The sequence below is a fragment of the Bidens hawaiensis genome, unplaced genomic scaffold (genome assembly GCF_021521415.1).
Source record: "Bidens hawaiensis isolate Kalapana, Puna unplaced genomic scaffold, B.hawaiensis_p1.1 tig00034298_1, whole genome shotgun sequence".
In the NCBI taxonomy this organism is placed as follows: Eukaryota; Viridiplantae; Streptophyta; class Magnoliopsida; order Asterales; family Asteraceae; genus Bidens; species Bidens hawaiensis.
Genome location: NW_027495936.1, coordinates 2,224 through 74,312, shown reverse-complemented (window position 1 = coordinate 74,312; position 72,089 = coordinate 2,224). Strand labels below are relative to the sequence as shown.

The 72,089-nt window shown below is 34.2% G+C and overlaps 3 protein-coding genes and 2 pseudogenes across 4 annotated transcripts; 1 reads left to right on the top strand and 4 right to left on the bottom strand.

The window, feature by feature from the left end:
• Positions 1–16,270: 16,270 nt before the first annotated feature.
• Positions 16,271–17,086, bottom strand: LOC143586086 (exopolygalacturonase-like; annotated as a pseudogene). Its single transcript, XR_013144650.1, has 2 exons — positions 16,574–17,086; positions 16,271–16,499 (listed from the first exon to the last, which is right to left on the bottom strand). The product of XR_013144650.1 is annotated as an exopolygalacturonase-like (transcript).
• Positions 17,087–55,425: 38,339 nt separating this feature from the next.
• LOC143586085 (presenilin-like protein At2g29900 pseudogene) lies at positions 55,426–56,781 on the bottom strand (annotated as a pseudogene).
• A 2,035-nt stretch (positions 56,782–58,816) lies between these two features.
• Positions 58,817–61,075, top strand: LOC143586084 (uncharacterized). Its single transcript, XM_077067709.1, has 5 exons — positions 58,817–58,863; positions 59,588–59,745; positions 59,838–59,906; positions 60,020–60,126; positions 60,464–61,075. Exons 1-5 carry the CDS (start codon positions 58,832–58,834, stop codon positions 60,854–60,856), a joined length of 759 nt encoding a protein of 252 aa, XP_076923824.1. The 5' UTR covers positions 58,817–58,831; the 3' UTR covers positions 60,857–61,075.
• A 396-nt stretch (positions 61,076–61,471) lies between these two features.
• LOC143586081 (uncharacterized) lies at positions 61,472–62,901 on the bottom strand. Its single transcript, XM_077067707.1, has 3 exons — positions 62,131–62,901; positions 61,754–62,017; positions 61,472–61,678 (listed from the first exon to the last, which is right to left on the bottom strand). Exons 1-3 carry the CDS (start codon positions 62,899–62,901, stop codon positions 61,472–61,474), a joined length of 1,242 nt encoding a protein of 413 aa, XP_076923822.1.
• A 721-nt stretch (positions 62,902–63,622) lies between these two features.
• On the bottom strand, positions 63,623–67,463 carry LOC143586082 (phosphoserine phosphatase, chloroplastic-like). Its single transcript, XM_077067708.1, has 6 exons — positions 67,273–67,463; positions 64,751–64,979; positions 64,528–64,660; positions 64,342–64,449; positions 63,895–64,264; positions 63,623–63,814 (listed from the first exon to the last, which is right to left on the bottom strand). The coding sequence occupies exons 2-5, from the start codon at positions 64,968–64,970 to the stop codon at positions 64,141–64,143; spliced, it is 585 nt and encodes a 194-aa protein (XP_076923823.1). The 5' UTR covers positions 64,971–64,979; positions 67,273–67,463; the 3' UTR covers positions 63,623–63,814; positions 63,895–64,140.
• Between the last annotated feature and the right edge of the window lie 4,626 nt (positions 67,464–72,089).

Below are 72,089 nucleotides of genomic sequence, written 5' to 3'. Positions count from 1 at the left end.
TTCTCATACGGACAACTATATGTGGCATTATCAAGAGTTACAAGCAGACATAGGATAAAGATTTTGATTTTTTATAAACAAGGTATATTGACTAATACAACCACAAGTAGCGTACAAGGAAACTTTTACTTATTTGTAATATTTTTGTGTAATGTTTGCTTTGTAATTTCTGTAATTTTAACAGAACTTGTAATTGTATTAACGATATATAATAGTTGTGTTTTTAATTGTATTTTGGTTAATGTTTACAGTTTATAATTTTCATCAATTCTCCGTGTAATACACGAGACTCACACTAGTGATATAAATAAAACAAAGAAGTGCATTATCGTCTTGTGGCTAACGATTAATTTAAAAATTATTTATGGATTTGATTTTATATTAAAAACTATTTTACCAATGGTTCCGGAAAGAGGGGGTGGGGGGATTCCACATCACCATCAAGAAGATTTTGTGAGTACGATTTGATTTGTTGGTTCAATCGATCATGGCCATGACTTGTCTATTTTTGGACCACCTTTTATGTTTATCTGAGTAGATTTGGTTCATCTGTCATTGGACTGTTATTTTTGAGGTGTTACCCTTACACCTACACATATCAATGTCATAAGTATGATCGATGTACATATTACATGATAATAGTGTGATAAAGTGGGCAAAGACACAAGAGAAAGAAAAACAACTTAAAAAATCTAGAACTCGAATAACAAAATCACAAGGAAAAAACATGTCTAAACTTTACTATTAAGAATGAAATCCAAATTTAAACTTACAAAGGTTTCACTTTTTATTTAAGAAACGTGTTCTTGAATAAGGTTAATCCTATAGAAACTAGTGACCTTTACTACAAAATGGTAGGGTGATGTACTCGTCACAAATGGAGGGTGGGTGAAGCATTATTGTATTGTAACCAAGATTGCAAAAGTTGTTGGGCGAACCTTAGACGGTTGACCGGGAAGTTGGGTGTACTCGGAATATTTAGGTAGTACTTGGAAATAGTAAATAAAAGAAAATTAATTTTTGGAGATTATATATATATGTCAAATATTATTTTTTTCTAATATTTATAACAAAATAAGCAATATCAATATAAATAAGATAAATGCATTTTAAATACTAAATTATTCTAAATTTGCTAATCATTAATTAAAAAAACGATATTGTTTTTTAATATTTTGGATATATGAATCAAGTTTTATTTGTTATGTCAAAATCGGTTTAAGTAAAACGATTAGATGTGATTCTGGTTGAGATTGACCAACTTTGATCGATTCTTGGTAACTAGACGAAGTTAAAGAAACTCACATCGGCACCATACCTTGTAGCGAATACTCAGCCTTATAGACCTACTTTTACAACATTGATTGTAACATACGCTAAAGAAAATCAAAAGAATGATATAAAACTCGAAGAAACTAGAGGGGCTAGTGTGATAATATTATATAAGTTTGAGATGATGTTGCAACATGAAGGAATAACAAGAAGTCCTTATGTAATTTCTAATCCATTAAAACCCAAGCCACTTGTGTTTTCACAGCCGTAATAACCATAAGCAACAATCCTCCATCAAGTGTTTAACTAAGAGTTCGAAGCAATGTAGTTCTCTTGACGACGGAAACACCTATAAGGTAACCAGTCCACCTTGAACTCGTAGTTTAGTTGGGTTTTCTTTTTTTAAGTTTTAACTGTTATAAAATCTGCAATTTGACTTCTTATATCAAATCTAACACTTACATAAGACATTTTGCATGCATTGCTTCAATGCATCTTAAAAATTGATTATTTACAAAATTATATTGCACAACGTAGTGGCGGCCCAACCATTTTGGTGGCTTAAAGCAAAAGAAAATTTTGAGGCCTTCACTAAGATTTAGAGAGATTAAATTATAACATTTATAATTTTTATTTTTAAATTTACCGAGGGATTATCGTGTTATCATGTTTCATACATATTTATAAAATACATATTAGATTTAAGATAAATAGCTAGGGAAAATGGAAACAAAATACATAAGAAATGACAAGAAAAATAAAACAAAAAAAAAAAGAAAACTGGATTCGAACCTTGGTGGTAGTGAGAAAAGGGACAATATAAAAAATTATAAATGAGATACTAATATCCACTAGACCAACCTGTACCAGTACCGATTTTGCTCATTTCTAGTATAGACATTATGTCTTTTCGTCGTTTTTTTAATGGGAATGACGGGTAATCATTTTGGTTTTTAAAAGTTTTTCAGTTTTTATTTATATTTCGAGTTATGATATTTTTATTATTTTTTTTTGAATTTTTTTAAGGATTTTTTGTGTGATCATAAATATTTTTCACACTTCTCATTTTTGTCTCCTTTTATATTTTAACTTTACGTTTTAAAGTAAAAGATGAATAATAATAAAGAGTAAAGTGCCAAAAACATCCATGTGGTTTGGTCGATAATACGACTTTAGTCCAAAAAGTTTTTTTTTGTGCATACGAACTATTGAGGTTTCTCATTTCTTGTCATTTACATCCAAATCATTAACTCCTTTATGTTTTTATCGTTAAATAAAGGGTAAAGTTGTGTTTTTTACATGTTTCTTTCTGTTTTTTAAACGATTCGATGGGCCCACCTTGTTTCTTTCTACATTGAGATCAACGACCATCTTTCCCAAAACCGAATGCCCATTTTCAACCTTCAGTTCTTGCATCCATAATCATTCAACCATGTTCGTAGTAGCCTACCCCAAATATGTTACCCCTTCACCTTTTGAAATCTGTTAAGCTACAAATCAACTCAATAATCTCACATAGTTGCGGCCCAACCATTTTGGTGGCATAAAGCAAAAGAAAATTTTGAAGCCTTCACCAAGATTTAAAGAGATAAAATTATAACATTTATAATTTTTATTTTTAAAATTTACCGAGGGATTATCGTGTTATCATGTTTCATACATATTTATAAAATACAGATTAGATTCAAGGTAAATAGCTAGGTAAAATAGAAACAAAATACATAAGAAATGACATGAAAAATAAAAAAACAAATAAATAAATAAAAATGGAGTGGATTCGAACCTTGGTGGTAGTGGGAAAGGGGACAATATAAAAAATTGTAAATGAGCTACTAATATCCACTAGACCAACCTGTACCAGTACCGATTTTGCTCATCTCTAGTCTAGGCATTGTGTCTTTTCGTCGTTTTTTTTAATGGGAATGACGGGTAATCGTTTGGGTTTTTAAAAGTTTTTCAGTTTTTATTTATATTTCGAGTTATGATATTTTTATTATTTTTTTTTTTGAATTTTTTTAAGGATTTTTTGTGTGATCATAAATCTTTCTCACACTTCTCATTTTTGTCTCCCTTTGTATTTTAACTTTACGTTTAAAAGTAAAAGGTGAATAATAATAAAGAGTAAAGTGCCAAAAACGTCCCTGTGGTTTGGTCGATAATACGACTTTAATCCTAAAAGTTTATTTTCGTGCATACGAACTATTGAGGTTTCTCATTTCTTGTCATTTACATCCAAATCATTAACTCCGTTATGTTTTTATCGTTAACTAAAGGGTAAAGTTGTGTTTTTTACATGTTTCTTTCTGTTTTTTAAACGATTCGATGGGCCCACCTTGTTTCTTTCTACATTGAGATCAACGACCATCTTTCCCAAAACCGAATGCCCATTTTCAACCTTCAGTTCTTGCATCCATAATCAGTCAACCATGTTCGTAGTAGCCTACCCCAAATATGTTACCCCTTCACCTTTTGAAATCTGTTAAGCTACAAATCAACTCAATAATCTCACATAGTTGCGGCCCAACCATTTTGGTGGCATAAAGCAAAAGAAAATTTTGAAGCCTTTACCAAGATTTAAAAAGATAAAATTATAACATTTATAATTTTTATTTTTAAAATTTACCGTGGGATTATCGTGTTATCATGTTTAATATATATTTATAAAATACAGATTAGATTCAAGGTAAATAGCTAGGTAAAATAGAAACAAAATACATAAGAAATGACATGAAAAATAAAAAAAACAAATAAATAAATAAAAATGGTGTGGATTCGAACCTTGGTGGTAGTGGGAAAGGGGACAATATAAAAAATTGTAAATGAGCTACTAATATCCACTAGACCAACCTGTACCAGTACCTATTTTGCTCATCTCTAGTCTGGGCATTGTGTCTTTTCGTCGTTTTTTTAATGGGAATGACCGGTAATCGTTTTGGTTTTTAAAAGTTTTTCAGTTTTTATTTATATTTCGAGTTATGATTTTTTTATTATTTTTTTTTTTTGAATTTTTTTAAGGATTTTTTGTGTGATCATAAATCTTTCTTACACTTCTCATTTTTGTCTCCCTTTGTATTTTAACTTTACGTTTAAAAGTAAAAGGTGAATAATAATAAAGAGTAAAGTGCCAAAAACGTCCCTGTGGTTTGGTCGATAATACGACTTTAGTCCAAAAAGTTTTTTTGTGCATACGAACTATTGAGGTTTCTCATTTCTTGTCATTTACATCCAAATCATTAACTCCGTTATGTATTATCGTTAACTAAAGGGTAAAGTTATCTTTTTTACATGTTTCTTTCTATTTTATAAATGATCCGATGAGCCCACCTTGTTTCTTTCTCCATTGAGATCAACGACCATCTTTCCCAAAACCGAATGCCCATTTTCAACCTTCAGTTCTTGCATCCATAATCATTCAACCATGTTCGTAGTAGCCTACCCCAAATATGTTACTCCTTCACCTTTTGAAATCTGTTAAGCTACAAATCAACTCAATAATCTCACATAGTTGCGGCCCAACCATTTTGGTGGCATAAAGCAAAAGAAAATTTTGAAGCCTTCACCAAGATTTAAAGAGATAAAATTATAACATTTATAATTTTTATTTTTAAAATTTACCGAGGGATTATCGTGTTATCATGTTTCATACATATTTATAAAATACAGATTAGATTCAAGGTAAATAGCTAGGTAAAATAGAAACAAAATACATAAGAAATGACATGAAAAATAAAAAAACAAATAAAGAAATAAAAATGGAGTGGATTCGAACCTTGGTGGAAGTGGGAAAAGGGACAATATAAAAAATTGTAAATGAGCTACTAATATCCACTAGACCAACCTGTACCAGTACCGATTTGCTCATCTCTAGCCTGGGCATTGTGTCTTTTCGTCGTTTTTTTAATGGTAATGACGGGTAATCGTTTTGGTTTTTAAAAGTTTTTCAGTTTTTGTTTATATTTCGAGTTATGATTTTTTTATTATTTTTTTTATGAATTTTATTAAGGATTTTTTGTGTGATCATAAATCTTTCTCACACTTCTCATTTTTGTCTCCCTTTGTATTTTAACTTTACGTTTAAAAGTAAAAGGTGAATAATAATAAAGAGTAAAGTGCCAAAAACGTCCCTGTGGTTTGGTCAATAATACGACTTTAGTCCAAAAAGTTTTTTTGTGCATACGAACTATTGAGGTTTCTCATTTCTTGTCATTTACATCCAAATCATTAACTCCGTTATGTTTTATCGTTAACTAAAGGGTAAAGTTATCTTTTTTACATGTTTCTTTCTGTTTTATAAATGATCCGATGAGCCCACCTTGTTTCTTTCTCCATTGAGATCAACGACCATCTTTCCCAAAACCGAATGCCCATTTTCAACCTTCAGTTCTTGCATCCATAATCATTCAACCATGTTCGTAGTAGCCTACCCCAAATAGGTTACCCCTTCACCTTTTGAAATCTGATAAGCTACAAATCAACTCAATAATCTCACATAGTTGCGGCCCAACCATTTTGGTGGCATAAAGCAAAAGAAAATTTTGAAGCCTTCACCAAGATTTAAAGAGATTAAATTATAACATTTATAATTTTTATTTTTAAATTTACCGAGGGATTATCGTGTTATCATGTTTCATACATATTTATTAAATACATATTAGATTCAAGGTAAATAGCTAGGTAAAATAGAAACAAAATACATAAGAAATGACATGAAAAATAAAACAAAAAAAAAAAAGAAAACTGGATTCGAACCTTGGTGGTAGTGAGAAAAGGGACAATATAAAAATTTATAAATGAGATACTAATATCCACTAGACCAACCTGTACCAGTACCGATTTTGCTCATTTCTAGTATAGACATTATGTCTTTTCGTCGTTTTTTTAATGGGAATGACGGGTAATCATTTTGGTTTTTAAAAGTTTTTCAGTTTTTATTTATATTTCGAGTTATGATATTTTTATTATTTTTTTTTTTGAATTTTTTAAAGGATTTTTTGTGTGATCATAAATATTTTTCACATTTCTCATTTTTGTCCCCTTTTGTATTTTAACTTTACGTTTAAAAGTAAAAGATGAATAATAATAAAGAGTAAAGTGCCAAAATCGTCTATGTGGTTTGGTCGATAATACGACTTTAGTCCAAAAAGTTTTTTTGTGCATACGAACTATTGAGGTTTCTCATTTCTTGTCATTTACATCCAAATCATTAACTCCGTTATGTTTTTATCGTTAACTAAAGGGTAAAGTTGTGTTTTTTACATGTTTCTTTCTGTTTTTTTAACGATTCGATGGGCCCACCTTGTTTCTTTTTACATTGAGATCAACGACCATCTTTCCCAAAACCGAATGCCCATTTTCAACCTTCAGTTCTTGCATCCATAATCAGTCAACCATGTTCGTAGTAGCCTACCCCAAATATGTTACCCCTTCACCTTTTGAAATCTGTTAAGCTACAAATCAACTCAATAATCTCACATAGTTGCGGCCCAACCATTTTGGTGGCATAAAGCAAAAGAAAATTTTGAAGCCTTCACCAAGATTTAAAGAGATAAAATTATAACATTTATAATTTTTATTTTTAAAATTTACCGAGGGATTATCGTGTTATCATGTTTCATACATATTTATAAAATACAGATTAGATTCAAGGTAAATAGCTAGGTAAAATAGAAACAAAATACATAAGAAATGACATGAAAAATAAAAAAACAAATAAATAAATAAAAATAGAGTGGATTCGAACCTTGGTGGTAGTGGGAAAGGGGACAATATAAAAAATTGTAAATGAGCTACTAATATCCACTAGACCAACCTGTACCAGTACCGATTTTGCTCATCTCTCGTCTGGGCATTGTGTCTTTTCGTCGTTTTTTTTAATGGGAATGACGGGTAATCGTTTTGGTTTTTAAAAGTTTTTCAGTTTTTATTTATATTTCGAGTTATGATATTTTTATTATTTTTTTTTTTTTGAATTTTTTAAGGATTTTTTGTGTGATCATAAATATTTTTCACATTTCTCATTTTTGTCCCCTTTTGTATTTTAACTTTACGTTTAAAAGTAAAAGGTGAATAATAATAAAGAGTAAAGTGCCAAAATCGTCTATGTGGTTTGGTTGATAATACGACTTTAGTCCAAAAAGTTTTTTTGTGCATACGAACTATTGAGGTTTCTCATTTCTTGTCATTTACATCCAAATCATTAACTCCGTTATGTTTTTATCGTTAACTAAAGGGTAAAGTTATCTTTTTTACATGTTTCTTTCTGTTTTATAAACGATCCGATGAGCCCACGTTGTTTCTTTCTCCATTGAGATCAACGACCATCTTTCCCAAAACCGAATGCCCATTTTCAACCTTCAGTTCTTGCATCCATAATCATTCAACCATGTTCTTGGTAGCCTACCCCAAATATGTTACCCCTTCACCTTTTGAAATCTGTTAAGCTACAAATCAACTCAATAATCTCACATAGTTGCGGCCCAACCATTTTGGTGGCATAAAGCAAAAGAAAATTTTGAAGCCTTCACCAAGATTTAAAGAGATAAAATTATAACATTTATAATTTTTATTTTTAAAATTTACCGAGGGATTATCGTGTTATCATGTTTCATACATATTTATAAAATACAGATTAGATTCAAGGTAAATAGCTAAGTAAAATAGAAACAAAATACATAAGAAATGACATGAAAAATAAAAAAACAAATAAATAAATAAAAATGGAGTGGATTCGAACCTTGGTGGTAGTGGGAAAGGGGACAATATAAAAAATTGTAAATGTGCTACTAGTATCCACTAGACCAACCTATACCAGTACCGATTTTGCTCATCTTTAGTCTGGGCATTGTGTCTTTTCGTCGTTTTTTTTAATGGGAATGACGGGTAATCGTTTTGGTTTTTAAAAGTTTTTCAGATTTTATTTATATTTCGAGTTATGATATTTTTATTATTTTTTTTTTTTTGAATTTTTTTAAGGATTTTTTGTGTGATCATAAATTTTTCTCACACTTCTCATTTTTGTCTCCCTTTCTATTTTAACTTTACGTTTAAAAGTAAAAGGTGAATAATAATAAAGAGTAAAGTGCCAAAAACGTCCCTGTGGTTTGGTCGATAATACGACTTTAGTCCCAAAAGTTTTTTTGTGCATACGAACTATTGAGGTTTCTCATTTCTTGTCATTTACATCCAAATCATTAACACCGTTATGTTTTTATCGTTAACTAAAGGGTAAAGTTATCTTTTTTACATGTTTCTTTCTGTTTTATAAACGATCCGATGAGCCCACCTTGTTTCTTTCTCCATTGAGATCAACGACCATCTTTCCCAAAACCGAATGCCCATTTTCAACCTTCAGTTCTTGCATCCATAATCATTCAACCATGTTCTTGGTAGCCTACCCCAAATATGTTACCCCTTCACCTTTTGAAATCTGTTAACCTACAAATCAACTCAATAATCTCACATAGTTGCGGCCCAACCATTTTGGTGGCATAAAGCAAAAGAAAATTTTGAAGCCTTCACCAAGATTTAAAGAGATAAAATTATAACATTTATAATTTTTATTTTTAAAATTTACCGAGGGATTATCGTGTTATCATGTTTCATACATATTTATAAAATACAGATTAGATTCAAGGTAAATAGCTAGGTAAAATAGAAACAAAATACATAAGAAATGACATGAAAAATAAAAAAACAAATAAATAAATAAAAATGGAGTGGATTCGAACCTTGGTGGTAGTGGGAAAGGGGACAATATAAAAAATTGTAAATGTGCTACTAGTATCCACTAGACCAACCTGTACCAGTACCGATTTTGCTCATCTTTAGTCTGGGCATTGTGTCTTTTCGTCGTTTTTTTTAATGGGAATGACGGGTAATCGTTTTGGTTTTTAAAAGTTTTTCAGTTTTTATTTATATTTCGAGTTATGATATTTTTATTATTTTTTTTTTTTTTGAATTTTTTTAAGGATTTTTTGTGTGATCATAAATTTTTCTCACACTTCTCATTTTTGTCTCCCTTTCTATTTTAACTTTACGTTTAAAAGTAAAAGGTGAATAATAATAAAGAGTAAAGTGCCAAAAACGTCCCTGTGGTTTGGTCGATAATACGACTTTAGTCCAAAAAGTTTTTTTGTGCATACGAACTATTGAGGTTTCTCATTTCTTGTCATTTACATCCAAATCATTAACTCCGTTATGTTTTTATCGTTAACTAAAGGGTAAAGTTATCTTTTTTACATGTTTCTTTCTGTTTTATAAACGATCCGATGAGCCCACCTTGTTTCTTTCTCCATTGAGATCAACGACCATCTTTCCCAAAACCGAATGCCCATTTTCAACCTTCAGTTCTTGCATCCATAATCATTCAACCATGTTCTTGGTAGCCTACCCCAAATATGTTACCCCTTCACCTTTTGAAATCTGTTAAACTACAAATCAACTCAATAATCTCACATAGTTGCGGCCCAACCATTTTGGTGGCATAAAGCAAAAGAAAATTTTGAAGCCTTCACCAAGATTTAAAGAGATAAAATTATAACATTTATAATTTTTATTTTTAAAATTTACCGAGGGATTATCGTGTTATCATGTTTCATACATATTTATAAAATACAGATTAGATTCAAGGTAAATAGCTAGGTAAAATAGAAACAAAATACATAAGAAATGACATGAAAAATAAAAAAACAAATAAATAAATAAAAATGGAGTGGATTCGAACCTTGGTGGTAGTGGGAAAGGGGACAATATAAAAAATTGTAAATGTGCTACTAGTATCCACTAGACCAACCTGTACCAGTACCGATTTTGCTCATCTTTAGTCTGGGCATTGTGTCTTTTCGTCGTTTTTTTTAATGGGAATGACGGGTAATCGTTTTGGTTTTTAAAAGTTTTTCAGTTTTTATTTATATTTCGAGTTATGATATTTTTATTATTTTTTTTTTTTTGAATTTTTTTAAGGATTTTTTGTGTGATCATAAATTTTTCTCACACTTCTCATTTTTGTCTCCCTTTCTATTTTAACTTTACGTTTAAAAGTAAAAGGTGAATAATAATAAAGAGTAAAGTGCCAAAAACGTCCCTGTGGTTTGGTCGATAATACGACTTTAGTCCAAAAAGTTTTTTTGTGCATACGAACTATTGAGGTTTCTCATTTCTTGTCATTTACATCCAAATCATTAACTCCGTTATGTTTTTATCGTTAACTAAAGGGTAAAGTTATCTTTTTTACATGTTTCTTTCTGTTTTATAAACGATCCGATGAGCCCACCTTGTTTCTTTCTCCATTGAGATCAACGACCATCTTTCCCAAAACCGAATGCCCATTTTCAACCTTCAGTTCTTGCATCCATAATCATTCAACCATGTTCTTGGTAGCCTACCCCAAATATGTTACCCCTTCACCTTTTGAAATCTGTTAAACTACAAATCAACTCAATAATCTCACATAGTTGCGGCCCAACCATTTTGGTGGCATAAAGCAAAAGAAAATTTTGAAGCCTTCACCAAGATTTAAAGAGATAAAATTATAACATTTATAATTTTTATTTTTAAAATTTACCGAGGGATTATCGTGTTATCATGTTTCATACATATTTATAAAATACAGATTAGATTCAAGGTAAATAGCTAGGTAAAATAGAAACAAAATACATAAGAAATGACATGAAAAATAAAAAAAACAAATAAATAAATAAAATGGAGTGGATTCGAACCTTGGTTGTAGTGGGAAAGGGGACAATATAAAAAATTGTAAATGAGCTACTAATATCCACTAGACCAACCTGTACCAGTACCGATTTTGCTCATCTCTAGTCTGGGCATTGTGTCTTTTCGTCGTTTTTTTTAATGGGAATGACGGGTAATCGTTTTGGTTTTTAAAAGTTTTTCAGTTTTTATTTATATTTCGAGTTATGATATTTTTATTATTATTTTTTTTTGAATTTTTTTAAGGATTTTTTGTGTGATCATAAATCTTTCTCACACTTCTCATTTTTGTCTCCCTTTCTATTTTAACTTTACATTTAAAAGTAAAAGGTGAATAATAATAAAGAGTAAAGTGCCAAAAACGTCCCTTTGGTTTGGTCGATAATACGACTTTAGTCCAAAAAGTTTTTTTGTGCATACGAACTATTGAGGTTTCTCATTTCTTGTCATTTACATCCAAATCATTAACTCCGTTATGTTTTATCGTTAACTAAAGGGTAAAGTTATATTTTTTACATGTTTCTTTCTGTTTTATAAATGATCCGATGAGCCCACCTTGTTTCTTTCTCCATTGAGATCAACGACCATCTTTCCCAAAACCGAATGCCCATTTTCAACCTTCAGTTCTTGCATCCATAATCATTCAACCATGTTCGTAGTAGCCTACCCCAAATACGTTACCCCTTCACCTTTTGAAATCTGTTAAGCTACAAATCAACTCAATAATCTCACATAGTTGCGGCCCAACCATTTTGGTGGCATAAAGCAAAAGAAAATTTTGAAGCCTTCACCAAGATTTAAAGAGATAAAATTTTAACATTTATAATTTTTATTTTTAAAATTTACCGAGGGATTATCGTGTTATCATGTTTCATACATATTTATAAAATACAGATTAGATTCAAGGTAAATAGCTAGGTAAAATAGAAACAAAATACATAAGAAATGACATGAAAAATAAAAAAACAAATAAATAAATAAAAATGGAGTGGATTCGAACCTTGGTGGTAGTGGGAAAGGGGACAATATAAAAAATTGTAAATGAGCTACTAATATCCACTAGACCAACCTGTACCAGTATCGATTTTGCTCATCTCTAGTCTGGGCATTGTGTCTTTTCGTCGTTTTTTTTAATGGGAATGACGGGTAATCGTTTTGGTTTTTAAAAGTTTTTCAGTTTTTATTTATATTTCGAGTTATGATTTTTTTATTATTTTTTTTTTTTTGAATTTTTTTAAGGATTTTTTGTGTGATCATAAATCTTTCTCACACTTCTCATTTTTGTCTCCCTTTGTATTTTAACTTTACGTTTAAAAGTAAAAGGTGAATAATAATAAAGAGTAAAGTGCCAAAAACGTCCCTGTGGTTTGGTCGATAATACGACTTTAGTCCAAAAGGTTTTTTTGTGCATACGAACTATTGAGGTTTCTCATTTCTTGTTATTTACATCCAAATCATTAACTCCGTTATGTTTTATCGTTAACTAAAGGGTAAAGTTATCTTTTTAACATGTTTCTTTCTGTTTTATAAATGATCCGATGAGCCCACCTTGTTTCTTTCTCCATTGAGATCAACGACCATCTTTCCCAAAACCGAATGCCCATTTTCAACCTTCAGTTCTTGCATCCATAATCATTCAACCATGTTCGTAGTAGCCTACCCCAAATATGTTACCCCTTCACCTTTTGAAATCTGTTAAGCTACAAATCAACTCAATAATCTCACATAGTTGCGGCCCAACCATTTTGGTGGCATAAAGCAAAAGAAAATTTTGAAGCCTTCACCAAGATTTAAAGAGATAAAATTTTAACATTTATAATTTTTATTTTTAAAATTTACCGAGGGATTATCGTGTTATCATGTTTCATACATATTTATAAAATACAGATTAGATTCAAGGTAAATAGCTAGGTAAAATAGAAACAAAATACATAAGAAATGACATGAAAAATAAAAAAACAAATAAATAAATAAAAATGGAGTGGATTCGAACCTTGGTGGTAGTGGGAAAGGGGACAATATAAAAAATTGTAAATGAGCTACTAATATCCACTAGACCAACCTGTACCAGTATCGATTTTGCTCATCTCTAGTCTGGGCATTGTGTCTTTTCGTCGTTTTTTTTAATGGGAATGACGGGTAATCGTTTTGGTTTTTAAAAGTTTTTCAGTTTTTATTTATATTTCGAGTTATGATTTTTTTATTATTTTTTTTTTTTTTGAATTTTTTTAAGGATTTTTTGTGTGATCATAAATCTTTCTCACACTTCTCATTTTTGTCTCCCTTTCTATTTTAACTTTACATTTAAAAGTAAAAGGTGAATAATAATAAAGAGTAAAGTGCCAAAAACGTCCCTGTGGTTTGGTCGATAATACGACTTTAGTCCAAAAAGTTTTTTTGTGCATACGAACTATTGAGGTTTCTCATTTTTGTCATTTACATCCAAATCATTAACTCCGTTATGTTTTATCGTTAACTAAAGGGTAAAGTTATATTTTTTACATGTTTTTTTCTGTTTTATAAATGATCCGATGAGCCCACCTTGTTTCTTTCTCCATTGAGATCAACGACCATCTTTCCCAAAACCGAATGCCCATTTTCAACCTTCAGTTCTTGCATCCATAATCATTCAACCATGTTCTTGGTAGCCTACCCCAAATATGTTACCCCTTCACCTTTTGAAATCTGTTAAGCTACAAATCAACTCAATAATCTCACATAGTTGCGGCCCAACCATTTTGGTGGCATAAAGCAAAAGAAAATTTTGAAGCCTTCACCAAGATTTAAAGAGATAAAATTTTAACATTTATAATTTTTAATTTTAAAATTTACCGAGGGATTATCGTGTTATCATGTTTCATACATATTTATAAAATACAGATTAGATTCAAGGTAAATAGCTAGGTAAAATAGAAACAAAAAACATAAGAAATGACATGAAAAATAAAAAAACAAATAAATAAATAAAAATGGAGTGGATTCGAACCTTGGTGGTAGTGGGAAAGGGGACAATATAAAAAATTGTAAATGAGCTACTAATATCCACTAGACCAACCTGTACCAGTATCGATTTTGCTCATCTCTAGTCTGGGCATTGTGTCTTTTCGTCGTTTTTTTTAATGGGAATGACGGGTAATCGTTTTGGTTTTTAAAAGTATTTCAGTTTTTATTTATATTTCGAGTTATGATTTTTTTATTATTTTTTTTTGAATTTTTTTAAGGATTTTTTGTGTGATCATAAATCTTTCTCACACTTCTCATTTTTGTCTCCCTTTGTATTTTAACTTTACGTTTAAAAGTAAAAGGTGAATAATAATAAAGAGTAAAGTGCCAAAAACGTCCCTGTGGTTTGGTCGATAATACGACTTTAGTCCAAAAAGTTTTTTTGTGCATACGAACTATTGAGGTTTCTCATTTCTTGTCATTTACATCCAAATCATTAACTCCGTTATGTTTTATCGTTAACTAAAGGGTAAAGTTATCTTTTTTACATGTTTCTTTCTGTTTTATAAATGATCCGATGAGCCCACCTTGTTTCTTTCTCCATTGAGATCAACGACCATCTTTCCCAAAACCGAATGCCCATCTTCAACCTTCAATTCACACCAAGTTCGTAGTAGCCAACCCCAAATATGTTACCCCTTCATCTCTTGAAATCTGTTAAGCTACAAATCAACTCAATAATCTCACGCCACAACGTTTGATTAAACTTCGTTACACATTTCCCTTTAGTAAGTGATGGAATGATTATTATTTTTTTAAATAGAGATCATTCGTTCATTCACCATAAGCAATAAATAGTACACTACAATTGAATCATTATTTTTGAATCGTGGCATTAATAGTGTAGAGGTGAAAGGAACAGGTATACTTGAAATCAAATTTGCCTTTAGGGAATGTGTTATGTATGCCACTGAGAGAGAAAGCATGAAACCCGCCATCGTTGCAGAATGAGCGCAAGATCGGGCGTGAAACCACCACGAACATGTGCCAAATTGGGTGCAAGGTCGTAGCTGTGAGAAGCGTCGACCCTAGGGAAGGTGACCTTCCTAGGCCGGAAGGCCCAGATTTTTGTTAAAAAAAAAGAAATATACAACCCATGTTATAATACAATTACATAAATCATTTAAACTCATTTTAGTAAAATTAAAAAAAAGTAAAGCGCCACCCATACAATAATCCAGTTACCCAATTAAAGTCCATTTATAAATTTAATTGTTTAAACATGATAAAAAGAATCTACACTCTTATTTACTTACTTACTTAGAGACCATAATTTTATACGCTCTTGGCTCATAAATTTTAACAATGTTCGAAGACGTCCTTGGCGATGAGTAGCTTGGCAAGGCTGAGGGCATAATAGTTTTTATTTCTTTCTAATTCGATAATACAATCAATTATTTCACTCCACAAACACAATCACATTTCACTCGTTATAACACATGTTTTTGAATGTAAAATGTGAATGTCCCTTTTACCAACGTAACACTTGGATATCATAAAATGCCCCTTTCACATCACCCGACTCACAGCCATATACATAGTGTAATCGAAGGTTTTTAACCTTTTCTTAAAATGTCATGAGAAGTGGCTATTGATTTTTTAATTAGTGGTAGTGATGACGGTAGTTGTTTGTATGCGAATCAGCACAGAATTAAAAAATCAGTAAATGAATCATTAATCACTTTCAATAAGAATGTGATTATTAAATCACTTTTGAAGTAGCAGTATAAAATGTGATGATTGTAACAATGGGGATAATCATTTCAATGCATTATTAGGCTCTTCGTAGTGGGTGTTTTCAATGGGTCATATTCCTCCAAAACGCCCAGGATCACCGCCCTTTGGGAGGGGGGATTTTTGAGAATTTTGGCCTTCGAAAAGTCTCTAGGCCTTAAGTGGCCTGGGACCAAGGAAGATTTTGAGCCAATTGAGAGGAATATATGAGCGTTTTAAGAGAGTTCCACTACGTATGATCTTACATGTTTAAAACTTTAAGTATACAATGTAACCACATTATTTTTGTTTTTCCTAAACAAACTTTACAATGTTATTGCTTCTTTTTTTTAATCTAAATAAGTTGATTTAAATTTAAACATTTAAATAAGAAAATCAACAATAACATTAATTTTATGATGATGCATAAAAAAGGGATTGACATTATACTTCCATGGAGATTCATAGAGCCCCATTAGTTAGTTCTATAAACTTCCATTTAAAAAAAACAACCGGAAAGAACATTAAAAACCTTCTCAGGTTGAAATAAGAAAGAGAAGTAAAATTTCTTGTTCTATAGACAACCAGAGGGAAATTGCGGGCCATACGACTCTCCTTCGACGTTCCAGCAAGATGACACCGCGCGTCCTTGTTCTCGCCCGTGAAGCCAAGTTAATGTCCACGAGTTTGATCCCTTCACAAGGCACGGTTTTGCTACATTGGATCTTTACTGCAATCTTAGAACTTGACGTACCACGCACTTTTCTAAATGTCACGTTTCTTATTTGAACATTTGATTGTGCCTAATAACACGAATGTTAAATTAAATTATTAATTATATTATAAATACGAGATAGTATAATAGGTGGAGAGTTACCTTATAATTGCAAGGGGCATTTGGGCAATATTGTTGGTCGATAAAAATCGGGTTATTCACGTTAACCATCGTGATATCATCGAACATAATATCCGAAGCGAGGCTAGGATTAGAGGGTGCCCATGTTTTAATCCGAAGTCCATTTTGGGTCCCGTATAATGTTGAGTTACGTATAGTTATACCGGTTACAAACTCTTTGTTGTGGGACCCACCCAAGCTACCGATGCTAAACCCGTGTCCTGGCCCACAATGCACTCCTGTCACCGTGATATCGTGACTGCCCGCTAGAATTGACACACAATCATCACCGGTCATTATGGTTGAGTCTTGGATCTGGATCTGCTGCGAGCCACCGATGTGGATACCATCAGTGTTCGGGCTATCCTCGGGGGCACTGATCCGAATATTGGACATGTTCAAGTTGCGGCATGCAAAAAGATTGAAATGAGCATTCTTGTTGTTGATCGATCGAATGTGACTTATTCTTGAATTGGTAACAAAATCAAGCCGCATCGTCTAATTCCAAGTAAGAAACAATAAACCAATTAAAACAAAATATATGTTTGAAAATATACAATACTAAAATTTTAATATTTATAAGAGCATTCACATCCTATTCTTTATAGTCTTAAAAATATATGGAAAATATGGAAAAGAAACTCGTCCCATTCTTTATTATTTATATATTTACATATATAATTTTTCATAATTGAATAATGATTTTGTTATATTTGTAAACTTATTATTCATTTCTTAAACTTTCTTGCGAACAAAAAAACAGTAATAACTGTATAAGAATCATTCAATGTGTATTATTTAAGGTTATGTGTAGTTGAGGGATTACAAAATGAATATATTTGTGTTATGTAACGCTAAGTCAGCATATAAAGGATTTTTGTTCTAGAGGTGTAATAGTGTTGTAACCCATAATATATATAAAGTAAAACGATCTAATTTTTTTGCAAAAATGAATTATCGCATACAAAATAAATGTCCGATGACAAGTTGATCGGTTAATTCAATAAGAAATGGGAGTTAGCACACGATTTTGTTAGTACCATCCAACCGAATCAAATTTAATTGTTTACTTATTCAATTTCAATGAGTGAATTTTCAAGTTCAACCAATATATAGGATGTGTGTCATTACAGAACTCTTAAATTATTTAAAAACTTGAAGGAACCCTTAAAAATTAACGTTTTCTATAAAATTTTTGTTTGTTAGTGTTATTTGAGTGTAGTTTTATCACTTTTTATATCTATAATTACAATTACAATTATAAAAATTAGTTTTTACACATATCTAAACTTTTTTCTGCATATATGTAAATTTGTTATTACATAAATTTTACACTATGCAAACTTGTGATTTATATATATAATAACAAATTTATATATAAAATATGGTAAAATTATTTTTAAACAATGTTAATATATGAAAAAATAAAAAAAAATGTTTGTTTCTTATGAGTTCGTAGAAATTCTTAACTTTTTCGGAGTTCTCAAATGAAACTAACCATATATAGGTTGGTGTCAATTAAGAACTAAATATTACATTGAGAACTCTAAAAACTCCTCTTAACCAATCAAATTATTTTATTCTTTTTTTTTATCAAATTCTAAATAACGCTAGTATGTTCTTTTTGAAATATATCACTTTCATCTCTGGTCAAGATTTTGTTGAATACCAATTCCTATTTTTCCTCAAAAAGTTCATCTGATTTTTTATTGAATAAAGATATTAAAAGGAAAATGCAATTTTGGTTCATGACTTTCTTAACTTAATAAGATTAAAGTTATGCGTTTGAAATATTTGTTTATATTTTACGTTACAAGTAGCATTTTCACTTTTTTTCCCTCACACTTGAATTTCATAGGTAAATCCTTTTCATGTTACAATAGGCATTTCTTTTATTTTGTGGAAGTTTAATTCTTTTATTTACACTAGTTTTTTTTATGCATAAGTGCAACCAACTTATTTTTATATACGTATTTGACTTATTTACATGTATGTAATTGTCATATTTGCATATACATAATTGATGTGTTTATAAATGTGGAACTTATGATATATAAATATTTATGTAAACACTTTATTTCTAATACACGTGATTCAACATTTTACATGTGTGCAAGTGTCCTACTTAATATACGTATATAACATTTACACATACGTAATTCTTTTACTTACATATAGTTGACCGGACCTATACATATGTATTTTCAAAATTTTGTATACCTTAACATTAATAATTTGATATGCTTGTAGCTTATATAATTCATATATTTACATATATGTGTTAATTTAATTTAGGATTGAGTAATTGACAGATTTACAAATTTGTAAATTTTAATAGAGTTTCAGTTTTATTCTAATTCTTTCTTGATTGAAAAAAAACCATTCCATAATTAAAAATAATTTGATTATTTGATGAGTAATAAAAAATATCGTGCATGATGTTTAAAAAAAATATATATATATTTTGCATGAAGGAAGTTGGAGAAAAAATAGGGAATAATTTATTGAAAACCCGTGTGATAAAAATTTGATACATGTTATAATATTAGCCTTAATTACAACAAGATTATTGAAGTGATAAAGAGACAAAAGGATAGGAAAAGTGAGAATGTAATATATTTTGGGATGCCAGTACTCGTTATACATACACTCTATTTATAATGTTAGAATACTATTTAGGAACACTATTTAGGGAGACAAGTGCATATAATTGGTTTGAAAATTTCATCCATTATTTGCACGTGTCTTACCGACACTTATATAACACTCCCCCTTGGATGACACATTTTCAAACTTCAGGGTCTTGAAGTACTGCCTCATTAAAAACCTTGCTAAAGAAAAACCCAATGAGAAAAAACTTTAGCTAAGGGAAAAAGAGTGCAGCATATAACTCCCCCTCAAGTTGCAGGTCGTTACATCGTTCGTACATGGCGCATGCCAATATCATGGACATGTTTTCTGAATGTTGTTGTGGGAAGTGCTTTTGTGAAAAGATCAGCTGAGTTGTTGCTGGATTGGACATATCTCATCTCAACCTGATTGTCTTTAATAAGGTCTCGAGTATACTTAAAGTATTTTGGTGGTATGTGCTTTGTTCTGTCACTTTTGATATACCCTTCCTTCATTTGCGAGACACAAGCTGCATTATCTTCATAGATAGGAGTTGGAATTCGATCTTTCTCTAGTCCACAAGAAATCAATATGTGTCGTGACATAGATCTTAACCATACACATTCTCTTGAAGCTTCATGCAATGCAATGACTTCAGCATGATTTGAAGATGTTGCAATGAGTGTTTGTTTCTGAGAACGCCATGAAATCGCAGTTCCTCCATTCTTAAATACGTATCCAGTTTGAGATTTTTCTTTATGGGGATCAGATAAATAAACTGCATCTGCATAACCAACTAACCCTTCTTTTGAATCGTTATGATAAAATAAACCTAAATCAACATTTCCTTTTAAATACCGAAAAATATGTTTAATTCCATTCCAATGTCTTTTAGTAGGGGATGAATTGAATTTTGTCAATAAATTAACTGCAAAAGAAATGTCAGGTCTTGTACAGTTAGTAAGATACATAAGTGCTCCAATTGCAATGAGGTATGGTACTTCGGGACCAAGAATCTCTTCATTATCTTCGCAAGGACGAAATGGATCATTGTCAACATTGAGTGATCTAACAATCATCGGTGTGCTTAAAGGATTTGCTTTGTCCATATTGAAACGTTTTAAGAGTTTATCAGTATAAGTTGACTGATGCACAAGTATCCCATTATGCATATGCTCAATTTGTAAACCAAGACAATATTTGGTTTTTTCAAGATCTTTCATTTCGAATTCTTTCTTTAAAAGAGCAATTGCTTCATTAATTTCTTTTTGTGTCCCAATTAAATTTAGATCATCAACATACACAACTATGATCACATATCCTGATGTTGTCTTCTTGATGAAGACACATGGACAAATAAGATTATTTGTGTATCCTTTGCTTATCAAATAATCACTCAAACGATTGTACCACATCCTTCCAGATTGTTTCAGTCCATACAAGGATCTTTGTAATTTTATGGAATACATTTCCTTAGGCTTTGAGCTTATTGCTTCGGGGAGTTTAAATCCTTCGGGAATTTTCATATAGATGTCACTATCTAGTGATCCATACAAGTAAGCTGTGACAACATCCATAAGACGCATCTTTAACATTTTAGAGACTGCTAAGCTGATTAAATATCTAAACGTAATAGCATCCATAACAGGAGAATACGTTTCTTCATAGTCAATTCCTGGCCTCTGAGAAAAACCTTGAGCTACAAGTCTTGCTTTATATCTTGTAACTTCATTTTTCTCATTTCGTTTCTCACAAAAACCCATTTATATCCTACAGGTTTCATTGACTTTATTGTAATGACAATAGGTCCAAAAACCTTTCGATTGTTTAGTGAGTTTAATTCATCTTGCATAGCATCTTTCCATTTGTTCCAATCTTGTCGATTTTTACAATCATCTACAGATTTTGGTTCAGGGTCATCATTTTCTTCCATGATATCGCTTGCCACAGAATAAGAAAATATATCATCAATATTTTCCATTTCATCTCGATCCCACATTATATGTGATTTACCATAGTTTATTGACAATTCTTTATTGGAATCATTTATTTCTTCCTGGGGAAATGTTATATCATTTATTCTTTACTGAGGGAAGGTTTTGTCAATCATTCCTTCCTTAGGGTCAGTATCCTTCTCAGAACCCTTTCTTTTTCGATGATTTTTATCCTTTGAACCGATTGGCCTTCCACGTTTTAAACGTTTTTGAGATTCATGAGATGCATTATTATGGTTTAGCTTGCTTGGAATCTCAAATCGAGCTGGAGCATTAGCAGCTGGTATATGAGATTTAGTGACCCTGTTTATATCAGTAAATGCATCAGGTAACTGATTTGCAATTTCTTGTAGATGTATTATTTTTTGAACCTCTGTTTCACTTTGTTTTGATCTTGGGTCTAGGTGTAACAATGATGGCACACACCATGATATATCTATTTCTTGCTTTTTCATTTCTCCCCCTAATGCCGGGAACATTGTCTCGTTAAAATGGCAATTAGCAAAACGTGCTGTAAATACATCACCTGTTAAAGGTTCAAGGTATCTTATGATGAAAGACGTTTCATATCCAACATATATTCCCAACCTTCTTTGGGGACCCATTTTTGTGCGTTGTGGCGGTGCAATAGGAACATACACAGCACACCCAAAAATTCTAAGATGAGAGATATTTGGCTCATTTCCAGAAACAAGTTGTGTGGGAGAGTATTTATGATTTGCACTTGGTCTCACACGGATTAATGATCCAGCATGCATAATTGCATGACCCCAAATAGAAACAGGGAGTTTTGTCCTCATTATTAATGGTCTAGCTATTAGCTGTAGGCGTTTGATCAATGACTCGGCTAAGCCATTTTGTGTGTGTACATGAGCAACAGGGTGTTCTACAACAATCTCCACAGACATGCAATAATCATCAAAAGCATGTGATGTAAATTCTCCCGCATTATCAAGCCTTACTCTTTTAATGGTATATTCCGGAAAATGTGCACGTAATTTGATAATTTGAGCAAGAAATTTTGCAAAAGCAACATTACGAGTCGATAATAAAGAGATATTAGACCATCTGCTGGATGCGTCTATTAAAACCATGAAGTATCTAAATGGTCCACATGGTGGATGAATTGGTCCACATATGTCACCTTGAATTCTTTCAAGAAACATTGGTGTTTCTTTATCGACTTTTAATGGCGAAGGCCTTGTAATTAATTTTTCAAGAAAACAAGATGTACATTGAGGCATTTTATCTATTTTGTGGATCTTTTGACCTTTCAGTGGATGCCCATGTGTATTTTCAATGATCCTTTTCATCATTGTGGATCCTGGATGGCCTAATCTGTCATGCCATAAGTTTATGATACCAGAATCGCAACAATTTTCTTTGACTGCCATATGTGCTTGAGGCACATTTATATATGTATAATGCAAACCAGAATGGAGCATTGGCAATTTTTCCAATATTTGATCTTTGCTTATGATATGCAAATATTTTTCATTACTAACAGTCCTTGACTGAGTATCATATCCATTATGATATATGTTTCTGAAACTCAACAAATTTCTTGTTGATTTTGGGGAAAATAAAGCATTTTCTATTTTGAGCTTTGTACCATTTGGTAATGCTAAATTAGCTTTTCCCACTCCTTCTATCAAGTTTGTAGGACCTGATATTGTATTGATGATCCCTTTTGTTGGTTTCAGTTTATAAAAATATTTTTTAGATCTAAGTATAGTATGCGTGGCTCCACTATCCGCTATACATATATCTTCTTCATTTGTTTGATCTTGTGCTCCGGTGATTTACATTTTAAATCTTGAAAAATATTAAGAAAAAAATAATAAGTGTATAACGAAGACATATGATATTTTAATAAGAACTTTATTTAATTGAAGCACAAGTAGTACATGAAAGAGGAACTACATAATTAAAGATAATGAGAACACACTTAATAATTGCATCTAATTATAGTAGTCAAGCAACTTTTTTCAAAGTTCCACCTCAAAGTCTTCAACGCTCAGCTCAGCATTGATATTATTAAAGTTATCAACATGGTTCACTTCTTTCTTTTTTCCTTTTAGAGAGGCTTGGTACAGTTCACACAGATGTGGAGCTGTGCGACAAGCCTTTGCCCAGTGGTTTGTACTTCCACATCTAAAACATGAAGTGCAATTGTTTTCGGACCTACCAGCTTCATTCCATTTATTTTGGTGGTTGGAATTGGTATTGTGTGGGACATGATAATTATTGGCTCTCTGGTTACCACCACGACCGTAAGAATTATTGTTCCATTTGAATGAAAGCTTACGATCATTAAAATGTCTTTTGTCAAAATGACCACGACCACGTCCACGGCCTCGTCCTCGACTTTGTTCCCATTTATGACCAGAATTTTTATGAGAACTTTTGTGAGCAACATGTGCTTCTGGTATTGCTAATGAACCCGTGGGACGAGATTGATGATTTTTCATCAATAATTCATTATTTTTCTCTGCTACAAGGAGTAATGCATTTAGATCAGAGTATCTCCTAAAATTCTGCAAACGATAATGTGTTTGCAAGTTTATATTTGATGCATGAAACGTGGAGAAATTTTTCTCTAACTTTTCTTCCTCTGTTACGGGATACCCACAAAATTCTAGCTTTGAGCAAATTCGGTATAAAGCAGAGGTGTAATCATTTACCCTCTTAAAATCTTTGAACCTAAGACTGTTCCATTCATCTCTAGAAGTAGGAAGTAAAACTTCCCTTAGATGACCGAATCTGCTTTTCAAATCTTCCCATATCATATATGGGTTATCACAATTAAAATACTCATGCTGTAGTAATTCATCAATATGTTTATGGATGAAAACATCAGCTCTTGCTTTATCCTGGTCAGAGCAATCATTGTATTCTTGGATTGTTTCTAACACATCCATAGATTTTAAATGTCTTTTGACATTTGTTGTCCAAGACATATAGTTTTCTCTAGAAATGTTGAGTGCAGGGAATTCGAGTTTTGCTATATTTGACATTTTGTTGCTAAACATAATAGAGCAAATAATAAGATAAATATTAGAATCCATATATATCAATCAACAATGAGATACAATACATTGGTCGAGCTATAAACATATAAAAGAAAAAGAAAATGCCGAAATCTTCAGATGGGAGATTAAAAATTAGAATGAGAAGTAGTATAAGCATTATAGTGACCAACAGCAAAACCGGGTGAATCATTTTGAAAACTTTATCTTGGATAAATTTAATAAGAAAAATGTTTGTTGTAAATGAAATGGGGTTAATAATTGGTTATTTATAGTGAAAATTTATAATCGTTTTACAACGGCTATATTACCGTTTGTATGTGTGTGTATATATATAATATTAATTATTTTAAAGTAAGATAATAAATACAGTTTATTTTATAAAATATATAATTATTATGCATAATAATAAGAATAAAATTGTTAGTGTAAATAAATCTAACTTTTAAATGATATATTAGTGTGCATATAAAAATTAGAATGGTTATCAAATTTTAATAACAATGTTTATACACATTATTGTTATTACTTAGTATATGTATATGCATAGATATATTTTCAATGTACATAATTAAAGAAGTGTTTATGATGCTTATGTAGATACCTTTGTGTCTATTACCTTTCTTGATTAGGATATAAGCGGCTCGTGCTGATAACGTGTTATAATATTAGCCTTAATTACAACAAGATTATTGAAGTGATAAAGAGACAAAATGATAGGAAAAGTGAATGTAATATATTTTGGGATGCCAGTACTCGTTATACATACACTCTATTTATAATGTTAGAATACTATTTAGGAACACTATTTAAGTAGACAAGTACATATAATTGGTTTGAAAATTTCATCATTATTTGCAAGTGTCTTACCGACACATATAAAGGTACAAATTATATTACAATAATACACTTTTCCTATAAATTGGATCACTCAAATTATATATATATATTAATTGCAAAGTTTCGGTTACACACATATTGTTACTGTGCTACCCCTACATGTTTTTAACGTCTGGTACAATTTCTTAAAGCATTAATGTTGGCAGCTTCTCATTGTATGATTTGGGCGGTGCTTCTGATGACTCCACCTTTCCACCAACAATTCTTCATTCTTCATTTTATTCTTTTCATTTGTTGTCACCATAATCTTTGTTTATGGCTGTGTTTTTCTATCGATTGCCGCCATCATCGCCGATTGTTACCGGGTTTGATTTACGAACCCTAGGCAGCGATCGTGTGGTGGTGGCAGCTCTCCGATGTTGGGAAATTACGGTTGTTAAATCTAAGGTTTATGACCTCTGATTGTTACCGGATTCGGTGTGGTGGCTGTACTCCGGTGTGGGGAAGTGATGGCTTTTAAATCCACGGTTTCTGACGCCGGTTGCCGCCTCTGTCGATGTCGATTGACATTTGATTTGGGTTTTTTGGATGGTTGTTTGAAATATGAAATCAGGTTTGTGGCTGTGATGATCTAATGTTGTCTGAGTTAACATCAGCTCAGGATCTGTGCCTGGCGTGGCAAAAATGCAGGATGGCAGGTACCCTTGCAGCCATGGCACTTTGAACCTTTTGCACCAATGTTTCGATAGGTCTGAGCCTCTTTATAGTGATTATTAAATCATTGATGAATTTCAAGTTTTAGTTTCTTTTGATATTTATAGATGATGGTATTTGAAGATTTGTTGAGTCATATATTTCACCCGAACCATCATCGTTTATACTACTTATTTTTCTTTAATTATTAATTTTAGTAATTGAGATCGTGTATTAATGTAAGTTCTTTAACATTGATTGTATTTTAGATTGGTGGCAGTAAGATGAGGGTGTCATTTTGGTGAATTTGTGTTTGTGAGGGATATAAGGAATGGAGTTTTTTGATATGGAAGATGGATCCATACAGACGTGGTAGTGAAGGAAATGTGCACGGAAAGACTGATGAGGGATTTATTTATTGATGTATAGTGAGACTTTTGCTTTGTGACAATGATACAAAGACTCTAGAGTTGTTGTTTTTGTAATTGCTTCAAGACGGATGTTGTAACCAACCCTGATATGAAGTTAAGGTATTAAGTTCACAACCTATGTATTTTTTTTTATTAATATTAGTTTGATGCTTTGATTGGAACTTTCAGGTTTCTGTTAGGTTGAACCCGCCAAACCGCGAACGCGAACCTCGTATGTTTTAAAATTATTTGGATTTGTTTGGATTGGATTACAGTTTGGGTGGTCGGGTTTAAGTTCATGTTCAACTTTTGAGTTATGTCAATTGCACCCGCCAACCCACAAACACGAACCGCATTTGTTTTAAAATTATTCATTTTGTTTGATAACTTTCGGTAAAGTGAGTTTATAACTTGTAGTTTTTTTTATTTGAAGTTTTAAGTTTAAAATATTATTTATAAATATGATAAAACTTTGGGCACCACTAGAACCCGAGCGTGAATTGTCTGAGTACGGAAGTGACCCGAAAGGGGCATTTATTGGATTTATACAAAAATAAATTAGATTACTATAAGGGTATAATTGGTGTTAAAAGTTTCGAGTGCATATTGATAAGATAGTAAGATGTTTGTTTATATGATACTCTTTGTTAAACCTCTTATACACACATAATGTTGAACAATATGTTATATGAAGTTTATTTATATGTTTTTGTGTTACCAGTTTCTTTTTTAGAAGCTGACTTTTTCTTTACTTTCTTAGAGACATCAATCAACACTCCTATCCCATGCAAAGTGAGTTTTTTGAATGGATAATTCTATTAAAACGTTGCAGTGGGTTCCGATCACTCATCTAGCTACTATTGAAGGAGTTGAGGTGGCAGAGGCTTACGATTGCAGCCGATGGCTTGTCTACGGATGGATGTTAGGTTGACTTTCGATGCCGACAATAAAAAGATCAGATGGTATTACTATAGGATCTGATATGTTGATTACTACTAAGACAATATTGATATCACGTTGCACACACTGCGTGTTTCCTCTGTGTAAAAACATGTGTGTAATGATTAGTGTCCTTTGTTTTCTCCTAATAGGTTGATACTAACATTAAAAAAACAAAAATAATACGCCAACGTCATGAAGTGCCGTAAAACTACACGATCCCGCCGCGAAGCGAGGGTAAACCAGCTAGTTTTTAATTATTTACAATTACACCGTGTTTAATTACCACCTTTGATTAATAAGATCAATGGCTATAATGAGTTCTTAAAGTTCTCACCAAAATATTATAATAATAATTTTTCCAAACAAACGACGACAAATACCTCTGAAGTGTTGTATTTGTCGCCCATTACATGCAGGCTAATTGAATATAGATAAATATAAAAAAATCTGAGATACGGGTGCACATCTTTTAAATAAGTGATAAAACTTTAAGGTAAAAAATATTTTATTATTAAATTATATTTATTAATTACTAAAACATGAATGCTCTAAAAATAGTAAAAAAAAATCTCTTTATAAGTGTGTTTGATAAAATTTTAAGGTAAAAAATATTTTATTATTAAATTATATTTACTAATTACTAAAACATGAATGCTCTAAAAATAGTAAAAAAAATCTCTTTATAAGTGTGTTTGATTCCTTTAATCATTACTACATTAACTTTTCAAAAATCGTTACAATCTTGAGTAATAACTACATAATTAAAATAAAGATAATGATTAAAAATAAATTAATATGCACACTTTCCATATTCTCAGTATCCAAGTTTTTTTTTACCAAGTTATTATGTTTTTTCTGATAAGAAAAATGAACTTACAACAGGAAGAGTCTTGCAACGAGAATTGTGGTTACAGTCACTGTAATGCCAGGCAGCACCACCGTGACCAAGCAACGAACCACCGCCTCCGATCGTCAGTTGATCGATATATTTAAAAGTAATCTAGTGATCAACAAAAAAGTTTGTTGGATTATTTGAAGCTTCTAACGAACCCCTTATAATAAAGTCTATAGGTCCCCTACATGGTCCGATGAACATGATCGCATCGAGCATATAGGTCCCTCTCGGGACCACAACCCTACCTCCACCCCTATGACTACACGCATTATTCCATGCTGAAATGAACGCATGGTAAAACCCGAATAAAATATTTATAAATATTTAAGAGTAGAATATTAGCTGTTCAAAAAGAAAAAAAATGACTAGAAGAATGTACCTTGGTGTTATCGGTGATTTGGTTAGGTACTTCACCAAAACGTAAGACGTTGAACGTTGGTGGAATCGGGTTTCTGTATGTGGTGTTAGCGACGGATAGAAGCAAGGGAATGAGATGGATGAAGATGAAGGAGAGCTTCATTTTGTTATTTGTTTTGCTTGTTTTGATTCTCATCCCAGAGCACACTTTATATAGGACTGTAGAGAAAATGTGATTATAAAGTTGACTTATTTAATTGCGCAATTTTAGAATTTATTTGACATCTAACTTGATTTCCTCAATATTACTAAATATGCGTTATTATACATAATAATTATTATTGATTTTAATGTCTACTTCTTTACTTTGTGATAATGCATAATATATTCATACCTTATGTTATATAGCATAATTAGGTATATATTACGTATTCATATTTGAGTATGCAACAAATTATAAACGATTCAAAGTTAGACCACATATGTAAGATTATATATGCATTTTAGAGGGTAGTTTTATATTTATATTATGAATTCGTGTTATCTTGGATTAATTATTGTTTATCATTATATTATTAGCACGATTTTACATTATATGTGTACGTGATGAATATTTATTAATTTATCTTATACATTTTGTATCATTTTGATTAATTTGCATCACACAAAGCATTTAAGTTATTGCAATATTTATTTTTAAATGATAATTAAAATGTTGTATATTTGTTACCAAAAAGTTTTGTTTAATTTCTTAAATAGATTATCTTTGACTAATTCAAATGGAAATAAATCATTTGAGTTACTGCAAATTTTTATTTGTAGAAAATAATAAGATGCTCGAGAGTTTTTCAACTAAAAAGGTAAAAAGTAAAAAGTAAAAAAGTAAATATGTATTGCATGCTAATTAATGGTGTTGTTTTGTTATCCTTTAGTGAAAAGTAAAAAGTAAATTAGGCTTTTTCAAGAATACCGAAGGACCTTTTTTTTAATTGCATATTTAACCTTTCAACACGTCTCTTTTTATTATATTTTTTTCTGTAACAGTTTACTCAAGGATGGTCAAGCCCAAGTAATTAAGTAATTAAATTTGTTTTCTTCCGTTCAATAAGTTAATCTCAATTTTTAAAAAAGGTATATTAAACGCACGCTAAAGTAAATATTATGTTTATATGTGTTACAATTTACAATCTACTTGTTAGACATACTTTAAACATGAATTATTAGATATATGAATCATTTAATAGTTTTGAATGAATGTCTGGTACTTGTTCAATAATAACACGATTGGAGAATTTATTTTGTATATTAATTATATAAAGAATCATATGAAGAATCCCAATTAAATCTTTATATACTCCAAACAGATATAAAATAATATATGTACTCGTACCGTACCTATACCCGATAGTACATATACCAAAATTCAACAAAAATGAGTACCAATACCCGTACCGAATACACTAAATTGGTACGGGTACAGGTATGTGTACGAGTACGTGTACATGTATTCGGGACAAAATACACATCCCTATTATATATTGTGTTTGTTGTGTTTATATTATTTAATAGCTTTTGAACCCATATAGTAAACAAGATTACCCTAATAATGAAAATAAATAAGGTTAGTTATTTCAATTGTAATACTCAAAATACTTCTTATGACTGAAATTGTGTGAAGCTTAGCATACCATATAATAAATTTAAAATCTTTCTTGACAATGATAAAATCGAGCTACTATAAATGTAAGGTCCTCCATAGACATTTGAGACAATATTTCATCTCAAGTTGTATTCCTTGTGAATAAACATAAAAAAAAATAATAGTGTTGATATGTAATAAGTACATTCAAATATGTGAATGTGTATATGTTAATACTCATAAAACTTTAAATGTTTCAGTTTTAGAAAAGTAAATAAAAATATGCGAAGCTTTTGCCAACCATCAATCCCAATTTTAGGTCTATAGAGTACTTGTTTTTTTTGTTGGAATTAAATCTAAAACCATCCTAATGATATCCATTTATAGACATCTATCTACAAGAAGGATGGAGACATTTATCGTATTATTATATAGAAAGAAAACAACAAATGAACACAATTAATAATAAAATATCAATCAAATGGGGTTGACGCACATGTATTTTGAATCACTTATAGTTTTTTCATATGTAGACCTCCAAGTAGGGATGGCAACGGGGCGGTTTCGGGGCGGGGAATGCCAATCCCATACCCGCCCCGGTTTATAAAACTCATTACCAAAACCGTCTAAAAACCCGCGGGGACTAAACGGGGAATCCCCATCGGGGATTCGGGGAAAACCGCGGGTATTCGGGGAACCGTCTAGCATAAATGGTTTTTAAACGGGCTAAATTCCCCGTGGGGATCCCCATTTAACGGCCTAACAAAGCCTAACAACTATATAATAATAATAATAGTAATAATAATCCAAACTCATTTCTGTTTAGGGATGCAAAAACAGCTGCAAACTACTTCATTTCTGTTCATTCACAGGTGACAGGCCTAACAAAGCCTAACAACTATATAAACCAGCTACAAAATGCGAACAAACTGACAAAATCAAAAGAATAATAATAATAATAGTAACACATTAGAAAAGCATATCACGTACACAATATCACGTACACACGCCGGAACGGGCTGTGCGCCTGTGCAGAATGGCGATTGGCGACTGGCGAAGTGGCGAGTCGGGCGGGAGCCGGGAGGTGGGAGGACGGAGGTTGTTCAGTTGTTCTAGGGTTAGGGTAATTGGGTAAATGGCCAAATGAAATGGATTGGGTTAACTTTTAAACGGGTTACGGGTATATTGGGAAATGAATAATAAATAATATATTATATATAAATATAAAAATTATATTTAATTAAACGGGTTTTAAACGGGTATACGGGGCGGGTATATGGGGCGGGTACAGGCTATACCATACCCGCCCCGAACCCGATTAACTTAAACGGGGAAAACCCGAACCCGGACCCGTCCCCGATTAAGTGTCCCCGAACCCGCCCCGTTCGGGGCGGGTTTCGGTTTTCCCCATCGGGTTTGGGTTTTTTTGCCATCCCTACCTCCAAGCAATAAAATTTTAACTTCATGTGATATTAAAATAATACGTACATATTTTTGAAATGATGAAACGAAAAATTTATCTGTAACATTCCGAATTTTCAAACAATAATATTTTACGTATTATTTCTTATAATTAAAAGTTACTTGAGTAAATAGATAAATAGTAAAAAGGTAAAAAGAGAAAGATAAGGAGGTTAATTAAAGATAATTAATCATGAACTAAAAGAGAAAGATGGGTCTTAGGTCCATGGGCTTAAGGGAGTATAAATACCCCTTAAACCCTAAATCTTTCCATTTCCATCCATCTTATCTATTTTACACCACAAAAACACACACAAACCTTCCCTTTTCGGCCACAACCTAGATCAAGGAACCAAGATCAATACCAAACCTTTTATTAATAGATCTTTGGGATACAAGCAAGATACACGATTCAAGATCATAAACAAGCTAACCTGAAGCCTAAATACGATTAAAGGTATGTGCTTTAACCTTAAACTTTATGCTTTTGTGATAGGTTTGCCATGAAACTTGACCATAAAGTAGATCGGGTCTAGATGTTTCATAAAGTTGCAAACTTGATGACTAAAATGGACCTTTGCAAGCTTAAGGTTATGAACGGTTCATCAAGTGAACCCTAGATCTAGCCTAGAACGTTTTAAACCTATAAAGGTCCAAACTTTATGCCTAAAACGGGATAACTTGAAGCCACAATAGTAATGGGTGTAATCGGGTATGAATGATGATGATAAAGGGTTAAAAGTTCATGATTTGAACCATGAAACAAGTAATCTGGGCAAGGCAGAATCATAAGATAGAAAAATGAGTTGAACTGGGTGTTCTCGGCCACCTTGTGAACTCGGTCAGTAAGTGTTCTTGGTGACCAAGGGTTCTCGGCCATTATGGGAACTCGGTCAACACGAGTTCTCGGTCAACCCACGTTCTCGGCCAAGCATAAGATTTCGGTTAACATGAGATCTCGGTCAAAGCCTGAGTTCTCGGCCAGGATGGATTCTCGGTCATGAGCTGGGTTCTCGGCTGGCCAGTTCTCGGTTGGGTTTTGGGCCTGAATCCAATTGGGCCCAGATGGACTGTTGGGCCCAGATAGTGAACAGTTGGGCTTGATTTAACTAAATCCATAAGTGTTAAGCCCATTATCTTAGGCTTAGTAAATAAGCCCAACCTAGATGATAATTTAAAATGTTAATGAAAATGCCTTAAGACAGTTAATGAAAATAAAACTTTTCCAACCTGACCTGGCAGCTTAACCTCAGCCAGGGGCTCTGCCCCTTGGACCCCGCTTGGGGCTGCCGCCCCTAGAACCCCGCTGCCCCCGGACCCCCGTTTGTCGTGGGTTATATAAAGATAGAAATAAGATATGAGTAGTAATAGTTAATTGATACATGTAAATATTATAAAGTTAGCCGTGCACAGCTCAAGAAAGGGATTACGATTAACGGTGAACGTAACCGCATTCAGGTGACTTTCTAGCCCCATTTCCTTGTTATGTTTTCGGGGCTGTGTGCATACTCTATGTGATAGTTAATACACTTACCTTAAATGGTAAGTGTATGCCATGTATGATTTATGTGATAGATATTATGCTATGATTGTGAATGAAAGCTTGTCGGTACGTGAATGATCTTCGGATATTGCACGTATTGACAAGGGATGTATGTATATGAAAGATGAATGTGTATGATATATATATATATATATATATATATATATATATATATATACAACATATGAATATATATGAATGATTAAAGAAAATATATGTATGTTACGGGTATGTAAAGACAGAATGTACGAAGATGAAGAAGTAAGGGATCAGACCCTAATAATATCTGAGATAGAGAAGTAAAAAAGGGACCAGACCCTAATAATATATGAGATAGAAAAGAAAGGGATCAGACCCTAATAATATCTGAAATAGACAAAGGAAAGAGGGATTAGACCCTAATAATATCTGAGATAGAAAAGGAAGGGATCAGACCCTAATAATATCAGAGATAGAATGGATAGTAAATATAAAGTATGAAAGTAATAAAGTATGTACGTATGTATGGAAGTATGAAATAAAAGTAAAGTAATTATTATGTATCTTCGGATGCATGATTGAAGGTAAGTGAATGTAGTGTATGGTGTATGATTAACTAGAACTCACTCAGCGTAGCTGACTTTTAGTATGCACGCAGGTGAGTAGGATGCGACAGCTGGCGTGAGCGGGACACATGGCAGAAGAATAAAAGCCTAGCATATGAAGATCTGCTATATTTTATAAGTTATGTTTTGATTTTGAAAGACAAGAAGAATGTTTTAAGACATGTTTATGATTTGATACGTAATGTTTTATGAAAGTTTTTATATTCCGCGAATGTTTTTATTAACTCTGATGACTAGATCTATGTGAATGAGTGAATCCAACGTCCAAATTTGAGGCACCGGTAACGGGGCCTTACATTATCATTAAAAACATTTAAATGATTTACAATGAAGTGACAGGTAAGCGTACAACAAGCTGCGCCATGACCCCCTTTTGAAGAGCAAACACAATCATTCTAAAAACAAAGTTTTGGTTCTTATGGGCCAATAAATTACTATGCATGACTTTCTAAACTCTGTTTAGAAGGTCCACGGCATCCGGAGCTAGAAAACCAAATGTGTCAAAGGCAAAATGGATAAATTAGTGTTGATTCTCCAAACATGTTTTCTCGTGTTTAACAACCTTGCCTGATGGTGCCTTCAATGTTGTCTGACATGCTACAAACTCATTGTCCCTAGCCTAACAACAGAGAACACTCCTGTGAAGTCCACACAAGTGTGTTTCCCCTACCCACCCAAAAACAAGAATATTGGTCGGTCGTAAAGAATATCTTCCTTTAAGAGGATCCGTAAGAAAGTTTACGGGAGCCTCCTTTTAGCCAAAATTCCGGCCCGTTTAATAACATCGCATAGAACATCCCTCACCAAATAATATATGTACTTAAACCTAAGTAACTCTTTGTAATGAATTGCATGCTTGTAACATCCTAAAATATTATAATATTAAATAAAGGAAAATTTCGTCAAGTTGTCGAGCGTTAAATAATATTAGCTAGTGTTTAATAAAGAATCATGGAATTGGATTAATTATGGTGGATTGAAGGGTAATGGGCCTTAGGTCCATGGGCTTTAAGGGATATAAATACCCCTTAAACCATCCCTAAAACCCTAATCCTCATTCTTACCTTCCATATTTGCCTACCACACTCAAAAACACACACCTACACACATATATACACGGCCGTGAGGGTTGGGGCGAAGTTAGGGATCGAGTAGATGATAGTTCATGTAGATCTTTATTACCCGAGCTATATACAAGATCTAGGATTCTTAACCAAGTTAAACGAGATCCAAACGAACATTTAAGGTATGTCTTTTACCTTAAAGTTTACGTTTTTAGTAACGTTTAACCTTGAAACTTAGAACGAGATTAGATCGGGTGTAAATAGAACGTAAAGCTGTAAACTTGATACCAAAACAAAACTAATGAACCCATAATCATGTGCGGCTCGATTAAAAGAGAACTTTAAACTAGTATTGAACGTTTTAACTTAAAGGTCCAACCTTTACGCATTTTCGGGCCGAGTATTGATACGTGTAACCTATATACAGTTAGCAGAGCACAGTTAAAGAGAGGAATCACGATAAACGGAGAAAGGAACCGAATTCAAGTGAGTTTCTAGCCCCATTTCTGTGTTATGTTTTCGGGGTTGTGTGCATACTCGATGTGATTGTTAATACATTTATCCTAAGTGATAAGTGTATGTCTTATGTGATTATGTGAAAGGTAAGAATGATTGCTTGCCGGTACGTGAACGATCTTCGGATATTGCACGTACTGCCAAGTTATAATGTTATGTACGAAATATGAATGATATGTATGTATATTATGAAAGGTAAGAATGATTGCTTGTTGGTACGTGAACGATCTTCGGATATTGCACGCACTGTCAAGTTATAATGTTATGTATGGACTATGAACAATATGTATGTATGTTATGAACAAATGTAAGAAATAGAAAGGTAGAAAAGGGACTGGAACCTAATAATATCCAAGGTAGAAAAGGGACTAGACCCTAATAATATCCAAGGCAGAAATGGTACCGAGCCCTTTAATAACCTCGAGGCAGAAAAGGGACTGGACCCTAATAATATCCAAGGCAGAAAAGGGACCGGACCCTAATAATATCTGAGGCAGAATAGAATAGAGTAAAGTAGAATTTGAGTTATGAAAGTATGAATGAAAGGATGTATGTATGTAAAGTATGTGATGTTATTAACTAGAAATCACTCAGCGTAGCTGACTTTTAGTATGCACGCAGGTGAGTAGGATGAGGCAGCTGGCTTGAAGGGAGACACATGGCTGATGAATAAAGAAGCTGGCATCTAAAGTTTTACTTGTTAATGTTGAACTAAAAGATATGTTTTAAGTTATGTTTTAATGACAAATTATGAATGTTTGTAACGACTGTTGATGTTTTATGTTATTCCGCGAAAGTTTTAGTTAACTCTGATAATTAGAACTACGTTTATGAGTAAATCCAACACCAAAGTAGGGCTACCGGTAACGGGGCCTTACAATGCTCGCCAAAAGAATCCAAATAAACCTTGCAGCATGGCTCATCTACCGGAAACAAAGGGATCATTAGCCAATACATAACGACGGTCAGGTACTCCAAAGCTGATATATGTTGGCCCAATACTTCAATAGGGATAATACTTAAGAAATCCTGAGCCCGAGGAGACCAAAGGCACTCAAACATCGCTATCTGACTAGTGGATAAATTAAACTTCACTTCCAAACTCTAGATGATTCCACTATAAAGGGCACTCGATGTTGGGCTTTAGGCAGGACAGTGTCTTTATTAGAGAAACCGCTGATATCAAAATCGGGAAGTGAAATGTACAACCGATCTATTGCCTCCCATAATCGGAGTCAAACTCATCAATACCACAACCTTGAAGAATGTGGTCTAACAATTTTCAAGATTGTGCTCTCGAGACCACAAACGCATATGTAGATATGTCTGAAGCTGAACATATACCCAAACCTCCAAAATGAGTCGAAAGTGATGCCAACCTCCATTGAAAATCTCCAAATAAGACACCACCACAAACCATGATATTATATATCGCCCTCGAAGGCCATATGACAAGCACTATTATTACAACGCTGTATCATATATTATGAGCAAATGAAAAGAATGTTGTAGCAGTCAACTTCATTTCTATTAGGATAAAGCTTATATCTCAATCTACATGTTCTCATTCGTGTAAAGTGTTTAAAGCATCAGAAACATTAAATGTATTTAAAGCTCCTTTTATTCAAATGTTTTATTTTGCTGATTTTCCCCAAATTCTAAATGGCCAGTCATTTACATCACAAGCATCAAGCGTGTTAAACGGGTCAGGCCATTTTTAAAATTTATCATATTTGACTCAAACAATTTTGACCCTAGCTTTACCAATTTCGATAACATGTTATGACCCGTATAAATTTTTATTAGTGTCATTTTGACCCGAACCAAAATTATAGTTTTTAAAATTATACAATCAGATCCGATAATTGTGTTAGATTAAAATCCGAACTAACATGTTAAATAGTTTGGACGATTTTTTTAAAATTTGTCTTTCTGACTCGAACCATTTGACCCGTTACAAAAAAATTAAGATTAACCAGTTGTGAGCTATATCAGTTTCTATTAAAGTAGTTTTGACGTGTACCAAAGTCATCATTTTTTTAAATGACTTGTACCTATTCGATGATTGTCTCGGGTCAAATCAGAACGAAACATGTGATGAAATTGTAATCCGAAATATGACAGACTGGTTATGAAGAAATTATGTGCTAACGCCGAGGTTGAGAGGGCGGAGATGAAATTCCTGAACTTGAAAGCTGGGACGATGAAACATCGTGTGTATATCATCGAGTTCAACCGAATGTCTAGGTTGGTACCCGATATGGTCAACACTGAGGCAAAAAGGATCAAGTGTTATGTGAGAGGATTGCCACAAAAAGTCCGCATGTTAGTTGGGAAAACTAAAACTGCTACCTTTGACTCTGTCGTCGAACTTGCAGAGATGGTTTATGCAGACCTAACAGTAGATGATATTGTGGTGGAAGACGAGAAGAAAGAGAAGAAATGGGTCGCTCCTGTTAAACGGCCCGGTACTCAGTTATGGAACCCTAAAAAAAGAAGCAGAAAGTATGGGAGAAAAGGTCGTGCAAAACTTGTGGTAAGGCACATGTTGGTGGGTGTAGATGGAGTAAGGGTTCAGATGTTTGTTATACGTGTGGGGAGAGTCATGCTGGTGAGTGCAAGTTCGGTACGAATGCTTGCTACAAGTGCGGAAAGGTGGGGCATTACGCTCCAGATTGTACTGCAAGGTCCGCATGTTACAAGTGCGGTAAGCCGGGTCACTTTGCAAGGGAATGTACTGAGAATGAAGTAGGAGGAAGTGGGAAGAAGGATGCTGAACCAACAAGACCAAGGACCAGAGCTTACATGTTGACCCAAGAGCAAGCCAAGCAGATTCCTGATGTTGTGACTGGTACGTTCTTAGTAGATGGTATTTCCGCTTCAGTATTATTTGATTCGGGTGCGAATAAAAGTTTTGTAGCTACGCCATTTAGTAAACTAGCTAAAATGAAATGTTGCCGAGTGTCTGAAACCTTGATAGTAGAAACCGCTAGCGACACTTCAGTGAAAATAATGAGAACGGTTAAGGACTGTAAGATAGAGTTAGAGGGACATGAGTTCCCTGTTACCTTGTATGTTATGACCTTAGGAGGGTTCGATGTGGTTTTGGGAATGGATTGGCTGTCTGAGTATGAAGCTCAGATAGTGTGTAAGAGTAGGATAATAAGGTTAAAGTCCTTATATGGTAGTGCGGTGACGATTTATGGTGATAAGGAAGTTCTGGGCTTAACGTCATTTCGATGATAAAAGCCGAGAGATTGTTAAGGCGAGGGTGCGGTGCTTACCTGGCGTATGTTGTTAACGCTACGGCCGAGATGAAGGAAATGAAAGATGTTCCTTTAGTGCACGATTACCCAGAAGTATTCCCTGAGGATCTTCCGGGGTTGCCACCGGAGCGAGAGATAGAATTCCAGATAGATTTAGTGCCAGGAGCCCAGCCCGTCACGAAAGCGCCTTACCGTCTAGCGCCGTTCGAGATGAAAGAATTGATGTCCCAACTGCAGGAACTCCTCGATAAAGGTTTCATAAGGCCAAGCGTTTCCCTGTGGGGCGCGCCAGTGTTGTTCGTGAAGAAGAAGGATGGAAGTATGAGAATGTGCATAGACTATCGCGAGTTGAACAAGCTTTCGGTAAAGAATAGATATCCCTTGCCAAGGATCGATGATCTGTTTGACCAACTGCAAGGTTCAAGTTGGTTCTCACGGATAGATCTCAGATCAGGCTATCATCAGCTCAAGGTGAAAGAGGCAGACATCCCTAAGACAGCGTTTCGGACGCGGTATGGACACTACAAGTTCCTCATGATGTCATTCGGTCTAACAAATGCTCCTGCAGCATTTATGGACATGATGAATAGGGTGTGTCGGCCGATGTTGGATAAGTCGGTTATCGTCTTCATTGATGATATATTGATTTATTCAAAGAGCGAGTCTGACCATGCTGATCATCTGAGGGAGGTATTGGAGACTCTGAATAAGGAGAAGTTATATGCAAAATTTTCGAAGTGCGCGTTCTGGTTGCGAGAAGTGCAATTCCTAGGACACGTGATTAATCCGGAAGGGATTATGGTAGACCCCGCAAAGATTGAAGCGATAACAAATTGGAAGACTCCACAGAATCCGACTGGAATACGAAGCTTCTTAGGGTTAGTTGGCTACTATAGGAGATTCATCGAAGGTTTCTCCAAGATAGCCGCACTGTTGACCGGTATGACCCGAAAGTCGGTAGTATTCAGTTGGGGAAAGTTCCAAGAAGAAGCATTTGAAGAGTTATAAGAAAAGGCTCACACAAGCACCAATCCTTGCTCTGCCCGATGGTGACGAGGATTTAGTTGTTTGTGCTGATGCCTCGTATCAAGGATTAGGTTGCGTGTTGTTGCAACAAGGAAAGGTGATAGCTTACGCGTCTAGACAGTTGAAAGTCCATGAGAGTACTTATCCGACGCATGATTTAGAGCTAGCAGCTGTTGTACATTCTCTCAAGATTTGGAGACACTACTTATATGGTACTAAGTGTACTATCTACACCGACCATAAGAGCTTGAAGTACTTCTTTGAGCAGAAAGAACTGAATATGAGGCAGAGAAGGTGGTTAGAGCTGATAAAAGATTACGATTGTGACATTAAGTATGACCCCGGTAAAGCTAATGTAGTCGCCGACACGCTAAGTCGTAAGAATGAGGAAGTCCTTGCGACAGTGAAGTCATACCAGCTGATTATGAACTCAAGTCTCTTCGAAGAGATTGTGAAGGTACAGTCAGAGGTGCTAGTAGATGAAGGGTTAGTTAAGAAAGAAAGGATTTATGGCCAGCAAGATGAGTTGATTGAAAACACTCATAGTGTTAAGACTAGATTTGACCGTATGTGGATTCCACGTCATGGAGATCTCAGAGGTCGAATCTTAGATGAAGCTCATAAATCAAGGTACTCGATTCATCCTGGAGCTACAAAGATGTATCAAGATTTGAAAAGAGATTACTGGTGGCCTGGAATGAAGATTGATGTAGTAGATTATGTCAGTAAGTGCTTAACTTGTTTACAAGTCAAGGCCGAGCACCAGAAGCCTTATGGGAAGATGCAACCTTTGGAGATACCAGAATGGAAATGGGAACACATCACCATGGATTTCATAACTAAGCTACCCCGTACAGCTAAGCATCGTGATACCATCTGGGTGATTGTGGACCGTTTGACCAAAAGTGCTCACTTTCTGCCTATACGGGAGGCTATCTCGTCAGAAACGTTAGCAAGTGTGTTCATCAAAGAGGTTGTGTCCAAGCATGGAGTACAGTTATCGATTGTTTCTGATAGAGATACTCGATTTACTTCGAGGTTTTGGAAGAAGTTCCATGAAGCTATGGGAACGAGATTAAATATCAGTACGACGTATCATCCTCAAACAGATTGGCAGTCGGAAAGGACGATCCAAACCCTTGAGGATATGCTACGTGCTTGCGTTCTAGATTTTGGTGGAAGTTGGGACGATCACCTGCATCTAGCAGAGTTCTCCTATAACAACAGTTACCATTCAAGTATTGGTATACCACCATTTGAAATGCTTTATGGTAGACAATGTAGAACCCCGGTGTGTTGGGGGGAGATTGGTCAGAAGGAAATAGGGAGCCTAGAAGTGGTTCAAGAAACATCTTCAAAGTTCGATCAGATCAAAGCAAGAATGAAAGCTGCTCAAGACAGACAGAAGGCGTATGCTGACAAGCGACGACGACCGATTGAGTTTAACGTTGGTGACAATGTGATGATCAAGGTCTCGCCTTGGAAGGGAATTATTCGTTTTAGAAAGAGATGGAAGTTGAGTCCGAGGTACATTGGACAGTTTAAAATCTTAGATCGTGTGGGTGAAGTAGCTTATAAGCTGAATTTACCCGATGAGTTAGAAGGAATTCATTCAACCTTTCATGTTTCTCATCTGAGGAAGTGTCTAGCCGATGACACGTCTCACGTGCCATTGATGGACATCGAAGTTGATGAACAACTGAACTATATTGAGCAACCGGTAGAGATTGTTGATCGCAAGGAGAAGCAGCTTCGTCACAAGGTTATACTCTTGGTAAAAGTAATATGGAAACATCGCAAGGGATCGGATGCTACTTGGGAAGCTGAGGATGAGATGCGCAAGTTCTACCCTAGTTTGTTTAAGTAATAGTTAGGTTTCGGGGACGAAACCTCTTTAAGGGGGAAAGAATTGTAACATCCTAAAATATTATAATATTAAATAAAGGAAGATTTCGTTAAGTTGTCGAGCGTTAAATAATATTGGCTAGTGTTTAATAAAGAATCATGGACTTGGATTAATTATGGTGGATTGAAGGGTAATGGGCCTTAGGTCTATGGGCTTTAAGGGATATAAATACCCCTTAAACCATCCCTAAAACCCTAATCCTCATTCTTACCTTCCATATTTGCCTACCACACTCAAAAACACACACCTACACACATATATACACGGCCGTGAGGGTTGGGGCGAAGTTAGGGATCGAGTAGACGATAGTTCATGTAGATCTTTATTACGCGAGCTATATACAAGATCTAGGATTCTTAACCAAGTTAAACGAGATCCAAACGAGCATTTAAGGTATGTCTTTTACCTTAAAGTTTACGTTTTTAGTAACGTTTAACCTTGAAACTTAGAACGAGATTAGATCGAGTGTAAATAGAACGTGAAGCTGTAAACTTGATACCAAAACGAAACTAATGAACCCATAATCATGTGCGGCTCAATTAAAAGAGAACTTTAAACTAGTATTGAACGTTTTAACTTAAAGGTCCAACCTTTACGCATTTTCGGGCCGAATCTTGTTCAATAACGGCCATGGGGATGTTCGCGAGACCGATTAACATCATCATTAAGGGTTACGGGTTGAACATGGGTGTTAATGAAGTTAAAATCAAAACCCGCCGCTACTATTGATAACTTCGCTATCTATATGTTCGCCGGAGGATAAGTTCGCACGCATGTAAGTTCGCCAAGCTATGAACTTCGCTAGTATAAGTTCGCCCCGTTGTGAACTTCGCTAGTTATAAGTTCGCCAAGCTGTGAACTTCGCCTAATATGCTCGCTTAAGTTAAGTTCGCTTAAATGCTTAAGTTCGCTTAACTGTTAAGTTAGCTTAAATGTATAAGTTCGCTTAACTGTTTAAGTTCGCTTAACGACCAAGTAAAAGGAAACTAATACTAGACCGTTAGATTAGATTAGACTAGTATTGATACGTGTAACCTATATACAGTTAGCAGAGCACAGTTAAAGAGAGGAATCACGATAAACGGAGAAAGGAACCGAATTCAGGTGAGTTTCTAGCCCCATTTCTGTGTTATGTTTTTGGGGCTGTGTGCATACTCGATGTGATTGTTAATACATTTATCCTAAGTGATAAGTGTATGTCTTATGTGATTATGTGAAAGGTAAGAATGATAGATTGTCGGTACGTGAACGATCTTCGGATATTGCACGTACTACCAAGTTATAATGTTATGTATGAAATATGAATGATATGTATGTACGTTATGAAAGGTAAGAATGATTGCTTGTTGGTACGTGAACGATCTTCGGATATTGCACGCACTGTCAAGTTATAATGTTATGTATGAACTATGAACGATATGTATGTATGTTATGAACAAATGTAAGAAATAGAAAGGTAGAAAAGGGACTGGACCCTAATAATATCTAAGGCAGAAAAGGGACTGGACCCTAATAATATCCAAGGCAGAAAAGGGACCGAGCCCTTTAATAACCTCGAGGCAGAAAAGGGACTAGACCCTAATAATATCCAAAGCAGAAAAGGGACTGGACCCTAATAATATCCAAGGCAGAAAAAGGGACCGGACCCTAATAATATCCGAGGCGGAATAGAATAGAGTAAAGTAGAATTTGAGTTATGAAAGTATGAATGAAAGGATGTATGTATGTAAAGTATGTGATGTTATTAACTAGAAATCACTCAGCGTAGCTGACTTTTAGTATGCACACAGGTGAGTAGGATGAGGCAGCTGGCTTGAAGGGAGACACATGGCGGATGAATAAAGAAGCTGGTATCTGAAGTTTTACTTGTTAATGTTGAACTAAAAGATATGTTTTAAGTTATGTTTTAAAGACAAATTATGAATGTTTGTAACGACTGTTGATGTTTTATGTTATTCCGCGAAAGTTTTAATTAACTCTGATTTTAGAACTACGTTTATGAGTAAATCCAACACCAAAGTAGGGCTACCGGTAACGGGGCCTTACAATGCTCGCCAAAAGAATCCAAATAAACCTTGCAGCATGGCTCATCTACCGGAAACAAAGGGATCATTAGCCAATACATAATGATGGTCAGGTACTCCAAAGCTGACATATGTTGGCCCAATCCTTCAATAGGGATAATACTTAAGAAATACTGAGCCCGAGGAGACCAAAGACACTCAAACATCGCTATCTGACGAGTGGATAAATTAAACTTCACTTCCAAACTCTAGATGATTCCACTATAAAGGGCACTCGATGTTGGGCTTTAGGCAGGACAGTGTCTTTATTAGAGAAACCGCTGATATCAAAATCGGGAAGTGAAATGTACAACCGATCTATTGCCTCCCATAATCGGAGTCAAACTCATCAATACCACAACCTTGAAGAATGTGGTCTAACAATTTTCAAGATTGTGCTCTCGAGACCACAAACGCATATGTAGATATGTCTGAAGCTGAACATATACCCAAACCTCCAAAATGAGTCGAAAGTGATGCCAACCTCTATTGAAAATCTCCAAATAAGACACCACCACAAACCATGATATTATATATCGCCCTCGAAGGCCATATGACAAGCACTATTATTACAACGCTGTCTCATATTTTATGAGCAAATGAAAAGAATGTTGTAGCAGTCAACTTTATTTCTATTAGGATAAAGCTTATATCTCAATCTACATGTTCTCATTTGTGTAAAGTATTTAAAGCATCATAAACATTAAATGTATTTAAAGCTCCTTTTATTCAAATGTTTTATTTTGCTAATTTCCCCCAAATTCTAAATGGCCAGTCATTTACATCACAAGCATCAAGCGTGTTAAACGGGTCAGGCCATTTTTAAAATTTATCATATCTGACTCAAACAATTTTGACCCTAGCTTTACCAATTTCGATAACATGTTATGACCCGTATAAATTTTTATTAGTGTCATTTTGACCCGAACCAAAATTATAGTTTTTAAAATTATACAATCAGATCCGATAATTATGTTAGGTTAAAATCCGAACTAACATGTTAAATAGTTTGGACGATTTTTTAAAATTTGTCTTTCTGACTCGAACCATTTGACCCGTTACAAAAAAATTAAGATTAACCAGTTGTGAGCTATATCAGTTTCTATTAAAGTAGTTTTGACGTGTACCAAAGTCATCATTTTTTTAAATGACTCGTACATATTCGATGATTGTCTCGGATCAAATCAGAACAAAACATGTGATGAAATTGTAATCCGAAATATGACAGACACGATTTGGTAATAGGATTACGGTCTAAAAGGTGTCTTCACATTAAACGCAACATGTGATACAAATATACAAAGAAGTATTTTCAAATTTATACATCATCATTTTAAGGTTTCATTTAACACGTAAATTAATGTATTGTACAAAGTAAGCGAGTTATGAATTATATTTTTTTTCATGTTTCATGACTTATGAAATGTATCATTTTCATATTTCACCTCGTGTACTACACATAATAGAAAATATGAATTTAATGTAATTACTCGTGTATCCATATTTATTAGACGATGATCAATGTGCATGCAGACAAAAATCTATGGCAATATGTCATATTGTCATCAGGCAACATAAATGCAAGCCTAAGTAATGTTGAAAACCTACCAACAACTCAATAATTGATCCTATTTAGCATAAACTTTTTTTGAAGGATAGTTATAAATGTGATATTTACACATTTGAATAATGAATAAAATCCATGCAACTATGTTATAATACAATTGACAAAATGGTTTTCACTCATAACTCATAGATAACTATTAATTAGGATTAACAAAATAAGAGATTAAAAATTATGAGGAAAAATTAGGCTAAGAGTGAATGTATGCTTGACATCTAAGTCTCAACATTTTCTTTTATTAGTAGCGTAAGATTTTAAAGCTTTTCAGTTCTAACCAAACGAAAATTACTTTAGCATAAAAATTAATTTCTTGGTTATGCGTATTCAAAAATTTAATAATGATGTATTATTTAATTATTTTTTTTTTTGAACGACAAAATTTTACACAATTAAGGGTTTTTTTTAAATAATAAAACTAAACAAAGCATTGCACAATAAAAGGTTTAAATTTTTGACATACTATTTCATACATTAATCATCTTACCATCAATTTAAAGTAGGAATGACGTGATGTATTACATACCTTTACAGATAATAATATGTATATGGATAATGACATGTATGTAAGATGCCACTCAAGTATTTAGCGTTTTGGTATAATATCTATTTTGTTGATGTATTGGTGTGTCTAGCATCTTGCTAATTTTAATTAAATTATTATATTGATCGTTCAAAGAAAAAAATTAATGTTTTCATTCATATTCAATCAATAATTAAAAGGTACTGTATTTTTTAAGTCATCATTATACATACATGATACACTTTCCTTGATACTAAATTTAATAAAAATAAAATTGAGTAACAAAGAGTTAAAAAGATGTTACTAACTTTATCATGAACGAGACTTCCCACAAATAATTAACCTTTGGTAGCAAAGATGATAGTCTCATCCTATTAAAAGGTTGAATATTTATCAAGATGAACCAATTTTGAGAAATAGATTTTTCTAACGGATTTTGTTTTTTTACTGTCACCAATGGAATTTGGTTTTTTGTTACCTGGAAAGCCAAAGTCTTATTCAAGCCTAATACCATTAGACCTAAAGACTAAGGTGTTTAGGTGTTTATCTTAACTAAAGTTATGTAGGTTCAAGTCCTATAAAGTAAGCAATAAATGAATTTTAGAAACTAAATGGTTTGTAGCATGATATCAAATTATTTGTTAAGATGTAGTCTTTCTAAACAAAAGGGATTGAAAATAAATTACTTTAATGAAAAGTAAAATAATGAATAGCTTCAAACATTATTCCTTGTATATATCAGGGTCGGCTCGTATGCTTTATGGCCAGGTATAAAGTTTGTATTTTACTGTGTTAATTGTATAGTTTTTATTCAGTGTATTTTATGAACTATGGTACTTTATTCGTGTTTAGTATGTACAGGTCACGAGACGTTAATGATGCTTATTTTGGACTTGTACGAGCACTAGATGAAGTCCCAGGATGATTGGCATGCAAACAGAGCAAAATGGATTAGTCAAACAAAACTTCCTGATGTGGAAGCCCATCACGCTACACGACAGGAGTGAAGAAGGTATCGTGAATGATTTATCGGCTACCTCTTAATCAATCCATGAAGCATTTTAATGGTTAAGGTTCATAGACATTCTAAATGATTCATAGACTACCTCTTAATTAGTCAGACACCTTAATGATTTAGCACAAGATTTACAAACAACCCCTTAATGAAATTTCATTCATGACGGTGGAATGTACATGATCGGGTGAGTCAGCAGCGATCCGTTAGTGATTCAAATATCTATTAAAAAATTATATATAAACTTGCTAATAATGATATTTCCTTGTTGTAATATGTGTAAATGTTATTGAGCCACATCAACCAATACAAGTCACGATCAATATCTTAATTTTCATGAAAAATACACTTACATAGTTACATATCTCCATCCAAACTTGTTCACAATATATACTAAGGTCTTTTTTTTTTTTTTTTGAAAGATGAACTTCATAAAACATACGCGAAACCAACCAATCTCCAAGAAGGAGAAAGGGGCCGCCAAACTACATCAAATCAAATACATATTACACCAAGACTTCCAATCTCTATATTTGCTTTTGTGCTTATTACTAAACCATAAAAAACTAATCGCCTTCACATCCGCTACAATCTCTACCACCTTGCATTGTTTATCGTCAAAAATCCTCTCATTTCTCGCTCTCCAAATCCGCCAACAACAAGTTATAACCACTCCTTTAATAATTTCCTTTCGCAAAGTAGATAATCCTTCCATTCTATGCATCTCCACCACATCTTTTAGGCTAAAAGCAAGAAAAATTGGTAAACCCCACCACCTTAAAATGCCTTCCCAAACTCCCATAGAAAAACCACAGCCGCTGAACACATGATCCACCGTTTCCTCGCTCTCGTCGCAAAATATATACATAGTATTACTAATGTCAATATTCCTTCTACTTAACGCTATCCTTGTAGGCAAGCGATCCAACAAAGCTCTCCACATGAATATGTTACATTTATCCGGTAACCACTTGCACCAATCAAGAACATAATCACCACTTCCCACATTAATTCCGGACAACCACCCTCTCATCGTAGCCACGGAGAAACACCCATCAGCGTCCCCTTCCCATCTCCAATCATCCACACACATGTTAAGCGAAACTTGACGCATGAGTTCCGATAACTCCTCAAACTCTTCTAATTCAGTCTCCAATGCTGGTTCTGTCTTCCACGACCAGTTTATCGAAGAACCAAACTCCGATCGTATTAATTTATCGGACACCATACACATCTTCCTAGTTTCTAATTGAAAGAGTCTCGGAAACCTATCCATCAACCTCCCATCCGAAATCCATGTATCAACCCACAACCTCACTGACCTCCCATTCTTCACTTTGCATGAGATTAACTGGTTAAAAAAGGAGCCATGCATATTTAATTTGTTAATTTCCTTTACAATATTAGACCATACACTAGTCAAACTAGACTTCACAGGATAAGCATCCCATTTCCTATTAGATCCGTGAATAGCTTCAATAACCTTCTTCCATAAGGAGTCCGTCTCTGTTCTAAAACGCCACACCCACTTGGAAATTAAGGCCCGGTTACAGTCAAACATGCGCGACAAACCCAAACCACCTTTATTCTTTGGCCGTGTAACCGTACTCCATGCGACCCAATGGAGTTTCCTGACATCTTCCATACCTCCCCACAGGAATTTTTTTAGTAATATTTCTATATTATGCAAAACCTTCATCGGAGCCTTATACAAAGAAAAATAATAATTAGGCAAAGCTTCAAGAACCGACTTAATTAAAACCACCCTCCCCCCTATAGACAAAGAACTCGTCTTCCACCTACTTAACCGAGACCTTATCACCTCCATAACCGGCTCCCAATTTGCAACTATATTCATATTAGCACCCACCTTAATACCCAAGTAAGTAAATGGAATTAAACTCGCTTGAAACCCCATCACATCTGCCACTCGTTTTACCTCTTGCCATTCCACACCAACGCCCATCATGGTCGACTTATTTATATTTATCTTTAACCCCGAACAAAGATAAAACACCCTCAAAATTCGCTTCAAATTAAGGAAGTTAAATCTTGACCACTCCCCGATAACCATAACATCATCTGCGAATAAGAAGTGGGACACACGCGGACCTCCATTGGGAAGAGTAATGCCATCAAAAGCACCCACGCATACTGCTCGTCTAAACAAATCCAAGAAGGCCTCCATAACTATAAGAAACAAAAAAGGTGATAGTGGATCCCCCTGTCTTAAACCTTTCTCACAACCAAACTCAAAAGTCGGAGCTCCATTCACAAGAATAGAGGATCTGGCGGACTCTAGGATACCACAAATCCACTTGCACCAAATTGGAGGAAACCCCATCTGAGACATGATATCCAGAAGAAAACTCCAACTAACATTATCATACGCCTTTTCAAAATCAATCTTGAATAAAAAACACTCCTTGCTAGATTTCTTAGCCCACGACAACATTTCATTTAAAATAAGAGGGCCATCCAATATGAATCTCCCGTTCAAGAAAGCAAATTGAGATTCCGAAATGATACTATCCAACACCGGTTTCAATCGCGTTGCCAGGATTTTCGATATGGCCTTACTAATTACCCCAATAAGATTGATCTGTCTGTAATCTCCAAGTGATGTAGGGTCCTTGATTTTTGGCCCTAAAGTGATAAACGACGAGCCCACTCCCCTGTTAATAATGCCATTTTCAAAGAACTGATGCAATATATTCTTAAAATCACCTGCAAAACAGTTCCAAAAACGTTTGATATACAAGGTCTATATACAAGTTCTATTTCACAGTATAGATGTGTGCATTCATGAGAAAGATTCTTGATATTTTATTTTTGAGTAAAGTTAATTTTCTTGATTTATCTAAAAAATCATTTAAATTAAACTGACATAATTATCAAAATAAAATTACTAATAATAAGATCCTCTCACGTTCTATTTAACTCCCTCACGTGAAAAGTAGACACATTATTCAAAATAAAAGGGTGTCTTTTGCTTTATATAATGAGAGATCATCTCTGTTCTGAACATTTATTTAAGGTATGTTTGATTGCCTTTTTGTTTTGTTTGCATATTTAGCCTCTTCAGTTTTGAATAGAATTTTTTTTGTTCACTTTGTTGATAATACTTACTATTTTATTAGTTATAAAATTGAGTTGTGTAATAATATACAATAAACAACGTCGTACAAGTCATAATGAAGACGTTAAGATATCAGAGTTATACTATAGATAATTATCAAAAGCGAGTATCGAAATTTAGTTTTTAGAATACTTTATTTGACTTTTGTTAAAAGTGTTTTTTATATATTTATTTTTTAGATCCAGTTATGGTAATGTAACGAATCTTATCGATGCCAATCAAATTTGGATTCAGTTATGATATTCTAACGGTCATTATCGACGCCGACCAAATTTGTGCCGATTAGGCGCAACAATACCAGTGTGTTACCGATTTATGTTTTAAATAAGTTCATTTACGAATTTCACTTTTGAGGTTAGTTATGCTATCGCAACGAACCTAACCAATACCTACATCAACTAACCACGGCAACACCATGTTTTACTAATGTCCAAGTTATACACGATTTTTGTTTTAAAGATGCTTTTTTTCTTATCATTTTGTTTTAATTTTTTTTATTTAATGTGTGAATACCTTAATGAGTCAAACCGATTGAATTCATGTCTCTTTGATGATAAGTTGTACAGGTGCCAACTGAACATGAAGCATGGTGATGAGAGTTGATGGTGCGAAGACTGCACTTAGGTTTATTGCTCTTTCCGGTTCACCTTTATGGCTCGCAAATACCCATGCGAGACAGAGCTAGTTTATATAATACAACACGGTTTTTTCGAGTAGATTGATAACCTATTAACGATTATAACATGATTTTTTTTAATACCAATGAGGCTCTACTTGATGAATAGATTATATTTTGATTTGGGCTTCTTTTGTTAGTCATTGATGTCAATTATTCATGATATGTGATATTAATTCACCATGTTTTCATGTATGTTGCTTATGGTCTATATTAGGCTATGTGTAGTGGAGGGGCTACAATTAGGGGCGAATTGTGATACGTGGCGCCCAGTCAGTAAAGGGTGTAAATTTGTTTTTGGGGTGTATGGTGTAGGGGCTACAAGTTGGGCTCACAGTATCTTTTTTTATTATTTTCTTTTTATAATTAAACAAATTAAATAAAAACCAATTTATTTTAATAATTAAATAAAAATGCATTAAAATAAAAAAGAATTACCAAAAAAATACATAACTAAAAAAAAGTAAATAACTAAAAATATAAAAAAACATAACTAAAAAAAATATTAATATTCATAATATTCGCGCATTTTTTCAATTCGTTGTCGTTGCAATAATGCGGCCTCTTCGTGTAACCCGGCCGCTTTGAGAGATTCATATTCTTTACTCATTTCCCGCAATTTCAACATAGCGGCAATCTTTTCGTGTTGTTTGTTGGTTTCTCTTGTGGCATCGTTGAATTCCTCGACAGACTTTTCGTGTTTTTTTGATCATTTCTGTTATGATAACGGTTAGTTCCACGGGTTTCGATTGGTTCGGGTTGTTTGTAGGATTCATTTTGCTAGATTTTTTGAAGAAGGTGTATGTTTATATAGATATGAAATGAAGAAGAAGGATATGAAATTGAGAAGAAGGTATATGTTTATATAGATATGTAATATATTGATCGATTAACCATCCAAAACTGTTTTTTCGGTGAACCAATGATTAATTGGATATGTATTGACGATTCTGAGATGCTGGGATGTGATTTCATGGATCAATTTCGTGAAAAAATGGATTCGCGTACCTATTGTACGTTAAGGTATTGTTGTATTTGATCTTTTCCCCATATATTATAGCTAAATTAGTAATCTAACACATGATTTCTAATTAATAATAATCGGGTTTTGCGGATCTTTATTCAAACGTGCTTCTAAAACCGGACCCGGCTCGAGACCGACTGAACATCGGTGTTGGTATTGGTATTCATATTTATGGTTTCGGTTTTAGTATTTTTCACTACCAGATTCAAATTAGTATCGTACCTCCATAATTCATATGGCATTCGGTTTGTGTTTCTACTCATTTCGGTTTCAGTATTTTCAAACGGGCACAGTACCGATCTAATTCATATTTCCAAATTCCATGGTTGATCTTCAGCAATACTTAAGCATTTAACAATTAACATATAAGCAAATATGTATATGTTAAAAAGCACTAATTTTTTAAAAATGACAGAAACTTTGAGAAAAACTCTTTTATCATTAAGTCCACATGTAACCAAATACCATTTGTGCAAAACTTGTACATGAACCAATATAGTGACTGGACTCAAGAACAGCATGCACAATATCGAAAACATGGAAACCATACAGTCCAAGCTATAGATATGTTTGTTTCTTTCACCTCTGCCTCGGCCTCGGATGCTTTAGGCTGTGACCGTGGCTCTGGTGCTGGCTCGGGCTGTGGTGGTAACAGTGGCATTGGTCCTATCAGTGCACCGCAGGGTAAACCATTAAGGATCATATCCGTGGCTAGCTCTTTTGAGACGGGACAATTAAGCCGTTCAAGCCGATCAATGTGGCTTAGGCGAACCGTCATTCTCCCTCTCTCCTGTTAAACTTCATATTTCGAAAAAAAAATTATTAGTTTTTTTAATAATAAGATTGTTTTGAATCTAAAGCAGCTTACACTGGAAACACCAAAGAGTTTGAACTGCTGCAAGTCCTGCAACTGGTGCTGCTAGTTGCAGATAAACGATTTCCTTTATCATCTTCGTACACGGGTTCATCAACAACGCTTGATTTTTTATAGGTTTCCTCGTCCGTTTCAAGAATTTTCCCATCGAATAACAGGCTGAAACTGTCCAGGTGGCGGAAGCTGGCCCCGCCCATACGAATGCTGAATAATGACTCGTTTGAAGCCATGCTCCAGTTACCTGGACCGGTGAATATCTTGTTTGCGTGAGACGGGATTGTTTCCAGATCACTCAAATTCTCATTTTAATTTTCATCATGTTTAGTAGGTAAATGATTATTATCTAGAACTTGAATATCTTCGAGTGAGAAACCAGATGAGGCGGAGGATGAAGTAGATGAAATCGAGTTCCGGTTTGAACCGAGTTTAGCGATTTCATTGTCATTGTTTGTGGCTGCATTCTCTGATTCCATGTTGTCAGATATCTGGTTTAATTCATCTGCAAGCACAAATGTAATTTTAATTGCAATTTGGCATCATATAACAATTCTGTAACGAATTCAACAAAAATGCGAACCTGAAAACAGAGAAGCAATTGTCGAAAATCGACTCATGATGATGAACTTTCTTTGAATTTCCCTCTCCTTTATTGCATTACTTTGTAAAAAGAATGAAAATTGTTAAAACAAATGTATACACTAATCAGCATAATTAAGGAAAATTGGATTTTAATAATCCAATCTATGACACCTTGGCCGATAATAATCCATACTATCTAAGGCCTGTAAACGAGCGTGAACCGTTCGGAGAGAAGTTTGTTTATTCATAAACAACCGAACATTATTTAATTAAACGTATGAACATGAACACCATGTTTCATTAGTTCATTTATGTTCATGAACACTCGTTTATGTTTGTTCATATAGGTTTGTTTATTTATGTTTGTATTCGTTTACATTTGTTCATATATGTTTGTTTATATTTGTTCAATTATGTTCGTTTATGTTCATGATCTGTTCGTTTAGATTTTTAACGAACATGTTCATATTTTGAATGAAAGAATATGAACACAAATATTTGTCCGATTAAGTGTCCATGTTCGTTTACAACAATGATAATGAACTAAATGCGAAAACATGCAACTGTCTAATATAAAATGAATCGTATATCGTATATTTATGATTATCATGCTACTAATACCGGTGGATCAAATGATGGTACGGATTATTATCGTCATAGTTTGGATTATTATTATCATAATTATCGAATATTCCAATAATCAATGATGAAATCTAGAATTAAAGAATTATAGATCACCTTGTGAGATCATTCGATTTACGACGAAATGTTGTCGTAAAATTGTTGCTAATAATAATATCAGAAAAAGGAAACGGTAGGAGAGAGATGATAATGATGATTGCAGGCCGGAGGGACGGCGAGGTCTCCGGCGTCGGCCTTTCCCCCGGCGAACACCGATCACGACGAAATCTTTCTGCAATGAATGAATCAATTCGTGCGCATCATAACTCATTCCGACCATGCATTAACGTTAAACTTTATATTCTCTTCATACCCTTCAACTTTTAACTATTGTTGGTTTCAACCCCTGTACTTGTTTTTAATTTAAATTGCACCACCATTTATATCACCTTTTTTTCATAGGCTTTTAGCACACTAGGGGCGCAAACGAGCTTAGCTGCTCGCGAGCTACTCGAGATCGGCTCGTTAAAAAGCTCGATCGAGCCCGAGCTCGAGCCTAAAAGTAAGCTCATTTACTAAACGAGCCCAAGCCCGAGCTACACTTATCGAGCTCGAGCCTAAAAGTAAGCTCGTTTAATAAACGAGCCCGATCCAGGGCCCGAGCTTCACTTATCGAGCTTGAGCCGACTCGCGAGCCTGTCATTTATATATTTTTTTAAAATATATATTTAATAATTATTAATTAATAAAAATAACTATATAATATATATTATTTTATACATAAAATTATGAGAGAAAAAAATATATAAAAATAATTATAATTATATAAAATAATTGATAAATAGTAAGCGAGTCAAGCTCGAGCTTGAAAATCTACTCACGAGCCGAGCTCGAGCTTTAGAAATATAGCTCGAAACGAGCCGAGCTCGAGCTCTATGTAAATTAAACGAGCCGAGCTTGAGCTTTAAAAATATAGCTCGAAACGAGCTCGAGCTCTAGGTAAAATAAACGAGTCGAGCTCGGGCTCGGCTTGTTTGCACCCCTTGCACCACATATCCAAAATTTAGTAATAAATAAACTTTATATATGATTGAATATATACAAACTAATACGCCCAGTATAATCTCACTCATAGTTTAGCTATTAGTACTTTAGTTGGGTCCGGCGGTCAAGGAAGTTGTCAAACCTTTCCTCGAGAGGCAGCTCCAGTGTACCAGATAAGAAACCCCCCCCCCCCCAACCAACACACACACAACGCCAAAAATCTTTGTTTTCCTTTACGTGTACAATATAGACGCTGATATCATAGTCTAAACATGCTTCATTTGATTAATTATATGATTACCTTAAGTTCAAAATCTAGATTTGCTTTTTGACCACCAAGAAGGGATTAAGGCGCCTAGCCGCCTAAGTGTGCCTCAGGCGCGCTTTTTAAAACTAAGGTTACAAGAGTTGACGGTTTGTTGACAACTGGATAATTAATAATATAGTTTTTTTGTGAAAGATTAGTTTAACTGTGAATAGATGGTACTAATGTGCATAAATTCAGTCAGTTTAATCATGTTTTAAACAGTGTTATAATGATATGAAGCGTCTACTGCTAAACAAACAAGAGTCGGTAGTGATGCAGCACAAAGAACTCGAAGTAAAAACTCCATACCTGCTTAACCAGTGAAACCAGGTAAAGTGTGATTTACAGCGGGCAGGTGGTCTAATTATAAGCAACGACGTAGCTCACGGAACACATGTATTATGTAACGAATAAGAAACGACTCAGAACAAGCATAAATGTAAAAGCATGAAAATTTCCGGTTCATATTTAATAATCATGCAGCCAAAAAGTTCAAACGAATGATAACACAACACATTAAAACTTGCTATGATCTTTAAAGAATCAAGCCGTGTACATCTACAATACATACTAAAACATCAAAAGATTTGACGAACACTGTACAATAAACTCTTCAAGAAACACCCGAGTCAAAACATAGAACAATACCCCAAGCAAGACAGATACAGGAAGCGCAGGCAAAGCTTTTTGATAAAAAGCAAGTAGAATAAGAGTAATACCAAGCCCAGCAATAATCGCAAGATAACACGCATACACCGTCATGAAATCATACATTGCAGCCCTCCCCACCAACACACTGTAGAAAATAAAGTCCCCCAAACCAAGCTTGATCGCACCCGACGAACCCAACCCAATCCCCTCAACCCCCAAATTCTCCGGCTCAACCCCATGCTCCCTCATCCGCTCAATCAACGGAACCGCCAGCTCGTGACCACGCCCCTCTTCAACATTCTGAGAACTTCCACTACTTTCTGCATCGGTTTGACGCTCGGTTTGCGACTCGGAATTAACCGGTCTATCTCTCCACACCCGTCTTTGAACCGTGGCGTTACCACTTCTAGAATCAACAACGGGGCGCGCTTCATAAACAAGAGCGGGAATATCTTCGTCCCTCGATATCGCAAGCTCGACTAGTAACCTTAACGGGCCAACGGGTAACAAAACCGCCGCAAGATCATACAAAGCCATGGCAACTAAAAGCACCCACGTCGTCCATTCGGGCAACATGGTAAACCAAAACGCAGTCAGAACACCAATCACCACCATATACGTCTGCGTCACGAATATCGGAATCTTCGACATGAAAACCACCAAAACCCCGACAACCGTAAAATTAAACAAGAATATCACATAACTAAAACAATCAATCCCAATTCTAAACACTTGAATCAAGAAAAGACCAATCTCACCACCCATGAACCCTAACACAAGAAAAGCTGAGAAACCCATGTAATACTTCAAGACCTTGGTGCACCTGAAGTAGAACAAGGCGACCAATAGGAAAGTGACAGCTGTGACGACAGCAACAAAGACAAGTGAGTTCAAGATTGCACCTTTAAGCTTATCCCATGATGAATCCGATGTGGGTTCGGTGTAGGCTGCAGTGGCGATGGTGGAGATTGAAGAAGAGAGTGATGAATCGGTGTTTAGTATGGAGACTAGTATGACTACTGAGAACATGCAGATTGACACTGGGGTTATGATTCTGATGATTTCTTCGCCTAATGTGTGGAGTATGGTGGTGTTTGATTCGTTTTGGGCCATGGGTTGATCTGGGTTGTGGTCAAAATTGGGGCTTTTGGATTTTAGGGTTTTGAAATTGGGATTTGATGAAGATGGTGAATTCGATTTGGGGAAGACCTGATTGAATTACCCAGTTACCTGTTTCGGGTTCAAATATGGGTCGGGTCAGGTCTTGCCAGTTGTTTTGTGGGTCGGGTCTTGCCTCTTGACAAAAGGAATTTGTTATCAAAACCAAGAGGTTAGTAATTAGTTGAGTTGGGGTCTTATTGGAAGCGGTCTTTCTATTATTCTTTAACTCCAAACTAGTGGCTTAATGAAACCTCTCTATAACACGCTTTGTTATGAAATGAGGTTGTTTTTGGCCCTTCTCAAGTTCAAATAGTCTAGGGCGTAACTCATTGAATGTGTGGTCCCCGGACCATGTATCCTCCCAAAACAAGGTTTTTGTTACTTGAACATGGGTTTTTTTTGGAAGGTCTTACATTCTTATGCCTTCGACTTCCAAGTACTTTCCAACATTGATAAGTTTTAACCATGGACCATAGATGCAATACACCGCCAAGTGTCCAAAGTCATGTCGATTAAAACTATGACTTTCCTTGACATATTCTAGCCACAAAGAATTTTTTTGGTTTTGCTTCTTCGTTGTCCCTTGGCAATTAGAGCCAAGTTTAAGGCTCGTAGATTTCCAACAAGGAGACCTCCAGGATTTTTGAAATTTATTGCATTTTGTTATGTCACTTAATGAATATCTTTGAGTCTACGTTCTACCCTGTAAAAAGTTTCATCTCTAGCTTCTCTAAAACAAATTCTGATGTTTTAAACATAAATAAGGATTATTCAGCGATTTTGACATACAAGTCAACCTTTAAACGATAACAATTTTTTGCCTTCCACACGTTTAGTCTTGCCTTGAATCGATAAACAATAGTCATCCAGTTTTAATAAACTTATGTTGGCACCGATCAATAATCCCAAATTGATAAAGGAATTGAGGTTGCCTTCAAAGTCTATAATTAGCACAACAGTTTACATGCGTATTTGTGTTTGTTATATAAATTTTTATATTTATCTTTAAATCAATGGTTCATTAGCAAAATTAGATAAAGTATATCATATATATGATAAGTTGATAACATATAACATATAGGTAATGGATCATTTCAGAAGTTTTTTTACAGCGAGAAATGAATGTGTAACTCCATTAATTCATAATTTCACTCCCTTTCTTATGTGTAGGTGCGTATGTATGTGTGTAGGTACGTATGTTTGTATATGTGTACGTATGTTTGTATATGTGTATGCATGTTTGTATGTGTGTAGATACATAGGTTTGAATGTGGCTCGGTACATTTATATATTTGTAGGTTGGTTTAAATGTGTAATTAAGACATAAATACAACCAACCTACATACATGTAGGTTACATCATAAGCAAGGGAGTGAAAAATTAGGGATTAATGGAGTTACACATTCACTTCTCGCACTTCTCGCTGTAATATCACTTCTCGCAAGGTCCATCCCCATAACATATGTTAATAATTTTTAAGCTATATAACATCATGCGTTCATATTTATTTATTATTTCTCTTATTTTTACATGTTACAAAGATACTCACATTGCTAAAGCGATAATCAAACAAGAAGTATGTAGGGATATATCATGTGAGTTTAGATCATTAAAATATATCTAACATGCTTAACTAACGAGGTTACGTTAGATTATGACTAATTATAGTCATAATCTAATAACCCGTTAACAATTAACACAATTGCAATGAAAAAAACTGGGTGAAAATGAAACAAAACAGAACATGAGGGGCAGGCAATTTAGATTGCCGGGGTGCCCACACTCTACACGTACGGTGCAGATCACCCGACTTACAATCCAACGGCCAATACTAATTCAAACTCCCAAAACACAGAATAAAATCACCCCTTATAAATATCATCATAAACCCTCATTATCGTCAGCTACAATACAAAAGCCCTCTGCTAGGGTTTTATTATTATTATTATTATTATTATTATTATTATTATTATTATTATTCAACGACGAAAGATCAGCGTATTGAAGGTATAAAGCTTACATTTTTACTCTCACTCTGTTCGATTCATAAGTTTTCCGATCTTAATTAGTCATATATTACTGTGATTTGTATATCTTTGTGATCGCAAATATTACTGTCGATTAAAAATTAGGGCTTGCTGAAGCTATGTGCTTTATCATTTTGCTATTTAATTTCATGTAGTTTGTTTCCGTTTCGTGCTTGCTATTGAATCTGGTAGGAGTGTTAACAAGCCGAACCCGAGCCCGGCTCATTTTAGTTATACAGGGCTTGAGCTTGGCTCGTTTTAATTTTGGCTCGAGCTCGACTCGTTTTAATCTTGACTCTAGCTTAGCTTGTTTTAATATTGGCTTGAGTTCGGCTCGTTTTAATCTGAGAGGACTTGAGTTCGGCTTGTTTTAGTTTTAGAGGTCTCGAGCTTGGCTTGTTTTAATTTGAAAGGGCTCGAGCTCGGCTCATAGATTATTTATTAGTTTATTTAAAAGTTTTATTTTTTTTTTACTTTTTGCATATTTTTTCTAACTATATTTTATATATAATATGATACATGTTACTTAATTTTTTATTATTGTATGTTTATATTTAAAAGCGGTTATTATATAAATATATAAAGTTTATTGGATTGAGCTTGAAATGTGACGCTCGGACTCGAGCTCGAGCTAGTTTATTAAATGAGCCTTAATTAAAGCTCAAACATGTTTAAGCTCGGCTCGATTTGAGTTTTTAACTAGCTGATTTCGAGTGGCTCACGCCTCACGGGCGGCTCAGCGTGTTTACATCTTCTACTGGTTGTCTAGATTTATGAAGTTTGTTACATTACAATTTAATGTTGTTTTTAATTTTTAGATTCTAGCACTAGCAGTAAATTTCGCTGATTTAATTTCTTGAATTGTTGAATTTTAGGTTGCGAGATACAACCATGGCGTTCTTCAACAGAGCTGGTAGCATACTAAGGCAGACTGTTACAATGAGTAAGCACATCAACAATGAAATGTCTGTGGCCAGTCCGTCGCTCTTTCAAATGATAAGATGCATGTCGAGTTCCAAAGTCTTTGTGGGAGGTAATCTCAAATAATACGTTCGTTGTGTTGGATTATCATGTTTTTTTAAGTCTGTGTAGTTATATTAATGTTCTTGATTCTTGCTGTTACAGGATTGGCATGGGCTACTGATGAAACGAGTCTGAGAGAAGCTTTTAGCGCATATGGGGAAGTCTATGAAGGTATGAAGAAAGATGCAGCGTTTTGAATTTGTAAATTTTTTTTATAAGTTTGATGCTAGATTAAAATTATATTTTGTGATAAGATTCTCATAACCGTTTATGATGTGCAACAGCTAGAGTAATCACGGATAGAGAAACTGGCAGGTCCAGAGGTTTTGGATTTGTTACTTTTGCTGACTCTGAGACTGCTTCCGCTGCAATCCAGGCGATGGATCAAAGGGTATTTTTGTCTTATTTTTTGTTACTTGGTTAATGATACACATTAGTCCCATGGAAATTGGAGACTGCAGTGCCTGTATTGGCATATATATCATCAAAGAAGTTGACTGTATTATGCAACCAAAATACATTCTAGGCTTCGGTAAAGATGGATTTCACGAGACTGTTGGATTCAAACGATGACATCAACTATTTTGATGATAATGGATAAACAAGTAATTTAACAAAAAGACATTTTGAAATAGATCTTTTATTTTATTCTATTTTTTGGGATAAATGTTTGCCTATGTTACGATCATTATGTGTTAAGAAACGATATTCATGACCAAAATTTGCAGGAGTTGCATGGTCGTACGGTGAGAGTGAACTTTGCCAATGATAGACCACAAGGCGGTGGTGGTTTCCGAGGAGGCGGTGGTTACGGTGGAGGTGGCTATGGTGGTGGTGGTGGTGGCTATGGAGGTGGTGGCGGCGGCTATGGTGGAAACAGTTATGGTCCTGGAGGTGGAGGTGATGTGGCCGAAACTGGTGGTTTTGGTGGAAACACTTATGCTTCTGGAGGTGATGTGGCTGAAAGTGGTGGCTTTGGTGGAAACACTTTTGGTGGCGGTGAAAACCAAAACTTAAGTGGCGGTGATAACTTTGCTAGTGACGTTGCTGATGCTCCGGGTACAGGGGAAGTAAACTATGGGGACTATGATGACTCTGATGACTTTGCCAAAAGGGCTTGACCCTTGTGCCCGAGTTTATTTTCATGCAGACTGCTGTTTGCAGCTTATTATGTTCTGTTATTTTCAAGTGTTTATTTTCTTAGTGTTGAATCTGCAGTTTGTAAAAACTTTCGAATTTTATGGTCTCAGTCCGTTAAAACTTCATTCATGCTTGTAAGAACAGCTAGTAGTGTTCTTGGGGTTAATAGGATATAAAGATTGATTCCTCATTTTGAACCAGTTATTTTGTTTATAGTTCTTGCTGTTCAACACCCAATATATGCTAATTTTACCGACTTCTATGATCAGTCTTTGCATAGTAGTAAACAAGTTCTTGTGGTTTGGTTATGTCCTTATGAGCTTTGTAACCAGGCCTAACAAAGTAACAAGACTGTAAATTTCAAATCAAAATGTTTGTATAACTTGTTTTATTTAAAAGATTTATACTATTTTTTTATATGATAGTATCATACCAGTACTGATACCAAAAACCTGCATAGCATTACCAGTTTACACCTATACTAAAACTTGCAGCTTGAAATAAATTGCTAGTTAGCTGTAGTGCATGCCAAAAAACAATGCTATCATTAAATTTAGATGGTATAAATAAAATGTTTACAAACAAAACTATCATCCTTATCTAAATTTCCAACTTTCCAAGCTATACTCAGAAAAGAGAGCCCTTTGGGCATTCAAAACTGCAGGAGACCCTTGTCTTGCTTTCTCCACTATATGTTTTATCAACAACTTCTCCATCTCATCGTCGTCGTCCTCAAGATCCCGCTCATCTCCACCGATACTACCAAATGGCGGAGTTCCATTATCATCATCATCATCAACAAAATTTTAATCAAACTTTGCACACTCACTGCAAGCCTCACTATAATCGTCTAAAGCTTCAACTGATCGATTTAAAACAATAGGCTCGTCGCTTTCATATCCTGCATCACTGCTTGAAAAATCATTCCAAGACTTCTGATTTTGGACTTCTATTTGCGCTTCTAAATCTCTAATTCGTTCTTCAAGTCGCAATTGAATCACCTCATGTAACCGTAAGCTCAATTCTCTTGGACAGACCGCATAATTACCAGAATAAGTTGTTTCATTTTCTTCATTAGTCGTTTCCACCATCTCACTTCTTGATTCACTCTCAGTTACACCTGAATCAAAATCTGGATCAAGCTGCACATGATTCACATCGACCCGTTATAAACTTATAAGTTATAACTATACACAAAATAATAATAATAATAATAATAATAATAATAATAATAATAATAATAAAGTTTGTTTACCTCAACAAGATTAGAAATCTTTCTTTCTAAACAAGATGAAGTCGTACTAAGTTCAAGCATCTCGAGTTCAGCTTCAAGCTCCGCTTCAATTTCACTAAAAGAATCACGGCTTTCCTTTAAAATAACAGATTCTGTCTTCTGCGATTCATGACCGTCAACCGTAAGCTCCTGCATAATTAACGAATCCTTCATCTCAATCTCCTCTTCAAGATCTTGAATCAAACTCTCTTTCTGCTTCACCAACCGATTCAACCTTTCCACCTCACGTTTATTTTCCACGAACGAATATAATATCCCAAACAACATCCCAAGACACACAAGTAACATCGCATCTAGAGACTCGCTTTCTTTCTTTACAACAGAACATGAATTGTCATCAATCACGAAAAACGGCGTCACAGTCTGCATGGCAGGTTCAACATGAACCTTAGCACAACTTTCTAACGAACTTAACGATCTAAACGCTCGCCTGTTTATTATTCTACGTCTAAACGACACTCTACTTCTTCGAGTCGAAACTTCATTCACTAAAACACCCTCATTTCCAACTTGAGAATCATCTTGTTTTAAACTTTGTCGCCTTGATGACTTACTGAATGGCCATTTCTTCCATTTCTTGTCAGATGGTGGTTTTGATGAGTTGAGTTTGTTACTCACTGAGCCATGGGTAGATGAATGTGATGATATTTGTTCACTGGGCTGCTTAAGCTTTTTGAAATGGTGGGCTATAGAGCCTGCACCAGCAGCAACTGCTGCCATCCATTTTTCCATTTTTTTTTAATATTCTTCAACTGATGCTAAAAGAACACAAGATTACTGGATTTGAGTGGATTTCTTATATTATTCTAGGGTTGTTCTAAATATGTTAGATTGAAATGATGAGTCATAATTTCGACTTTTTAGCTATTTCCAAATTTATTTGAAACTAACTTTTTTTTTATAAATTAATTTTAAATTCTCTTATTTTTACATATATAAAATTTATATATTTTTATTACAGTATACCATTATAGGTTTTCTTGAAGCATCTAGTAACTTTAGAAGAACTTTTTTTCATGACAATCTTTTGTTAAATTTTAAAATACTTAGTATGTATGCAACAAATAATTTCATACATAATATAAAAAAAAAATATTTCAATTTGAAATATTTACTTGTGAGAGGACAAAATAAAGGAAATAAAAGCCAGTCAATTTCACTAAATTTTTTTATTAATTACTGATTAATAATAATAGAAAAAAAGGATATTGATCTTTTCTTTTTATAAATTATTAATATATTTTTGGTATTTTAATGTGTGGGCTATATACAATTTATAACCTCCTTTTGTATAGCTGTAAAACATTAAATAAAATAAAATTCATAATTGTTCATTTCAAGAAAAGCAAAATTACAGCAAACCTACCAAAATAGAAGCAATCAACACTCTTTTTTTTTTATTGTTAATTTCAAAATAAAAAGACTAATTAAATTCATTTTAATAAAAGCATGATGTACATTTAACATTAAGAAACGCACTCATGAATAATCCTTCCAAAAAAATTAGAGAAAGTGCTTGTTATTCCAAAGAGTTTATCAAATCTTTGAAGTTATACACAAGCCAATCCGCTTTTGCAGCAACGGGCTCCCGAAGCTGGACACCACCATAGCAGATAAACAGGTCAGCGCAGCCTGGTTTTCGAGCCTACACAAAAACAAAAACAATATTAATGCATCTTTACAAGTCAACCACTTGGTCTACAAAAAATAGATTATTATCATTACCTCGAGATCAGTAGCACCATCACCTATCATTACAACTGTCTTGTATCCGTAAACCTTTCTTATTAATTCAACTGCAGTTGGTTTCCCTCCACTTCTTGAAGTCGGTTCGTTTACATCAAATCCAGCAAATTCACCAGAATTATGGAATAATAGTTGATTAGCAAATATATTTTCAGTTGGTACCCCAAGGATTGATGCCACCGGGTACAAAGAAAACAAGTCAATAAGTCAACAAATATAGTTCTATTAAATAACTATTAATTCTATATAACTTACATTGATCATTTGACGAAAACCTCCCGATATCAAATAAACAGTCTTACCACTTTCCTTGAGCTTCTGAACCAATTCATTTATGCCAGGAGAAAGTCTACCAAAATCAATAATAAAAAAAAAAGTCAACTTAAAGTCAACCAGTATGCCGGTGTTAACAAAACAGCAGCATACCTTGGAGGTCTCTTTTCAAGAAAGTCTTGGACGGTTGATAATGAAGGTTTGAAAAGATCAAGTCGGGCAGCTAATGCTTCCTCAAAAGGGACCGAACCACCCATTGCTCTGCACACACACAATTAGAATAATATAAAAACGGACTGAAAACAGAAATGAGAAAACCGATCTTAATACTGAGCACACCTGGCGGTACACTCAGCAACAGCTTTTCCAGCTCCACAAAATTCAGCAAGTTCATCAATGCCTTCATCGACACACACGGTGCTATCCACATCAAAGCATACAGCATCAGCCTTTTTCCATAAATCAAGAACCTCTGAATGTTTAACAAGAATCCAGTTGAAACATATTTATTCGACTTTTTTCAATTTAATTGAGGTTAATGTTATATGAAAATATGAAATACCTTTTGAAGGTAATGTGTTGTCTAATCGGCCCAATGAGGAGGCTGTTAATGGCTTAACAGAGCCAGCTTTTGAGTTGGATGAGTTGGTAGGTGCCATCATCTTGATTGGACCATAAAACACTCTTCTTCTGTTTGATGTATGTGTTGGGAAGAGAGCTGTGTTTCCCTGAGTACCGTAACCACGAATAGGAATTATTCGGGAACTGATCAGCCCTTCCATCAAATTTACCTGTCACCAAGAAAAAAAATACCATTTTAACCCTAAACAAATAACTGTTAAAATGTTAAATGCAACACAATAATACAAGCTGAATAATCTTATTACATCGTCATTAATAACTTAGTTTATCTTTAAGCAGCAACATTTTCCATTCAAATTTAACATAATATGCTGTGCACAATGATTAGCTTAGAACTTATAAAAATAATTGAATTTCAACATAACGCTTAAGTCCTTGGCAAGAACGTGTACCGTTTACTCGTTTAGCATCTCTTTCTAGCTTTGGTCCGACACATGTAAAGGAAATCCATTTCATGTTCTATTCTATGTACTTCTACGAAAAGTCATTAAATATTGCACAAAACAAAATCAACCTGATAACTTATTGTAACTAATACGAGTTCAATTATCCGACAAAAACAAAAACTCTGCTAGCAACTGGATAGGAATTAATATTACTGCAAAGAGAAAGCAAAATTAACTAGCAATGAAAAGTATCGGGGCAGGTGCTTGGAGGGTATTGAATAACCTAAAGCAGAATACTGGTACAAGCATCATTCTTATAATAACAGTACATATGCACTCACTATGGACTTATGTAAGGGAGAGCCTCCTACACACTTGCTCTACCTCACCGGCGAAAGTAAAGTAGAAGTAGTGGATAGAAGTTTATCTGCTAGAGAATCTACAATTCAAGCTCTTAAATCTCATTTGAAAAGGGCACAAAATAGAGTGAAATAGTTTGTTGATAATCATATGTTAGAAAGATCTTTTCAAACATCTGTTGGACATTTGAACATAGGATGTCAAAAGCTAACTACTATATACTATAATTCATATACAGTTAATACAGTTACACCCTAAGACTACCACCTAATTATTGTATACAACTACATTCCATGTGTCTTTGCTCAAGAAATAAAGGGGCTATATTCCTAATCAGCAAGGCTTTGCTCAAGAAGAGAAGTTACAAGTTACAACACAGAACACCTAATATAGTTATTGACAACAGAATGATAAAAAAGACGTAACAGGCATGTGGAACAATCAGTTACTGGAGGATGCTACATGTGAAAACAAGTTAGTTGGGATGGGTTGGGATCAGAATGGGTTGTTTTAAATAATGGTCATTTTGGTTCAGGTCAGAGCAGGTTGACAAAAACAGGTACGAATGAAATGGACCGCTTTAAAAAATGGTCATTTTGGTTCCGTTTGAAATAGGCTGTTTTAAAAAAATGTTTAATTTGCTTCAAGTCAACCTTTTTACATTTATCACAAACTCGCTGCATTATTCAAGAAGCAGAATTCAGACAAGAAGTCCTCAATTTTCCTTAACAGTGATTACTAGAAATCACTCAAGTTTCCTTTCAACAGCATCATCAATCTCAATTTCATTTCCATCTGACCAAATACTAGGGAGGCAACAACATCATCATGAAACCAAATAAACAACATGGGTTCATTTTCTAGCCTAAATAGAAGGATTTTGAGACAGGAAATAAAGAACAAAAACAACATACCATTAAAAAAAATTCCATAATGCCAGGTTAAAACTTAGAAACAAGCAAATTAAGATCAATGAAAAATTCAACCGAACAAACTAACATGCATCAAGATAATCCCTGGTGTTGAAATCAGCACCATTCCACCCCAAGTTATTTTCACACAATTAAAACTTATTAAAGAGAACTGTTCATGTTCTGGCCAGTTATGTCAGCTGTGGGAAGATACAAAAATATATCAAAATCTAACCTCGAAAGATAAAATTATGATAGACTTATTAAGCTCAAACCTGAAGCTGATAAGAAAAGATGCAGCAGACCGACACAGCCTCGATCTAGAGAGAGGCGAGGAAGGGTAGAGGATAACAGATCGATTCAGGGCTCAAAACTACACCAACCAATTGTGGAAAATGAACATGAAACAATCAACCTAGAAGACTCAAAACTAACTACTTCGAAATACAAACAACTATATCAAATTAAATAAATAAATAAATAATAATAATAATAATAATAATAATAATAATAATAATAATTCTACAGAGAAACACCCACAAACAGCAGGCGATTAACACATATTAATGCTTAACTTGGCTAGAATAAGAAGCCATATCCCTATATGGTTTTTAATGCACATTTGATCATATTCTAAATACCAATTTGGATACACAGTCATTTCATCAAACACTTGGTGGGCACCCAAAAAAAACTCAATTGTAAACAATATACATCGAAAACCTGCAACTTGAGACCAATACCCTAAAGATCAAAATCAAAGCTTGAGAACAGTAAACACTTACCAGAAGATTTGAAGATGTTTCAGTCAGAAAGAATCGTTGTAAAGTTTAAGACTTGTAGAATCTTTGAGGCTTTGTTATAACGCCAAGATTATTAATTTATTATTACTGCATAAGATTCAAATGTTAATCTTTTTGGTATTTAAAGTTTGAGAATTTGTTGGGGATATTTTGGATCTCACCAACCACAGGGGCCTGGTTGGTATCATGTAATATTAATTAATTAATGATGATATAAAATTGTTGTTAGCAGCGATGCGAAAGCGACAACACACACATAAACGAAAATGTAAACGACATAGGAATTATAACGTGGTTCGATTCTAGCGGTGGACCTACATTCACGAGCTGCAACTCGAGTTTTTCTTATTAAAACATAACCAAATATTATAATTACATAACGTGGTATATGCAGAGATAAATTTGAGCCTAGACCCAAAACCGACTAATTTGAGCCCAAGCCCGTGTTCTCCGTGTCACCAATTTGTGTATAAACCTAAACCCGGCCCAAAGCCTTCGCAAATTCTAACAAATGTCGCATGTCAGGTAGGTAATAATAGGTATTAGGGTACCTAGGGTGTTCATCGTGTATGCCCTCTGGTTGTTCGGTTTCATCGGGTACATTGTTTGCTGCCAATCGAGTAGGGCTTCGGGGTGTGGGAAACGAATTGTGAAGGTGTAACCCGGCCATTTGTTTGTATGTTTTATTAGGTGGCCTGCGAATTTGGTCGGGTTGCTTAGTGAGTGCTCCGATTACCCTTAGGGGGTGTTTGGTACAGAGAATGGAATTGTAGAGAAATGGAATAGAGAAATGGAATTGCAGAGAAAGGGAATTGGTCTGGAGAATGAGAATTGACTATTCTGTTTGGTAGTACAGAGATTTCAGTAGAGAAATATAGCTGAGAATCATTTCTCTTGTTTGGTACATAGGAAATAAACAGAGAATTTTATCAACTTTATCATTAGCACAAGTATTTTTTTCATAACAAATATTTATTAAAAAATAAAAAACATATAAAAAGATGCATAAATTCCAACCAAAATATGCATTGATCAAACCAATTCACATACAACACATAGTTTTTTAGCAAAAAACATCAACCATAGTTAAAACCAATTCACATACAAAACATACTTCAACCATACACAACTATCCCATTGAACCATCGGTATACAACTCGACCATCTCAATTTTCTCTTCTATTGTCAACGCAAGAAAAGAACGTCCTAGATCCACATCTTTACCAATCAAATGAGCTGCTTTAAACCATTTTTTCGTAGTGATACCTGGTAAAGCTTTCAACTCATCACTAACCTTTTCATAGATTTCACGAGCCTCCATACCTTCTTTGCTAAGTTGTTCACCCACCATCTCCCCAAATCGAAGCAAAACTTCCTTGATATCTTTGCAAGACTCTCGATATATCTCATCTGCATCCGTGCTTCTACCTCTTTTGCGCTTGCTTGTTACACTTCCTGTTTGTCCTTCAGATCTATCAACATTTGGAACGGCTTCATCAACAAAATCAAAGTCTTCAATATCAACAGGTGAGCTTTTTTGCGTCTCTTGAACAACATCTTCTTCTCCAAGGTCAACTGCTTTACTACCAGTAGCTCTATCCTTACCGAATATGGTACACAATTTGTCATAGAAAGGAAATGACTTGTCACGAAAATTCACAGCACCTTTGTGAGACTACAAGACAATTACAAATAAATTAGACTAAAATTTTAAAATCTAAAAAATATATTTTTTAGAATATACCTTCACGTATTCATTCCAAACACTATCATCGGCAATAATACAACATTTTTGTTCATCCCAACCAAACCCACTTGTATGCATCATATCATATACAATGCTAAAGTGTGTCTTCCATGTCTTCATCCTAGACTTTATATGTGGTTCTGCTTTGAGGCCAGAGTTAGGAAGACTTACATCTAGCAATTGTTGAACACCATTTAAATAACCTGGTTTGAATCCATTGTCAGCACCAACATACTTTCCGGATGCATGTATCTCCATTAATGCATCAATTAGCTTTGCATCTTCATCATTTGTCCAGGTATGCTTGCTCCGAGTAACTTCTCTCACTATATTTGAATCTGCCATGTCTACGTACAAATGCATAATTATACAATTAAAAATCATAATTCATGTAACTACAAATACAAATATAACAAGAAACATTAATAAGAAACAAATAAAGTGCATAAATAAGCATTAATAAGAAACATCCTTGGTTCTACAAATAAAAAATACATAATTGTCAAACATAATTAAGAAACATTGTTGGCACGCTGCGCACGCATCGCAGTCCAACTATTAAACATTTCATTAGCAAGAAGGTCTCTACGATCGGTCCATTCTTATGAGGGCTCGATCATAGAAATAACATTATCATGGTCATTTGCAGGTTGTGTGTGATTGACTGGGATTTCGTTATCAAGAGGGTCTTCACTCATTGTTGTTCGTATGAAATTGTGCAATAAACAACAAGCAATGATGATACGTGGCATGGACTCTATGGGATGATATGAGTTATCACGCAAAATAGCCCATCTATCTTTAATCATTCCGAAACATCTTTCTATAACATTCCTGGCTGATGAATGTCTCATATTAAAGAACTCCTTAGCATTCGTAGGAGGACGAGACCAATCGTTAAGATGATAACGTTGACCTTGATATGGAGTTAAAAATCCTTCACCATTTGTATAACCGGCATCACAAAGGTAGTATGTTCCTACAATTAACCATAAACTCTATGTTAATTATCATACTTAAATCTATGTATATTCTTTGAAAATTGTCTATCACATACCCGGAGTTATTTTAAGACCATTGGGTCTATTGATTGCATCACGCAAAACTCTACTATCAGCTGCAGAACCCTCCCATCCCGCTAAGACATACGTAAATAAAAGGTCTCTCGTACATACTCCGAGTACGTTAGTACAAATCTGCCATTTTCTTGTCCTATAAGGTTTTCTATCAATAGCAGGGACTTTAACTTTAATGTATGTTCCATCTAATGCTCCTAAGCAACCCTGAGTTAAAAGAAAACATTACTTACTAATTTATGTTAGCAAAAAATATCTTTAATAAAAAATGTGTTTGACTAACCTTAAACCATTTCCATCTTTCATCAGTTTCATTATCTGGCACTAGCACGGGTGACTTGTAGAGTTCTTTGTGTAATCGACATATAGCATTTAAGACTAACTTGAAATACCGACTTACAGTTTCCCCGGACCGATGAAATCTGTTGACTAGTATCCTATTCTTTGCATTATGAGCAAGGGTATGTAAAAACATAGCAACTTGCTCATCGACTAGCATGTTTTTACTATTCTTTAGTCCCCCTCTAGTTTCTAGCATATCACAAAGTGTTGTAAATGCATGTATATTCATTCTTATGTTAACAACACTCGTAACATCACTTTCATAAACCATCCTCACCATGTTTTCACGCCTATTATGGTAACTCATTAAATATTTTGTACGTAAAGTCATTGACTCAATCGACCGACGCAAATGATAAGTACACAACATCCACCAACGAATCGTAACATAAATGACATAAAATGCACCTATGGCAACTATTCTTTGTCTGGAAGGTGATCTTGCCATCTACACATAAAAATATAAGAAAATTCAAGAAAAGCAAATAACTCCAAAATATAATCCAAATATTAGCAACAAAGTGATCATGAAAGCAAGAAAAATGATTACAGGCTGCTTTATTCACTGACTTGCTGAATGTTGTTTAATTGCCAATGTTTACATCAATATATATGTTATTTTGGATGAAATTGAACATCCAAGTTTCCATGTGAGTTACAAGTCAATGTTATGCAAGATCCCTAAGGTTTCCATGTGAGTTACAAGTCAATTTCTAGATAAAAATGGTGTAAAAAGTGATGATTTGTTGATATGTAGAAATCTGAGTTTTTTGGTCAGATTTGAGTTTGTAAATATAGATTTATTTATCAACAAAACAATTGAAATAAATTATGAAAATATTTTCACAGAAACTTCAACATCTCTAGGTGTTTATATATTTTTCTCAAATTTTTAAAGTATGCATAAGGTTTTCAACTAAAATGCTAATTATCAAAGGTATCTAAAACTTACTGTTCAGAGTTTGTAAATGTCAAAATTTCTCAAAAATTGACTACTCAGGATTTGCATACAAGGCCAATTGGGAAATATTCTAGACACTTAAAATGTTCATTAGAAAGAGGAATGAAGTCTAAAACTTCAAAAACAAGAGAGTTATGCTCTTTAGAAGTGGACCTAAAATCTGTCAGTCAAAAACAGATTTGACCTTCGGTTTTATTTTTCACGTTTGGGTAATCAAAACTTCTCTAAAAATTACGAAACCAGTGGGGTTTGAAACTAGACTCTTTGAACTTAATGTTAGACTCAAGAAACGATCAATTTGCATCTGTTATGATCAAAATATTGTTTGAACAAAACAACATTACAGATTTCATCAGCAACAGCATTCAAGCAACTCATGTAAACATTCAATTTATCGGTTCCAACATTCAACCTAGCATCTAAATATCATTCTAACATAAAATTCATGATTCAAACTCATCAATTTCATACCATATAATGTTCAATTCCCAACCTAGACATCAAAGATTTCATCAAGAGTCGAATTAAACATAAACCATTGAAATCTAACATATCTAAATCGATTACCAACAACATACAAACATCCCACGATAACAATCGACATCAGCAGCTGAGTTTGGAGCGAGGTTTAGGTCTGGTCGAGCATAAGAAAGTCGAAAAAATGAAAGTTTCA

Coding starts and splice junctions, on each gene's coding strand:
- LOC143586084 (XM_077067709.1), top strand. CDS start 58,832: ATGTGCTTTATCATTTTGCTATTTAATTTCAT. Junction 59,907..60,019: donor ATATGGGGAAGTCTATGAAG/GTATGAAGAAAG, acceptor GATGTGCAACAG/CTAGAGTAATCACGGATAGA. Junction 60,127..60,463: donor TCCAGGCGATGGATCAAAGG/GTATTTTTGTCT, acceptor CAAAATTTGCAG/GAGTTGCATGGTCGTACGGT.
- LOC143586081 (XM_077067707.1), bottom strand. CDS start 62,901: ATGGAAAAATGGATGGCAGCAGTTGCTGCTGGTGCAGGCTCTATAGCC. Junction 62,018..62,130: donor AGATTTCTAATCTTGTTGAG/GTAAACAAACTT, acceptor AATCATGTGCAG/CTTGATCCAGATTTTGATTC. Junction 61,679..61,753: donor ATGAAAGCGACGAGCCTATT/GTTTTAAATCGA, acceptor TTTGATTAAAAT/TTTGTTGATGATGATGATGA.
- LOC143586082 (XM_077067708.1), bottom strand. CDS start 64,970: ATGGAAGGGCTGATCAGTTCCCGAATAATTCCTATTCGTGGTTACGGT. Junction 64,450..64,527: donor GTTGCTGAGTGTACCGCCAG/GTGTGCTCAGTA, acceptor GTGTGTGTGCAG/AGCAATGGGTGGTTCGGTCC. Junction 64,265..64,341: donor CTTGAAAAGAGACCTCCAAG/GTATGCTGCTGT, acceptor TGATTTTGGTAG/ACTTTCTCCTGGCATAAATG.